The sequence below is a fragment of the Ischnura elegans genome, chromosome 4 (assembly GCF_921293095.1).
Source record: "Ischnura elegans chromosome 4, ioIscEleg1.1, whole genome shotgun sequence".
In the NCBI taxonomy this organism is placed as follows: domain Eukaryota; kingdom Metazoa; phylum Arthropoda; class Insecta; order Odonata; family Coenagrionidae; genus Ischnura; species Ischnura elegans.
This window is the reverse complement of record NC_060249.1, coordinates 18,969,336-19,041,424: the sequence shown is the minus strand read 5'-3', so window position 1 is coordinate 19,041,424 and position 72,089 is coordinate 18,969,336.

The following is a 72,089-nucleotide window of genomic DNA, read 5'->3' as shown; positions in this document are numbered from 1 at the left end:
CCTAAAATACTTGTCAAGCTTTTATTTATGTTTCTTTGCGAAAACATCTCTAAACAGAAATAACAACCGTTGAACTTAAGAAAAAAAATATTCGTTTCAACTTTCCCCACGGCCTTGAAAAAAAATGAAAAATAATAGCGCTTCAATGGTTAGCCATTTCCTTAAATCATTGATGTATAACAATATTATGTATTAAATTTTCGACAGTAAAACAACAAACCCCATCAAAATCCCACATTTTTTTCCCACCAACTTCGTCTATAAAGCTAAGTCACAAGAGAGATTGTAAAATTGACAATTTCACCAATAAATTATAATGCAACAACTGCCAGGATTGAAAATATACTGACGGAAAAGATTTTTTAAATATGCTTGAAGGATTTAATGCCATATTTTCAAAGTCAAACTACCTTAGCAACGAGGCTAATATTTTACACTAATATCTTATTGATATTAGTAATCATAATTCCATAACATCGAGTAAACTCTGAGACATCTTTTAGTCTAATTAGCTGCTGGAACCTGTCAAGGAAAGACAGGAACCAATAGGCAATAAAGCAGAGAAAATTATTATAATAACTGGGTAATTAAAGTAAATTAATTAACCGATTAATAATAATAATAATTTACCATACAAAGAACCATCAACGCAAAAGACCTTGGAGATTTATTCATTAAAAACCTTGCCAATTTTCTTTCCACAAATTGGCTTTTATTGTGCTCCAATTATATCTTTGATGTTAAAACTGCGTCATGAAAGTGGTTTTAAAACAAAAGGAAGCAAAGGTAGAATGCAAATTAACTTTAATTAACGGTAGGTAATGAATCAATACATTTATGACGTGCCGTTATGCTCAAATATTACTCTTACGACATTTTTTGTCTATTTCCGATAAATCTATTTTATTGGAAATGATTTCACTAATCAACCTAAATCCTAGCCTCTATATCCATATGCCCATTATCTATGAAGATGCTAAAATCGAAATATTACTTTCGTTACGATGTATTATTTAAATTTGATATTCGGTTAATGCCATTAGAGGATGTCAATATTGCCCACATTTTCCCGCACATGGAGATGTTTCCAAAACATGCTCCCAAGTGCTTCCAAGGTGAACAAAGCTCTGAGCAGAAACAGCAGATGCTACAGGAGGAAATTCCAATTTTTACCCTGGATTCCCTTCTTTGGAAGGCCTGTTTTAAGGTTTCTCCCTCCACGGCTTCCTACGACACCATGATCTTAACTTATCTTCAATATACAGGGAGCTTGTTACTGGATGTTCATAGAAAGGCCAGAAACATTGCTAGGCAGGCTGGTGTGCCTCATGGCCGGGAGTGGAGGTTACATCCGCTCGGCCGTAAAACAAGGCGCGGCCAGACCCTCATTTGTCCTCCATGCGAGGCAACCAGCCATGGTCCTTTCCCTTCTGGCATCGTCTTTGCTGCTCCCATATATACATGTACCGTCTCTGCTGGAACAAATGCGAATCGTCTTTAGGTTCCTCTCACTCCATGTGTTTCCGTCTTCTCCGGAACCCAACGCATACCGCCCAGATTTTTCCGCCATTCACATGGTATTCCCTCCGTCTTAAATCACCAGTCTTTTTTTCTCATTAACCCAATATTCCTCAGTGTGAGTTGAATGCAACATTACCGTCTAAATAATTGCCTTTAATCATACCCATCTTTCGGCGACTCTTTTTGCGCTCCGCAATAGAGCTCTGGACATTATCTCAATTTAGATAGTGAAATATCCCTTAGTTTACTCTTTTTAACCTTATTCAACGGCTGGGTAACATTATACATCAATTTTACTTCTGACTTCAATATTGATGAAAAGGTTTAGGTCAGAATAGTTGACATTTTACCATTAGAGCAGTACGTTAATTACCCTAAAGAGTAATTCACAGAATAGCTTGCAGTCAAGAAGGTAAAGTCCAAGAATAAAACGATAAAATTAAATACGCTCAATTCAACAGTGACATCTCCTTGAAGAACGTAACTTAATTGGATAAAATGTAATGATAATTGTTAAGTAGAAGTTAATCCATTATCAGTTGATGCTGAATAGTTAAAAAATGCGGTGCTAACGTGCAAGTGTCAGCAAAATAGATCTAACCTGTGATAGGATCACGGTCAGGAAAAGACGTGAAAAACGAATTAGGGCGCACCATTCCACTTTATCTATAGTATTTCATGACGTACCTATCACTTGCGCAAAACTTGATCTATCATTTTCAAATTTTTAGGGTCCAAAGGTTATACTCTTGTTAACAATAATTCAGATATTTGTAAATGACTTACTTTGCATGTAACTCAAAAGTTTTTCAGAACCCATATAGGTTCCTACTCTTATAAATCTAGCGTCTAAAGACGCTAAATAAACGGGAGAAGAGCATTACAATTTTTTGTTACATAAATCAGATAATAAAATGACCTTATCAATATAAACTTTCAGATATTATGCTTAGCATATGCTTAGCATACAAAATGGATTTTTTTCTAGATATTCAAATAAAGCGAGGAGAATTTAGGCAACTGGTCTTTACCAAATCATAATGATTAATGTTTCTTAAAGATATTTCATTGATAAATATCTTGATGTTACTGAAGTCAAGGGCTGATAATTTACACATGTTTACTTAATTTTAAAAACAAAAAAGCAAATAAAGTGGGACTGACGCGTTCTCTAAATCACAATAGGGAGTATGTGGTAGCGGGAACACTGACGGCATGAATAATTTCAAGAAACACTTGCCGACCACAAGGAGGAGGCCCCAGTCTGTCTCGAGGATCTGTTGCTACTCAACGCGTCTTATAATCGTTCTTCAAAAACGTCTTATGTGTCCGCCCTTCACCAGATTCTCCGATTGGTGGAGAAAATTAGCCTCGTATTTTATCGCCATCACTCCACTGACGCGGGGTTTCAAGACGTAGTGCGTGCTTTTGACCGCGTTTGGCACAAGGGGTAAATCTACAAGCTTTACCTTGTGAATACATTGGCTGCAGAGTAATCCATACATAAAGCCGCCGACAGGAGTGTGTTATTTGTGGAGGAAACGTTAGCATCCGAGCCTATAGAAAAGTGCAAAACTGCCAAGAACAGAGAAGACCGGCTGCGACTTAAGTGCGTTTACGCCTTAACAGCGGCATTCTCCGTCGTGTCTGCCAACTTGGCGCGTACCACATGCTTTGTGTCGCGATGGATCTGATGCCTCCGCCAATATGAGACGCGCCTTCACTCCGTCGTCAACCCCATGGAATCTTTAGCAGTCCAGTGCGTGCGCAAGGGTGACTCACGGGGGGGGGGGGAAGCAGGGGAGCCTTGTAAATGGCATTCATGGGGGGACGCGAAGGGGCGGGGAAGCGGGGCGAAAGGGCAATTGAACACGCGCGGACGCCTCTAGCCTTTAAGTGGGAGGCGGCGGCGGCGTGGGGTTGATGTGGAACTGCTACACTCTCGCTCTCTCGGCCCAAGAAGAGAAGGGGATGAATTAGTATGCAGTGGTCCTTCAGGAGAAAGTAGATTGCCGCCATGGCGATTGTAAGCAAGTGAGTAAGTCGTCTAAAGGCGCTAAATAAACGGGAGAAGGCCATCACAATATTTTTGTATTTAAATCAGGGAATAACAAGGCCTTATCACTATAGACTTTCAGATATCAGCTGCTTAACATGCAAAATGATTTTTTTCTATCTATTCAAATAATGCAAAGAGAATTTAGACAACTGGTCTTCACCAACTCATAACGGTGAATGTTTCTTGAACATTTTTAATTGATAAATATCTTGATATTACTGAGGACAGGGCATTAAATGTAATAACCTATCTCAAAAGTTATAATTATTAATTATTTATTAATTACAACGCAATAATCTTAGCGGTATTTTATCACATACAAGGATAGATAAGCTATCTGTCAGGAATTTTTTAATATAATTTGCAATTTTTTAAGGATTAATAAGTAAAGTTGTACCTATATCATATGCGTCATAAATCTTTGAATTACAAAAATATACCAAGAAGTTGAGCCGGTACACGTAGCATCACTTTTGTTCTAATAATTTCATGCATCATACTAAGTACAGGCTGTAAAGAGGTCATTGTGTATGAAATTATTTTCAGGTGGATATGTAACATATATGATCTGGATTTCAGCCCAAGAGGCGCTATTAACTTTGTGGAGGTCCTTCAGATAGTAAGGGACATTGCGAGGCGCGAGTAAAAGGCAGTCTCCAGGCAAACGACGCGGTGCCTCAGGGCAAGCCATATTCAGGAGCGGTTATCAAAATCATCTGACAAAAAAATCCTAGAGTGAAAATACCTTGATACAATAAAATGCATATGAACGGCGAGCAAAGGAAATTATATTTATTATTTATTATGCTACTTCAATTCTTATGGAGGAATTGAGGTAATTCGCAATTTTATAATATATTTATTCGCGGTGGCGGATCCATGGTAGGGACAAGGGATGGGACTGATAATACTATTCTATCTAGTGTAAATTGGGTGCCCTTTTTAGCCCCTCTCTGGAACAACCACTGGTTTTTACCATACCAAAAGCGAGTAAAACTGGCCCTAAGCGTAGAGTTAATTTGTATTTCAATTCGTTCAAGTAGGTAAATATATCGGAAAATATAACTTAATAATTTTGTACAATGGTAGCCGCCAAAAATTTCGATTTAATCCAGTTTGTGTTTCGACCCAATGGGGGGAGTATGGCCCCCATACCTCCCCCTCGTAGATCCGCCACCGTTTATTTGTATACCTTGGACAGGTTTCAACGGTATGGCGTCATTTTAAACAGTAGACACTAACTCCCTTGAATATCAATTAGTAAGTTGCATAATTTATGGTGGGATTGAGCTATTAAGAAAACTTCAGAGCAAATTTTTCTTTTCCGCTGGAATAACAACAGTATAGGACAAAGTTGAGCCTGCACGAGCTGAGGTGATATTCTGAATATATTTAAATGTGGCATGTTATTAAGTGTTGTATGTTTTGCCAACGTGTACAATATTACAGCTAATTATTTTCCGGGTTATTATGGAACCACTAGATTCTTGCTCTCAACACGAGAGGGGGGCCAATGTTCATACCATACTAAGGGAAATGAGGCACTTGGTGACTTTTGAATTGCTTTAGTTGATCGATCAGTTTCATTGCCATAGTGTATCTTATAAGGGCATGAACAACCTTTTCAAAAATATTATACCCATATGCGAATTTTTATGGAATTAGTAAAGGTAGCGGAAAATTTCAAAGCAAGCTATTTCAGAATGACGACAATACTCCACGAAGTTGAACCTAAAAAAAGCTGAAACAAAGTAATCATATATTTAATGTGTAGCATGAATGGTTATTCGTCGCATACAGACCATTTCCCATGAAAAGTTATTTTTCCGGGCTGTTATGGAGCCGCTATACTCTCGATCTCAGCCAAGGAAGGAAAGTGAATGAATTAGCATTCAGTGGTTTTTCGGAAGGGAACAAGAGAGAGGGTTAGTACCAGGCGTGGCAGTAAGCAAGCAAGTATAAGGCAGTTGACCATGATAACGTAATGCAACAAGGGTACACTAAAATATCGGTGCAACCGATATACTGAGTGTCTTACGGCTCCCCTCAGAGAATACACGGAAGACATTTATTATTTTATGGGAGCGGTCATAAAGATACGGATCTTTTCCTGGGATATAGAACACGGCGAGTGGGGAGAATTGTAAGATCATCCAATGTTCCGTGTCGCGGTGGACCTCCAAAAGCAATTCAGGAGGATGCGCAAATATTACTATTTTCAGAGTAAAGCGCTATTTTTGGCTCGAATGTTTTAGTGGTATGGCATGGTATTTTCAGGAGGCGACCGACAGCTGAGGTCATTTGCGCCATGAGGGAAGGGTGTGGAAGGAAGGGTGGAGAGAAACCCGTCGTCGGCATTAGCCTACTCTTAACGAAAGGCGCCAAGGGGACCACGGCTTAACGTCCCATCCGACGGACGGAGTGTTGCACTTGAAATGTCCTCCACATAGGATTGAAGGAGGGATCGGGCAGTGTATGAAAATTCTCTGCCACCGCCAGGATTTGAACCCGAGCCCACGGGGTGGGAAGCCAACACTTAAGCCATCACTCCAATCCGATCCCCTAATGTTTTAGTACGCTAATATTTCTCTAATTATAAAAGTCTTTAGTGGAGGTAGCTATGTATTCACGTAAATTTCATAACACCATATAAAAGTATACTACCCCTGATGAAATCCATTTTCCAGTTCGTTTCTGCATGCAATGAACTTTATGTTGAATGTGTTTCGTCCCTCATTATGTGCCTCACCTGAAGAAGGGACGCGACGTTCCTAGCAGAACCCCTGATGATGATGAATAAGTCATCGCATCGAATTCAAGGATGGAGATGGAGGATCTTACCCGGTTGCTAACCCAAGAGCACTTTACGTCAGCCATATCCCGGGAGAAAGTTAAATTTTTGATAGATAAGATTTTTCGGGTTAATGTCGCGTTGGCTCATTTTAATGGACGACAGTTTCGAGCGCATTCCAGCTCCAATCTTCGAGTGGGCCCGAAGACGGGAGCTGGAATGGACGCGAAGTATTTAATCACCGCAGAAGCGTCCGTACCAATTTAATCTCAGATAGTTTACGCTAATAGATTATTATTCAATTGAAAAAAAATTATTTGCATGTACGGCCCCGCTGATTCTGATATATTTTATATAAAATATAATTATCTATTTTATTTTCCCGAAACGATTTAGCAGAGAAATGCAACACAATCATTGTAGCGTAAATGAAAAGTTAGGGGATGAGTTCAAAGTACTGCGAGTGATATTCGCAGACCCCAGGAAAATTCATCGCATTCTCAAGCACTAGCCCACTGGGAGAGAGGATATATTCTTTCGCAAAGCAGTGAGCAGGGATTCACCATGAGAGAGGGGTCCCGGCCACTTATCAGGGTGAGTTCTTGGGGACGAAGGTTGCGTGGAATACATTTGGGGGATTGAGTGCGCATCATGTGGAAGACCGACCGAAGCGGTTTCGGGAGAGAGACGTTTGATGATGGGATGGAGTTGCATTGGATGGCCGGAAGAAGGGAAACTCTCAAAATGTAGATTATGACCGAGCCCGGAGACCACCTCACGGATATCAAAGAAGGGACCTGCACGGAATAGAAAGTGATTTTGCGACGCACTTAAAAATTGCTTCGTTTACACGGATCCGAAATCGCTAATCAATTGAAGTAGTGGAAGGATAGGATACAATAACGAAAAGAATAATCTTTTTCCCATACAGCCATTCTCCCGAGGGTTTAAAATAAGAAAACGAGAAAGATAACTCCCACTTCTCAAGATTTAGCTACGTGAATATAGTTTTTGTCCATATAATCGGTTATGAAGATCCTTTCGTTTTGAGGTAGAATCGCATACAAGTCTGCATATCACAATGAACCCACGAAGGCCCAGGCACAAGGCAAAGGTGTAGAGGAGAAGAGGCAACCTGCACGGTATGGTTTCTTGACGTCAATTTATCTGAGGAAGGGTTAAGCACATCGATATTTACAAGTAAATGTATAGCTCGAAAAGTAGGCATTGGAATAATATGGGTCTCAGTAATTTTCAAAATCTATTATAATCAAAAATAAAATTGGTGAACGATTCCATGATGATAATACGCCATTCTTGAAAACTAGCCTACATTACCGTTTTATAAAATAACCGCGTAGGTGAATTTAAAATATTTGATAACTGTATAGAATGAAAATAAGATGAGTATACCAATGTTTTCTTTTCGCATTGATTTCCTCATTTTTTCCATTCTTTTCCTACCCATATTTTCGTCTTCTGGATTTTTCACTTCATTACCACATTTTACATGTCTGAGCGCTATGAGACGAGGCATATTATTTAAACATATGCTATTCCATTTCTGAGCCTAATATGTTTGTTAATTTGGCGCATTTTACAATCCTTCAAGAGAATACTACAAAATCTTCACCACAAAATGATTTCATTGTTAAATAATATAATGTGAAAAATATTATTATTTCATTAACTTAAAGTTTTATTTTAAAACTCAGTGAAATTTTCAAATCCAAGAATGCCAATATTTATTAAACCACTAACTTATCGAAATATAACCACCCTATAGCTCCATTCCATTCCATCGTGTAATCAAAGTAGACATTAATTTCTTTCATGTGGTTTTTTGATACGATTATCCATACCAAATCGCATTTTCGACATAATAATGAAAGAGGAAAGCAAATTTTGATTTTCCAGTGCCCACAAAGTCCATTGATTTATGGGTAAATACAATTTAATACCACTGCCGCCCTAGTCTTACCACGACTGCCCGGTGATTGCATTGCCCATCCTCACTTCTCTCTCATTTCCCTAACTTCTGGCGATGACTCTTCCATAGAATTTACAACCCGCCCATATTCATCAGCCGCTTCCCACTTTTGCTCAAGCATAATGACAGGAAGAGACCGCGTCTTTCTGTGGTCACCCGCTTAGCACGCAAAGCTCTCCTCGCATTTATAACCCCCGTTTCCTCCCTTCTCCCCGTGTCCACCCCCCTGCGACCCCTGTGTCCTCCCCCGCATTATCTGCGACATCCACTCCTTCAATTATAACTCCGCGAAAGTAATAAGCTACGAACAGAACGAACGAAAGGAATTTACTAATGGCCGCTGTTAACGAAGTCACGACTATGCTGGCGAATCATTTCGTATAATTTAATTATGGAGAGCGATTTTCCACCATCACAAGAGCGCAAGTTTGTTCGCCACTCACATTTGCATGTTGATTTTTCTTTAAAATTACAGTCCGAAATGCATTGATAAAGTTACGATTCCTCGGCTTTTAGCAATTTGGTAAAAAATAATTTAGACAAAATTGCTATCTCATATCCAAAATAATATTTTCGTTTAAACAAATAACGGAATAAAGGTAGAAATTTTCCAATAGGGTAGTTTACTTCATCAAAGAAAACGAAAGGCATTGATTGCGATTCGTTACCCAACATTAGTGTGTTCATAATACACAAATTATTTGGTTTTTGAAATACCGGTTTAGACGAATGGTAAGGGTGAATTTTATCCTCATTTGAAAAAGGCCAGATTGGCGCCCATGCGATTCCACTCCACGTGACGTCACAGGGACCTAGTTTCTACACGAAAGGATAGGAGTTATACATCGTCTGAGGTTACCAATGCATGCATGAGGCACAGAGCTCAGGGAAACATGTCTTAATAATCACCTATTAAAACTGGCTAAGGTCGGAAAGTTTTCTTCGTTTGATAAGGTATTAATAAACATTTTTTAAGCCAAGCGCTACCAGCCAGCAAGGTACTCAGCTACCCGCTAGCATCCTGCGTCCTATAAGCGCTCAGAGCCTCGATCAAGGTCACCTCACAAGGCGGGAGGGGGAACCAGAAATGCGTCGCACGGACTTCTTCCCATCATGCGTCTTCATCCCAACATCATCCCTACTTATGCGTCGCGTTTTCGCGCGCTTGAAATTTTTCACTTTTCATTTAATCGCGAAAAATAGGTATCGTCATTTAAAAATCTAAAAGCGTGAAATACGTACTCCAGGAGTAATAATCTTTCGATTTAGGCAATAAAAAAATAGTAGGAAACCACCCCATTATGACCTTAGATTATCTTTTGGCAGAATTATTTACCCCAATGGCGTTAACATAGTTAGAACAAGTTGCAGTATGCATTCATGCCATGTAAACACAATCATCAATGTTTTGCCAAAGTGAGGGAATGCACCACTTTTCCTGTTGTGACGTTTATTTATACGTGCACTAAAGTGCGGCAGATTAAGCCCTTGCTTACCCTCCTCATATTATATTCCCACAATATTCTATAGGTACATACCATAGTAACGCAGTATAGGATAGTGAACAAGTAAAACTTGGTTTTATGAGCTTTCGGCATCCAAAAAGAAACTTCTAGTGAGTTTTCACAATATAATGCAATACGAGCTTTTAAAAACAAATTTCTTGCTCAAAATCAACTATAAAATACATTGACTTGCTTATTCATTCGATACGGCCCCAATTTAATCATCATAGGTGATGCTTCTCATACCATTTACTAACCAGCCAAAATTTTAGTATTCAAGCGATTTCTAAAAAAAATCTCGACTAATAGTTATAAAAGCCGCTGCAAGAAGCAACTAAACGTTTACGTTATTTATGTCAGAATTTTTTATGGCATCTCGGCTTCAAATATTGTATTTTACATGGGAAAACTTCGAGGAAATTCTTAAGAGTAGCCTATTTCGCAGCCTTGAAAAGAAAGGTTGGTGGCTATTTCATCACAGTGCATTGAAAATTGAAAAAATCCTAGGGAATCTTACCCTCAACGAAAAAAATTTCAAAATGTAGTAAGTAATGTAAAAGAAAGCTATATCTTATTTCGATTCAACTCAGATAAGTAAACCTCGCAGAATCGAAAAGGACGATTAACTGTAGAGTCTGTCTTTCTGCTTGTGGTTATGTAAACAACATTGGATAGAGTAGTTTAGTTTATATAGTGAAAAAATCTGCTCGTGGTTATGTAAACACATACGCAAGTGTAGTTATTTTATATCGTGAGTAAAAAGGAGTTTTTACGTCTGTACGTAGCTTTGGCCCACAGAGTTGGAGCCAAGGTGAGGTTTCTATTTTGCGGAAATTAAACTGCGATATATAAGAACGAGGCGGACGTGATCAATGATTCCATTAATCCCCGCCACCTGTAGTCCTCGCTTATGACTATTACCACCCCTACTATGGTTAGTCTTGCAGTCTGGTATGCACTTGCTGCAGGCAACACAATCAGTATATAAGTTCTCCTTTCCGGCCTTTTTTCCGCGTAAGATATGTATCTTGACGAGAAAGTAGGTGGAAGACTTCGCAAGCAGCCTTTTTGATATCTTCCAAAGTCAGCAGTTGCACACGTCGAGCATAATTAGATAAATATAATGCAATGTACAATAGAATTCGCATTTATTTCCCTTTATTAACATGAAATATTTAATAATTTAGTAATTAGTTGAAGACTGATATTGTTTTAGTAATAATTAATAGTTCTTCGTTAAAACTTTCGCGTTTCGAGTACTCGTCATGTTATATAAAAACTTTATTTAATATGAAAAATCTTTATTTAAAACGACGAATACCGGCGGCAATAAAATAAGTACTTAGCAACCCGTAATTCGGGAAAACTATCAACAACTACTCCTCCAGCCTTACGCTCCCTTTTCTACACCCCCTTACACGGATACCTATACATATGGTATTTTGAGGGCTTTTAAATTTTTTTTGTATTTAGTATTTTGTTTTGTATTTTGGTTTATGCATATTTTTGTGTGTGATGTAACCTATCAACCAAGATGGTACTTTGCATTTTATATTTTTGTCTTAATGTACTTCCTGACTTTATGTTACCACCCGACTTCATGGTCGACTTTTAACAATTTATGTAATAATAATATGAATTTAAATTCCCACTTCACCATATTACCTAGAGAAAGCGGCCAGCATCGGTCGGGAAACGTTGGGGCCACCCAAGAATTGACGCGGCGACATAACTTAAATGTTTTTATTTGAAATAATTAATTGATCAACGGAGCACGAAAATTATGCCTCGGAAGATGGTAACCATGATCGTAATAACGTCCATCTCGAAACAAAAAATTCCATGTTATTCTTTACTTGTGCCGTTTGGACTTTTGCAATGGCATTCGTAAATCATAAAATGAAAAAGACAATTACGAGCGAAAATCGAGAGACCCAAAGCTGGGATCTTTAGCGGTATTTGGGTAGCAGATGGAAGCGACGAGAATAAAAATAAAATTGCGGAATTTTTCAACGAAAGCGTTATTTTTTCAGGGAGAGAGAACCGAAAAATACGTGCAGAAACCCAGTTTTGGGAAGTGGAAAAGCCAGGAGCGAAAGGCCCAATCGGTGCGCAGGATTTCACGTTTCGACCAAAGCCTTGAGTGGCACGTTCATCCGCAGACTCCTATTGAAATAAACTTCATTCGCCGTTTCCGAATATAAAGGTTTGAGAGAAATGTACGCAGTCCAATAATAAAAGAAATCGCCGAAAGCACCTCAAACAATACCAAATTGCGAAAAATACGTATAATCGAATACGTCAAAGCAATGGACAATGGTTCTTTATGGAAGGCTTTTGAACTTCGAGGAATAAAAATATAAATTGCCAGAGGCGCTAAATAAAAGGTAAATAAAAAAAATAAATCAAATAAATTGGCGTTCGGATCGGGGAGTGAGTGCAATTTATACATGATCTCCGTTTTAGGGCGGAGAATCAGTTTGCGGGCCACCATAATCCCACTGACCGTGGTCCTCACCCGCTTACCTTCCCACCACATTTTAAATTTACCGCATACGGTGCTTATGCAACGAGAAGCCATATCGCGTAAACAAAAGGAGGTCAAACGCGTAAATTATTGTGTCCCATTATAAATTTATCAAAGGTGGCTATCGAAAAATTCATTTTTATAATTTCTGATTGTCACCCACTCCATTATTCGCTTACCTTATCTGAATAATTTTACAAGTATCAATTAATATTTACTCGAGTTACAAACCCTTTGAATACTCTCAAAAAGTGAGTTAAAATGAAGACATATTGGAAGTTAGTCCAAATTAGCATTATTAGATAAAAATTTTTGAATTCATCCAAAAATCCATAAATGATAAAATTTAAATAAATACAATTTGAACAAAAATGCCATTTGTTACGTCCCGCACTCATTTCCTTGAATGGATGAAATATGACCAAAAAGTGTGCGTTTTGAATTCACAAAGAAAATATTCCAGTTATGAAATTTAGAGAATGTATGAATTTCCTTCGTGGTGCTATCATGACATTCTGTAATGCATGAATTCTAATGGATTCCTCTGACATTTCCCGGGTGAGAGTTTATTGCTTTAAGGAAAATTGAAAGCATATGACGCGATCATAAATTCCTCAATTTCGTCTTTAAAGGGCACATTAGCGTGCACTTATGCAATTGTTGACACCATCATAGATAGATCATACTACTATCATCTCTCCACTACTCTCTGCTATCAGCTAAACTTTACATGTTTACGTATTTCCTCTATTTAAAATACTTAATTACCTATTCTACATAACTAATTTTGGGCATTCTCTTGCACTTTTTCCCGTCCACTTTCCCTTCCACGTTTGCCATCATCAGGCCATTATGCTTAATAATATGGCCGATTAAGCACTCCCATATTCTTATTAGGGTTTTTGGAAGACACCCCTCCAATACAAATCTGCTTAGACTAACTAATTATTTTCTCGGTCGATCGATTTTATCACTATCATTCTTCTATATCACGATAATCGTGTGATTCCGGTATTGACTTGTCTCCTGCCGTCAGCATCAAAGTCTCGCTCTTATGTAGAAACATGTTCCATTTATTATATATTTCATATTCCATTGTGGTCCATACATTGTATATAAACACGTTCCATGAATTATTTTCTTACTTCGATACTTATATGGAATCCTCTAATTTCCTTGTGCTGTTCTATTGACTATTTATTTCTTGCATCCTCCACCGCTGATTGCAGCCCATTCTAGTTAGCTTAACTATTTCACCTCTTCCACCTTTTATTTCCATAGTTAATTCTTGGTATTTATCCCCGTTACGGAGTATAAAGGTATCAAAAAATATTCGTAAGGGAGAAATAAAATAAATCGCCAAAATCACGTCAAAACCGAATTGTGAAAAATATATTCTAGAACTTCAAAGCGTTGGACCATGGTTCTTTATTGTAAACTCATATGCGCTACGTGACATAAAAATATAAAATCCCGGAGGCGCCAAATCAATCAAAGGCAAATAAAAAATGAAATCGTAGGTATGTATTGGCGTTCGGATTGGCGAGTGCAATTTATTCATGATGTTCCCTTTTTGGCCGGAGAACCAGTTTGCGGGCCACCGAAATCCCGTTCAACCTCATCCTCACCCGATGATGTAATCCCTCCCTATATATTTTAAAGGCAATGCACCGGGTGCATAGGCAACGAGGTGCCGTATCACACTCTGGAAAGAGGTATGACTCGTGCATATAACTCTTTCAAATCATCATCAATTATGATGCCCACAATTCATGATTGCCAAAGCATTAATGGCAAGCAAAGCCAATATACAATGAGTATGCTGCTTCCAATGACTTACTAATTATGCTGCTATTTATTCATTAACTACATTTGTTAACAGCGCGAATTAAGGACTAATTTCTCTTTTTTTAACATACATCTAATTATTTGTTTATAATTATGTAAATAATGGGAATACCTTTACGTACATAAGTTCAAATAAACTTTGTAGTCGTTAAAATACTTACGCCATTGAGATTTATAGCTTTGAGGTTTCAAATTCATGAACGATGATAAAACCATTATTCCTTATAAAATCATTAATTTCTGAGATAACAAGGAAGCATTGCCATAACATTATGGATGATGAGGAAAGAAGTGCAACAAAAAAAATCGAATATAGTTTTATGAAATATCATTATTACAGATAACAATTCCGTCATGTCACAAATGGTGGATTTGAATGCTAATTTCCATAAAAATTGATGTCGAATTACAAGAGAATAAGATCAATAGCTGAAAAGATAAATTTAACGTTATTAGTTCGAATAATGAAAATGTGAGGTAAAAATTCTAATAGATGATACGTTCCGATTTGCGAGATAATAACTCGCGAAATATTGATTTGTAATGAAACGTTAGAGCGAATGTATTTCCTCCGTGAAAAAAGAGAGGAAAACTGAGGCACCCTAGTAATCACCTCAACATATGTGCAGGAATCACGTAACGCGGATGGTGTGACCGTTTCAGTGGTTTGGAAATGGCATCAAAATGCACACTTTGATTTTGCAGCAGGACGTTCATCACATCTGAGATATCGGTAGCTGAAGCTCACCACGGCGAATATATGGGATAGTATATTTACTAATGTGGCGCATGATAGCCGAACAGGAAATGATGCAGGAAGTCATTTTCACGTCGAGCGACTACGAAATTGCAACGGGATACAGTATGTAGGTGGTAATTCAAAACAAGGAAAATAAAAACCTTCACAGATCTCCGTCACATTCACATATGCGCAATGAAGCAGGAAATTTGTCGCACGGCATTGGCAAATATGAATCCTAAACGGCTCATTTGCGAGTTGTCGACTCTGGAATGCGACGAAACGAGATTCGAAACGGCTTGCGTCCACTAGAGGCAGTAAAATCTCATGACTCATATTGAACCCATAGCTTCACACGATGATATTTCACGGACGTTTTCAAATAAAGAACTTATGAAATATTTTTAATATAAGTGGAATCATCTGCCCATAAATAGGACTTTAATCCACTAAGCTGATTCCTTCGAAGAAAATGTTACTAAAAACCTATAAAATAATGAACGGAATGTAAGCATGGGCAGTCAACAAATGATAGGCCATTGGTTACTGAAGGGAACTAATCAACCAACAAACCAATTAGACTAGTTTACAAATTTAATAATTTATCTGCAAGAAATAAGTCTATTTTATAGTCTGAGGGATATTCCTTATACGCGGTCACCCCAGATTTCAACCCAGGCACACCATACCAGATGTTCCAAGTTACTATTAGCTTAATGTTATCCATTATAAAATAATGATTATATTCCCTGTAAAAATTTTTCTTTCATTCGCTATGAAATATTTTATGTATTAAAAGTGATAGCTTTGAATAAAGATAAATATGTAAAACTTCTGGAAAAAGAATGGAGTCCTCATGAACTCTAATATCACACGATAAGCAATTCATTCCATTGCTAATATAATGCACCAGTAAAAAAAATATCATCACAGTAAAATTGACGAACAACGAAATGAGTGAAAAATAGTTATAAAAGTGATAAATTAGGAAAAAAAGTTTAATATTAATTAAAAATTTTCAAGGTATTTCCCGTTCAATAGTATCGAATAAGCATCAGATTCTGATGTGTGTTTAAAATACATGACACCTATATATAAATTCTGAGAGATACATTTTGTATACATTCTTTACCTGCCTGCTCGTGATTTCAAACATTGAAAAAGTAGTAAAATGAATGAAAAGTATAATACGAGGCTAAGCAATTACTCATCGAACTCTAATAAATTTATTTTGATAGTAAAATTTATTTCTGTAATTATTCATTGATAATAATAATTGCTTTAATATTATAGCTATTTGAAAAACCGCTATCCAATAGCCTTTCGCGCTTGTATAATTAGAATACTTTTAAACATGAGATAGTTGTACATAAAAGATAACTTATACTGGATATATTATTTGAATGCAACCGTAATTAATTTATTCAAGTTAGTAACTAACGTAACAACAGGAAAAAACTAAAAATGTTACTCTCTATTGCATGTAACTTATGTTCATTGAAAATTTGACCAATTGTTGAAAATAATTTAAAATATAAAATAATAGTAAACGTTATTCACAAGTTACTAAAGTTAATTCTCCGTAAAGGGTATTGGACTTTGTAAAAGAGGAGATGAGAATTGAAGGGATACAGGTGATATGTTTTCTAAACAGTGCAGTTTTTCTAAAGTGCAGACATTGACAGAAATGCACAAAAAATTGGTTGCCAAGGGAAACGAGTGAGTCTCTGTTCTGCGCTGACATCGAGTAAAATAATTATTTGATGTCGCTTGTTTTCGTTACCCAATTCCTGTACTTAACTCTGTTAAACTGTTGACAGTCCAATGTTTCTTTTTGGGAACAGATTTATAAATATTCATGAAATTTATATTTTGCATTTGTGATTACCTTTATAGCTTTTGTTACGCAAATAAAGTATGGATATATTTTTTAAAGCGAATCGCATGACTCGTGTATACATTGGTCGTTAATTATACCTTTTCAAATTTGGTTATTTTCATCACCTCTGTAGTGAGTATGCGGTTTATTCGATGTATTTCTCTACACTCACTCTCCACTAACAAATCCTCATTTATCCAAAATATATAACATTGTTAAACTTAGTTTTTTGGTCAAGTGTATTTATAATTCTCAAAAAATGGCAAAATTTTGAGGCTTGTTCCAATTTGGGATAATGATTGAAAATACATTTTAAAATTTTTTTTCGGGTTTTCATTCATAATATCTATTAATTAGTTGAAATAAAAATAGGATATGCAAAAAAGAGTTCAAATCAGTTGGTAAGTTTGTTTCAGCCTTTAAAGTGCTAAAAAAATAGATTGTACATATTGCCTTCTAACCCCATAAAATTTTTAAATTCTAAAAAGGATTACCACCACCGAGCTCACACGAATACTCTGCCCATCTCTATAAGGGCACATGCACAAATGAGGCTCATATTTATTAGCTCCATCCATCACTATCCGCCAATGAGGTCCATATCCATCTATCACAATCACATTACGGCTACGGGGGACGCATCGACTCCATCCCTCAGCCCCGGTCACATCTGACCGCCCATTACACACCCTGCGCCCGCGTCGATATTGCCTCACTCTAATTGGCCATATAGGCACATCCTTATGCTGCGGTGATACAAATGATTGATCGGTTGTCAACGAGGAGCTTATCAGGACGGGAGTGGGTGGCGTTTGCGAGAAGGCAAGAATGGTATCAAGTCTACCCTCCACCTTGCAAATCCTTCCCATCACCAAGAGACAACAAAGCACTGCTAAACCTTGCACCCAAACCTTCCACTACAAACTCCCATGAATCCCTATTTATAAATTTAAGTTGAGTCGATTGCATCGATTCTCGGGCAAGAAGTTAGAATTGAGAACCGATCGCCTAATGTCAATTCCGATTCCAGAAAGATGAATATTTTGAAAATAGACTATAAACTTGGGGCAAAAAGGCCGCCTGAGCCTTGTGTACAGTAAACTATAAGTTAACAATTATATCAGAAAAATTTGAAGTTTTATCATTGTATTAAAGCTGAGGATATAGTACTACAATACTAATTCGCTATTTCTCGTAAGTGTAGTCTTTAGGCCACTCAATTGATGATATTATTTTATTCCATTCAATTCTTAAATTTTTATTGACAGCAATGCTACTGCGAAATCACACCTTTTCTTGAACAAGAATCAATAGAATCGGAATTGGAATCAAAATAGAAAAAAGGTGGCATCGATTTTAATTCGTAATTTAAACAAAGGATTCTCTGGAGTTAAACACCAGATGTGCTTCCAGGAAGCCTTTAAATAGATTCACTGAAGTCCCCACAAGTGTCGCTATTGTCAAAACGGTCCGAATTTCCCGGGGAAATGAGCAGTGGTTGTGGATTTTATGCGAAAACGATATTCCTCATTATCTAAAGACCTTTCTATTACTAATTCTTGGAAGAAACTGTCCCCTATCGAAGAGAAAGTGGGTGCAAAAAGAAGGGAATACACCTCCGTTATTAACATCACTTTGAACAAAACCATCCTCAATGCTATCTTTTCCTTTACGTATATAAGAAACCTAGCAATGAGGACTTAAGTACCTACTCTAGTCGGCTACCAGAGGTGTTGTCACCCACCGTGCATCTAAATGAGTTTATTAAAGTGTTGCTGTACGTGGTGATCCTAATTTCACTCGGAAATAAGAAAATCGAAATTTATGAGAGTAATGATGTGGTTTATCGAATTCTTAACATTCTAATGTTATTTCTCGCGAATGCAAATACACTATAGCAATTATGGTGAGTAAGTGGATCTTCGCTCTGTGGTATTTTTGAAAGCCGATCAAATTAAGTGTCTACACGAAAGAGAATTTCTACGGGACTGACTGGGGCCTCTTCTCCTCTCCATGCTCGGGTGCTTTGCATCTCACCGCTTCATTGCATGTGACCACGTCATTTCCTCAAGAACGATACGACTTTGATGAATCTATGGCTGTCATTGTCCCTCATGGATGAGAAGTCAAGACTTGCGTTTTGTTATACTCATCTGCTTTCTGATTATCGCACGCGCTACTCCATTACGTCAGCGCAGGTTAGCAGATAGCCTCGCTCAGTTGAAAAAATAATGATTACACACAGCTAAAATATCGGCAACAATGAGGTACTGATATCACCAATCGATAAGGGTACACACCGACATTTGATAACTCACTTACAACGTAATTTTTCAGGGAAGATAAATTAATAATTTTTGGCCTTATAAAACTTTTGTTAAAGTTATATCATTCTGGTTGTAAGTTAACTTTCTAAGACATTTTTACCTGCCCCGTGACTAAAGATATATTGATTTAACATAAAGGTTTTTAGGAATACTTAAAATGTATGACACATTCTCTTCATGAGTGAAAAGACGGTTTATTGCTGAAAAAGGCACAATTCTTTTCACAGAGAGGCTAGTTAACATCGATACTTACCCTAGAAGCTAATTTCTTATCTGAATCCAAACAATTTATCAACAACAAGTCATAAATTAAATACTCGAAAAATTTTCTGACGCAGAGAGCATGCATTGCGTGAAAGGTACCATCTAGGACGTTTCCCTTAAATATATCCAGAAAAGATGAACCAAAAGCTATGTCAAAGTATCATATGATGTCACACTGCTTAGATCAAATGGGTTAATAAAAATACACCAAGATATATTACTTGATTTGTAAACAGCAACAATAACTATATACAGAAAAAGTCTAAGGTTATTTATTTTAACAATTGGGAACTTTCATGGATCGCCGAGATTCGGAGTGTCTTTGACTGAAATGACTTGTATTAAATTGCTTGAAATACTTTTGAGGGCTTTAACTACATTTTAAAATATTAATGTGCAATGTGCCTTAACGTTCTACGAGATAAACCTAAATAAATAGTGAGAAACTTCGTTTTCCCGTAGAATATTTCTCACCAAAATTCAATTTCTCTTTTTATGAAAAAAATCACCTATTTCACTCCCACCAAACCCTCGAATGAACACAGCGCTCCCACTTTCGTCTATCACTGAAAATACATAAATAAACAATATATACTTTGCTCGTCTTTGAAATTGCGGCTCTCAATAAATACATTGAGATAAATTAAATGGTGCTGATATATGTTCACGCAAGAACTCACGTTTGCAAACGAACATCAACTCAAATGGGTGACTAAATCAAATAGCGCTTCTCAATCTCGGGTCTAATTTAATTTACATTTAAAATAAACAAATACCGGTGGTAAAGCAACATGCTCCGGATTGGAATGAATTGAGTTGCAATTTCACAAGTGAATTTATCCGGGGTAGTCGATCGTTAAAAGGATGACCAAAATAAACCTATCTATTGAGTAGAAAAAAAAACTATCTGCAAGTTAAACATGTATAGTCACAGTCACTCCCAAATGATATGAACTATCATATTGTATGTATATCGTGATGTAATTTACTAGACGTTACGTGAGCTAAAAAATAACATTGATAGATCCCATTATCCCTCTTTCGTTTCAAACTTTTTACTTCAATGAGAGAACTCAACACTTTCTATCCATTGTACGTATTTGTGCCTTGTTTTGGGATGAAATACTCGTTGATAAAAACCAATTTCCTCACGGACTTAGAAGGATAAATAGAAAAGACATATTTTAATATTTGCCTGCTCCAAAGAAAGTTACACATGACAAAATGCTGACATTAAGCTTTCAAAAATGAAATAAAGGCAAATGTTGACAAATGGTTAACTCGATATACCCTGTATATATTAAGATGATTGATAAATTTATTTAATATTAATAAGACCGCTTGAGTGAATGTGATGTGTGCGTATGAGCATCTAGTAAGAAAACATTAATGGCTACTAATTGTAAGTCTCGTAGGAAAATAAAGCAATTAATTCCAGGATAAATGATAATGAATGACCTATATTGGTTATCCTTCTCTAAAGAAAACATTTCTAGCTGAAGAGAGCATCGTTAAAATGGATTATTGCCGCTAACATTGACGAGACGCTCGGAGGCAATGTGTAGGGAGCAGGCACGCGCAGAAAGGTAAATTCACCGAAAGATTCACCCCGATACAGCGAGCTTGATATCGCGGAAGCGCACGGTATGGAATATCCTATCATCCCTGAGGTCTCTTTCCATTCCAGCGATTCGGCGGATTTCGGTCCGTTGACTCACTTCTGCTTTCAGGTCCACAGCCGTTAAACCCTTTTTTCACCTCACAGTCCCACTCCGTTAGAACGTCCAAATGCCACACCGTTAGTCGCCTCAATAGAAGTGTGGCGGAGGATGCTGGGACACCATCCGTTTACGAAAAAGAAAAGATAGAAGGTGTCCGTTAAAGTGATGTATTTACTGAGCCGCACCTACTACCTAAAATTATAAATCACTAGAATTCATCATATAAGAAACCCCTCGCAAAAAACAGTAATTTATGTATTAACTACCGAATTACATTTCGTTATCTTCGTAACATCCGAAACATTGGAGAATAAGTTATATGTTTTAATGATGTAACATAACGCTGGCCTCGCCATTTTCTTTTACCACCTCATAGTTTATAATAACAATAAGGGATCCACCATATTGGGAATTTTGATAATGAACAATAGACCTAAGGAGTGCAAGCCGAGCGCGAGGGGCATTGTGGGTCAAACCGTCTGAGTGTACGGGCGTGCAAAGAGAGAGCACGCAAGTTTAGGTGGAGGAAAGTTCTAGAGTGTGGCATCGTGCGAGACATAGCCCACGTAGAAAAGGAGAATTGACAAAGGAGCTGGGATTAAGGAGAGGAACGGGAGGTTTTACAACAGGACGAGAACCCAAAAAGCTGAGAGGGCCCGCCAAGGACGAACACCACGCAGGCTGAGAGAATTTTCCAGACCACAGAGGGACGAACCAACCTGTGTTGTCGAATGATTGGATTGTAACTATAACCTTTTATTTTCATATAAGATACAAGAAGCCATATGGCAAGAGGTTTTAATTGGCCAAGAATTAACTCTGTGACTGGTATCCCTTTGCATCAAGTAATTGGATTTTGTGAAAAGTTTAAGTGATGGAGTGTGGCAAATAATTAGACAATATACTTTAAATAAGAAATAATTATGCATATACCAAATATGTGTCTAAATTAGAATAAACAGTTGGTCATGACCTATGGGGATAAGAAATTATTTTGATTACTTAAATTCTCTATAAATTTATTATTTCATTTTGTCAAGTGAATTGCAAATGTATCTCTAAACCTGAAATGTTTCATGTATTTTCTTTTCCGCAAGCATAGGCAAAGGAATTAAAATATAAGGTAAGAGAAGATATCGAAATCGTGATTTCTTTCCAGGTAAAAGAATAAATAGATTTTCATGTTACATCTTTATCCAGGACGTGGGACACAATAATACGAAGTGGAATAACAACTAAATTTCTTGTTACAATGAAGAAGTAATACACCCCCTGTACATCCCCCGAAACCCAGAAAATATTTGTCAGGAGAGTTTTCAATATTACCTGAATAATTTTTAATAACTTTTGCGGGAAAAAAACGCCAAGGATTTAATAACCATCTACATAATTCCCCGAAAGCCGCGTTGGAGATATTTGACTGATTAGTCACACCTAGCACTTATTATAGTCCTTCATTGTTCGTGGGGAAATTCCTACACCTATCCTTTCGGCAAAGTATTCCTTTAACTTTATCGTTTCTGTCGAATGAGATTAAAGGACTTTTTCTCAGAGCCGCTCATAATGATATCCGAACCACATTGCTCCAGCAACCTAAGATAAACACGTAGCCTTCGAGACACTGGTCGCTCCAAGTCATATCTTAGTAAAAGCTGTAAAATGCTCTATGTTCTTTCGTAGCAGTTTTTGAGGATTACCGCAAATATATTTAGTATCTTACTTATAATTTCCCATTTAACACATTAAAAATACACTTGTTAATGACACTTGGTGTCATCCATATCGTTTCCCAATCCATCGAATTCATATTCTTGGTGTAGTAATGACCGAACTAGTCAGTAAGTTATAAGGAAAAATGTGGAATTCCTCAAAGAAGTATTATACGGTACTATTATATCACTAAATATTCTGCCGATAACTGTAACTAATCATAAAATGAGGGGTTACTTTAGTTCAGATTGTCGTACTTTTCTCCCACGTAACGCCTTAGTTTTGATAACATTATTATATGCATACCTTCCGTTGCATCAATGAAGTGAGATAATATGATCATATAAAAATTGTAGCATGTAACTCACGCACGCAGTCATACGCACACCCAGGGTGTCTTGAGTAACTTTTTTGTTTACACATACGCTTGTACTTTGCCTTGAAAAAAACCACTTTGCATTGCTGGTATTCGAATCCAGACATTCCGATTGCCGGTCAGGAAAGCTACCAGTTATACTATCAAGCCATCTTCTTCCAAGGCGAATTTCAGAAGCATTCAGGAGACTCGGGTTCTAGTTCCGGCTAAGCAAAATGGTGTTGTCATGGCGAATTTCACGCTAGGTGTAAACCAAATTTTAGATAATCTCATGATTGGAAGCACCGAATTTTTGCGTGAAGACAAATCTCTAAGTTCAGCTGGACGTTTTTTTAAGCATGATTACGGTATACATGGAAATGTTAAACACACAATATAGGCATATTTCTTGCGTTTTATTCCAACCATAGATGAGAATCTTGTTAAAATATACTGCACTTATAATTCCTATTTGCGCAAATTGGGTGCCTGTGCTTATGATCCATATATTTTCCCGCCATAGCTGCCGTACAAATTTACTAAGCCATGCGAATTCCGTAAAAAATCTAAAACTAGATTACTTTTCGCCGCAGTCTGGCCCAGCCCGCCCCACACTGTCCCGCGCTTCGTCCAACCAAAATCGTGCCGACCCATGTATCACAGAGATATAGGCGGGTAGACTGCTCTTTGTTTGAACAAGCCTTAAAGCTATTAGCGCTCAGTTGCCACTCGCAAAGTGGGCCAAGTTAGCTCTCCACTAGGTCGGTCAATGTAAGCACGAACGAGGATGACCCCTAATGACAGGACAACCCATAACGAATGACGTCAACCCCATTCCCTTCCTCGATGCACGGTCCTGTGCATTGACGTTGCATTAAACTTAAATTTATGCTAATTTATCCAAGCTTAAGGCATCGATTACACAGGTCTGCGACATAAAAATTGTTTCAAATTTAATAAGTGATTTTTATAGTGTTTTCAACGCTGAATTCGGGAAAAATAATGAAAAAGCTCCATCACGCACAGTTATTTCACAAATTGCTGATCTAGTTTTAGCTTTTTTCGATACTTTTATACATATATCAGCACTCCAGTGAGTTTGAATTTCGGTTTTTAGGATCTCCATAAACTGTTATTTAGCCGTTTTTATATTATATGTGCGTAAAAAAACATTAATTAGGAGAAAACAGCAGTATTTTCATGTCAGCAATGGCCCTTGCCATCCCCCCTCCCCCTTCCACATGCCGACTCACGGCGCCTCACACAATGGCTACCAGAGGATGTATAAACTCGTCAGATGGCTTCTGCTACTTTTGTGGTAACGATACTGTTAAAATGCAGCCAAGAAATGTTTCCGATTTTGTTGAAAAAGTATATTTCGTCTACTTTGGTATAAAGTTATGTGATTAAGATAAGTCTTGGGCCACACACAAAGTTTGTTCAGCGTGTGTTGAAGAACTGAGGCAAAAGTTTCGAGGTAAAAAGTAGTCCTTACGTTTTGGAATACCAATAGTTTGGAGGGAGCTCAAAAATCATAGTGATGACTGCTGTTTTTGTTCTTGCGACGTGCGAAGTTTCAATTTTAGAAACAAAAAGTATATTTCTTACCCTAACATTCAATTAGCCATTCGCCCTGTTCCTCGTGGACCTGAAGTACCTATACCCTCGCCTCTAGATTCTTTGGATGATATACATGATGATCACGAGTCATACGCTCAGCAACGATATAGTGAAGAAGAAAATGATTGCTGTGATCCTGGCACAACCGATCCCATTCCATTCTCACAATCTAAACTGAACGATTTAGTTAGAGACGTAGGCCTTTCTAAAGAATCAGCAGAGATTTTAAGATCTAGATTGAAAGATAAACATATTTTAACTTCGGGCACATCCTTTTCTTGGTATTGATTTTGGGAAAAAGAGTTTGTATCTTCCTTCTCTCTAAAAGATGATCTTGTATTTTGCAATGATGTTCCTGGACTTATGACACGTTTCAAAATAGAATATGCTCCTGATGAGTAGATACTTTTTATTGATTCTTCAAAAAGAAGCTTTAAAGCAATACTTCTACTCAATGGTAATAGGTATGCTTCTATACCAGTTGGACACTCGGTTCACTTAAAAGAATGTTACGAAAACTTTGAAGTGGTTTACACAAACTCTGCTATTCAGACCACAAATGGGCACTGTGGTGATTTAAAAGTGATTTCAATGCTGCTTGGTCAACAAAGTGGCTATACAAAGTTCCCTTGCTTTCTCTGTGAATGGGAGACTTTCTCGATGAATGACAGTAGAGACAGAAAGCAACAATACATAAAAAAAGCTTAGCCCTGGAGAAAAAGGTTACAGGTAGGGGTTAAAAGCCTTGAGGATCCCAAAAAGGTGTTACATACTTCCACCACTTCACATTAAGTTGGGGCTGATGAAACAATTTGCTAAGGCAATGCCAAAAGAAGGGAAGTGCTTCAGATATCTTTGTGGACAGTTTCTTGGTTTATCCGAGTTAAGGGTAAAGGAAGGCATCTTTGTCGTACCAGACATTAGAATACTAATGACAGATCCCAACTTTGTGGCCAAAATGGAAAAAAAGGAAAGGCAGCATCAAAATCTTTTAAATTAGTTGTTACTGGTTTCCTGGGAAACAAAACAGATCCAAACTACAAAACAATCGTTGCAGACATGCTCGACAGCTTTAAGAAGCTTGGCTGTAACATGAGCATTAAAGTTCGTTTTCTCAACTCACATCTTGACTACTTCCCTGCAAACCTTGGTGATGTAAGTGAAGAGCAGGGTGAAAGATTCCATCAAGACATCAAAGAAATGGAAAGAAGATATCAAGGAAGATTGAACGTCAACATGACAGCGAACTACAGCTGGATGATAAAAAGAGATGATCCTCAACGAGTCCACAGCCGGACAAGCAGTAGGAGAAGCTTCGACAGAAAGCGAAAGCGTTATTATATGGTCTTATGAGCTTTAAGAGAAATAGAAGTGTACTGGAAATGCAGTTTATAACATGATATATAAATAAACTGAAATTTTATAGCGTTGGAAAAAGTGTGAAAAATTGCTTATATTTTGTTACTACACGCAAACATACTCCGTACTTTGTGAGAAAACCTGACGTGATAGGGAAAAATGGATTGCATTTTTGAAATCAGCGCTGGAAAGTACATAAAAATCAGTTATCAAATTTCAAACAATTTTCAAAAAATATTTTTTTGCAGGCCTGTGTTATCAATTAGAATTAAGAAATTGAAAACTATGCCTGTTGGTGTTGAAAATTTACTCGCATTAATACGATAATTGTTTATGTAAACAATTGAAATTTTAGTTTTTGATGACCGCATTTTTCTCATTCAATTACCATTTTAAACAACGTAATTTTTTAGGCCTATTTATGAAGGGAATGAGTGAATATTCATGCTGACAATAAGTAACATGGGCTTAAATAATCGATACAACCCATAATATAGATTATTAAACTAATATTTTTCTAATTGCTACAGAAGAATGATGAAAATCAAATGGATCGACCGAGTTAGTAACGAGGAAGTCCTAAGAAGGGTAGGAGAGAAGAGAAGCCTCATGAAAACCTTAATAAGAAGACGGAACAACCTTATAGGCCACATCTTGAGACATGATGGCCTGATGAAGACAATCGTCGAAGGACAGGTGGAAGGCAAGAATGGAAAAGGAAGACCTCGAACAAAATATATGGAACAAGTAAAGAGAGATGTGAAAGAGAAGAAATACGTAGGAGTGAAAAGATTAGCTGATAGGAGAACTGAGTGGAGAGCTGCGTCAAACCAATCCTAGGATTGTTGACCAGTGATGATGATGATTTTTCTAATATCAATTTGGGTCTCGTATAATGTTTAGACCAAATTTTAGACGCTTGCTGATCTCTCCCCCCTAAGTTGTGAATAATCCAAAAATAATGCCAGCAAAATTTTCTCATAAACTTGCGTGTAAACTTTGATGCAATTGGCCCAATTTATAGAACATTCAAAACCCCTTTGTCTTTGAAAAAACTGCACGTTGATTCAGATGCCCGCGGAATGGCATCAACAAAATGCCCTTCTTTGATTTAAGGAAAAACGACTGAATTTGTCAATCAAATAATTTCCGCAACCACCAATTCCTGATTTCCGAGTCATCAATTTCCCATGGCGACGGATTCGGCGTGATATTTCACGCGCTCGGGAGTGGCACCGTGGACGCGTATTAATTGCGGCACGCGTGCGTTTGCTTGCGGAGGACACAACGGCAGTGGACGGAGATAGCCGTGATGAAAAATTTGCACAGAGAGAGAGAGAGAGGGATAAATGAGAAGCAGAGATACTGCACAGCCAATTCGCCATTTGACATGGATAATGAGCAGGGGCAGAAACACACTACGCAGGTTGAAGGAGTAAATTTAAGTTCCAATCAGGGATGGCAATCGAAACTAAACGAAAGTAAAAACCAGTAAATTTTCAAAATTTTCCTTATCGGGAGCGAAATGTAGAAATGAAACAAAAAGAATAAAGCCCGGGGAGCTAAACTCAGGGTCGAAATGATAACGAAGTCAAAACTGCTTTGGGTCGAAACTTAACTCGAGTGTTTCATTCCCCAGTTAACTAAACTTCTGGGACGATACGAAACACAGATATTGTTTCGCATCGGAGGGATCACGTGCTTCACCTTCGAACCGTTTAGTTTCGACCCACAAATCGAGTGCGAAGTATAGTTGAATGGAGTAAAGGTTCGCCCTACCGCCTGTAGATGCATGGGGCACTTACCCATTCATAGCGCGTAACTCAGAATTCAGTCGCAATATGACGAAGCTAAATGCTTTAACCTCTCAAGTTTCTATCATTAAATGGGTCGAAACTATTCCCTCTTTTCCGACTCCACTCAACTTCTGGGATCGAAACTTAACTGTGAGCAGCGGAGTTTCTATTAGTTTAGTTTCGTTCCCAGGAGTAAAGTTTCGTCCGGGGTTGAAACTAAACTCCTTGGTGATTTTTATTTCGTACGGGAACGAAAGTAAACCTAGGCCTCGTATTTTAGTTTCCTTCTTTATCGAAACGAAACGCTTGCCATCCCTGGTTCGAACACAGATTTGAAGGCTCATTCACTTAAGCATAATCCATTTTCGGAAAAAATCATCGCCATTACGGTAAGTTCTCCAATCAATTCGTTTTCCAAAATCTTCTGAGATCACTAAAAATCTCAATAAAAATTAATGCAAGTAAAAATATTTTTAAATAAATGAAGCCCGTCAAAAATTTCACTTATCATTAACTATTTCTAAAAATGTTTTTAGCGTTGCTAGACATTAATACACAAATCTGTATTGGCATTTTAAACTATACGATCAGGTAAGGTGCACCTAAAAATTCATTTTTCAATAAATTTTATGAGAAATAAATTTTTTTGTCAAATTTATTTAATCGATTGAATATAATATCATAATTTTCCGTCATTTTTTGTTTATTAAAGAATTTTAATGCCCCATAGCCCTCTACAAGCATAAAAAGGCTACATAAATATGAGGTCATAGTTTTCCAAAAGGTATGAATTTGACACAATCTTAAATAGCAAAATAATTCATAATTAAGTTACTTATTCCCCAGAAATGAACTACAGGGTATATTCGATCTGATACTCGAAAATCATCTCCCAAAACATATAATCGCAACTAATAATTAAAATGTATACAATTTTCACACACACAAATTGCTGATTAATAACTATTTAAATTTACTCCACTGAATCGAATAATCAGGGCATATTCGATAAAGCTTTTGCTAAGCAAGGTCCTACAGAAAAGCGCTCATAAAAATTTTCCCAAATTTCAAACGCTTCTAACCGGGTAGTATTATATGAAGGTCCACCATTAGCCATACTGTATAGTAGTCAAAAATGAATAATTATAAACCAATGAGGGTTTTCTTTGACTTAAAATGTCTCTCTATCTGCCAATCGACCAAGGGGACTAACTGCAATTCTGAAATTGACCTTCACATCCTCTTACGTCACAGACTTAGGCAAACATGGGAATGGTTTGGAACTTCAATTAGAGACCGCAAATAGTGGCTCATTTCGACGGGAACGGTTCATCTCCATCGTGTCATCTTTGTAACGTCGAGCAATTGATGACTCATTGAACGATTCATTTGAAGATTCATCAGTTCATCAATGTGGTTATTTTCATTCGGGAACACAGAATAACCACTAGTACAGAGTTCTACAGCTTTCGACCTACGGATAGGGTTCACTGGGAGGAGCACATCTGTACTCAGTTGGACTCCATTCTCAACTCGATCGACTCACAATAGCACTCGATTGGATAAATCTCTCCGCTCGGGGTAGCAACAGAAACAAGTGTTTTGGTTCAATAGATCCATCTCGCGTGCGTGGGTCTCTTTTGAGCCAATGATAACTCGGCATCCCGAGAGGATATACACTCCCAAGTGCCCCATGGACTCCCTCACGTGGGTGAAAAAGAGAATTTTTGGGTGTGGAGGAGAGAGGACGTTTTGACGCAAATGTGTTCCCTCAAATATCGTCATCCAAAGTAAACCTTCTGCCACCAATCCCATCGTACGTTCACCTCTTGCTCCAAAGCATACTGACTGCCAAAGGAGGCCATTTTGCCACTTATCACGATGCAGAGTCCAACGATAATTTCATTTTTCAATACATTCTATTATTACCATAATCGCTACAGGTTAAAATCCTAAAATTTCTTTGCCGCAGTCCTCTCCTCTGTTCTCTTATCATCTAACCTTTCCACACCTACGCATTTCTTCTCTTTCACATCCCTTTTCCAAACGTTTTATTCGAGGTATTCCTTTTCCATTCCTGCCATCTACTCTTCCCTCAGTGATTGACTTCATCCATCCATCCGGCCATCATGGATCAAGATATGTCCGATATTCCGTAGAGAAGATAAACGCATTTCTGATAAACGGTATCCTAAATTGCATGATTAACGTCCATTTATGCTTGTAGACTGCAATATTCTATTGATTTGATCAAGTGCGGCTATGCTGGCGTTAAACATTTTTAATGCCTGTTATTTTTCTGCTTAAACACTTAACCCCCTCAAACATGCAAATATATTCATCATCCGTTAGGCAATGGATATTCCCTGGAAGAAATTTCCAGCCTGAGCTCAAATTATTGATTTAATTTTATTCCTTAAAAATTCAATTTCTCCAGTCACAATAATTGCACAGACATTTGAATGTCTCCACAAAAAGATGTTTCACGTTCTTATTCTGTCATAGGTAGAGTACGTTTTGGGGTGGTGTCTATAAAATAATGATAAATGCTGAGATTAAATAAACCTCAAACCATTTATATACAGTATCATTAGCAATGAAAGAGCATCTCCTACTTTCTCTCTTAAGTCACTATAAGGCGTATGAAAAGTCACACAAAATAGATTATTGGCTTATCTGTAAAATATAAATATTTCTGTATCAAGTGGCTCATTTACAGGATTCTTTCCATTTTATATCATATCAAGCGTTTCACCATAAGTAACATGATTCCGTAACAGCTGATCCTGGAAATTAAAATATTGAATAGAATCGGTGAAAATGCATGCGGACGGGATAACCAAGGAAATTCCCCATCAAACACTCATTCATCCGCTATTTCTGAAATAAATTCGGAGAAGTCAACTTGCAGTGAAACGTGACCTCAGAGAACTGAGGAAAAAAATCGCGACGACCACAATCTACCTCCCTGAATGTTCACAATTACTCAAGTACACAATACAAATTGAATGACACGGATAGCTTGTAAATCGTCGGTTGCTTGCGACGTCGTCCAAACTCATTAATTCCTAATTGAGGCAATCTAAACAGAGAGATGGATGGAGAGCCTCCCTCGACCGCGACGCCCACGCTGCAGCAGCATACAGGACTCATTAGTGTTTTGAGATCCGCCTGAGGGGGTCGCTGACCACACAGCTCAATCTAATTCAACCATTTGAGGCGCGGTGCGGAGAAAATTTGCGCCGAAAGACCTGTAACCTTTGACCTTCGGAATCACGGAGCGCAGTGGGATACGTCAATCCACCGCGCAGGTCGGATTTTTTCTCATCCAGGGTTTAATTACCAGTTAACGAATGAAGCATGGATTTGAAAATGCCGTGATTCCCCTCGAACGCACCTCAGCAGACCACATCTCCGACCAATCAACTCCCATTGATACGATGGCTATCTACTCTCCGGCCTTACAAAGCCACAAAGCCAACGGATCCGCTGCAAAGCGTAAGCCATCTGAGCCACTACAACGATGCAAGAGGGAATCTCTGCAAATGACCCTGCTGTCGACGCACCCCTAAAAAACGCAGAGGGAATCTCTGATGGAATCACCAATAACGGACACTCACTCCTTCATTTTCCAAATATAAGAGCGAATATGCGTAGCTATTAGTGATTTATCATTTAGAACTCTGTCACAGCCACCAACGCTGGAGATTCAATTATCATTTCTACAGATTAATTGGCGCGAATATTTATTTCGTCTACTAGTCATCCCACACTAATGCCCTTTGCATACATTTTAAAAAAAATCATAACCAGTACATTAATTATTTACATATAAGGAAATTTATTGAGGGGTGAACATTCACTAAGCTTTCAAAATGAAAAAAATATGGGAGTGAAATTGAAGAATAATTTCATGAACAACTTGGCAAAGGTCCGTTGAAAGTTAAAAATGGGAAGTAATGGATTATGTTGACAAATAACGGCTCTACTAAGCTAAAACTACCAAAGCACATGGATTAGAATAAACCATGTTGAAACTAATAGAGTACCTCCTCTATTTTGCGGTGTCTTGAGGTCAGATGTGAGAAAAAAGATTCCATAAATTGCAATTTAAAATGCAAGGGTAGAGTGCATTCCGGAATTCTATATATAAGCCTTTTTCTATCATAAACCAACTGAAAAATATAAGTCATTCATTGTTTAAAATAAATACAATACGTTTTAAGCTTCCCCATAGTAAATTCAGCAAATGACAGGTAAAGTTTTGAACAAAATATTCATCTAAGACGCGAATTAGACTTGGCTATGTGATTCCACCCTTGAATTACAGACCTCTGTTTCAATATGTTTCGATATTCATCGTGTGGTCATATCTGCGCTGTCTCCATGGAAACACACATCTTCCAATTATTTTGATAACGGGCTGGAATATTCTTTACTAGCATTTTCATCTGCTGCTTTTTTCCCCAATCCTCTCCCTTACTATAATGCGCAAGCAAAACATTCCCAACCAATTGCAAAATATGAATCTCCCAGCTACATTAAGACATCGAACTAAACTGGTGGAAGAACGGGATAATAAATGAAATCGAAACTAGCCAGAGTTCATTTTTAAATATCCTATATATGTATTACTATAGCCTAAACCCTGGCTTTACTCTGTAGTCCTTCCTCGTATGTAATGACAAAGAAATCGAGAGATCAGTTTGGAGGGTTAGCAAGGGAGTAGGCCTCCACCATGAGGTTCTAGGTTCAAATCCCGATCGTAGCAGAGAACTTTCATGAACTTCCAAATCCCAGGTTAAGTGCTTTTTGGAAGGCATTTGAAGTACACAACACCGACCGTCAGATGATGCGTCAAGACTTCGACAATTGATACTTTTCGTTAAAGTATGGCTGACGCCGAGTTTCTCTCTTCTCTCCGCTATCCTTTGGCATGGCGCAAATGGCCTAAGCTGTCGGTCGCCTCCTCCAAATACCCACTCACCGAAATCGATGGTATGGTCAAAGGATGGATAGTACGAACACATATCGGCAGAGTGACTTATCCATACATAGTAACGGTAAATCATCAAACCCGGGGGGGGAACGGGTTGGTTTGGTGGCTAGAGTGTTGGCTTCCCACCCGGCGGGCCCGGGTTCAAATCCCGGCAGTGGCAGAGAATTTTCAGAGACTGCCCGATCCCCGCTTGAATGTTGTATGGAGGACACTTCAAGCGCAACACTCCGTCCGTCGGATGAGACGTTAAGCCGTGGTCCCCTTGGCGCCTTTTGTTAAGAGCAGGCTAACGCCGACGCCGGGTTTCTCTCCATCCTTCCTTCCATACCTTTCCCTCTTGGTGCAAATAACCTCAGCTGTCGGTCGCCTCCTCCAAATACCATACCATCAAACCCTGGATATAAATGGTGAAATATGTACGTGCAAATTAAAGTTTTTAGCTGAGCTGAGAGCATCAATAGAAAGTGCAAACTTCGGTGCTTTATGAGATGGATGCATGACGTGCTCTTGGCGTTCCGACATCAATGGACGAGCCATTTGGCCTCTCAATATATTTTCCATGAGATACGCTACTCGCCATGGACCTTTCCATAAGCCCCGTGACCTATCTATGGCTTCCTATTGTCCCTCCCACCTTATCTACTTGGGAAAATATTCCAGGAAGGACAGAACTCGGGTGGCAGCGGGTGAAATACAGTTCCGTGGACAACGGGTTGAATTTTGATAGCGTAGATGGCTGGAGCCTCTTTTATGAACGAAGTAAAAGTTTTCGCTAGAAAAACTGTCAGAGTCACTTCCCTATTTCATAGGATAAAAATTGAGAGGGAAGTGGTGCATGGATCAGATTTGAAAAATTAATTAAGATAAGTAAATATATATATATAAGGATATTAATTTTCTTCTCCTGATAATGTCTTTGCGCTGCTAAATGCATCATGAAAATGAAACATCAACTATTCATCGATAATTTGTTAGCGAATCAAAGTTATTTCGTTATTGATGAAGAAAGGAGACAGTTAAGATTGGCTGATAATTTCTGGCTTTACATTGTGAAACCTCTCCATGTTGTAAATAAAGAAATAAACTTCACTATTATTTAATTATGGGCACGACCCGGGTTTCGTGACTTGGTTACATCGTCAGGTGACTCCTGACGATGTAACCAAGTGACGAAACCCGGGTCGTGCCCATAATTAAATAATAGTGAACCTTGCAAAGTTTTATTTCTTTATTTCCAATTGAAGATTAGAAAGAAATAGTTTCGCAAAATCGATATAATACGTGCTATGAGAACTATACATTGACAAAAACCTCGTTTAATGACATCACTCAAAAAAATTGCGAGCAGTTGGTAAATAATTGCGCAGAAATACAAACAAATTGACTGATTTTTTTGTGGGAAAAAATGAAACTAATGGAACAAAAATGGTGGTATTGGGATAATTCAATACAATTGACGGTATTAGGCTATTGACGAGAAAGGTTGAGGAGAAAATAATATTATATATTGTTCATAGCATAAAAGATACGATAAAATGCTGAATGAAAGGGTAACTATCCTTGGCACTCGTTCTACAACATCAATTTTTTTTGTAACCTCTACATTTGGTAGTAATTCAATCCTAATGAAAGTTTGTCTTTAAGATAATAAAATTTATAAAGAGTAATTTTGAGATTCTATGAAAGTCCTGCAGTAAACAGGTTACTTGATACGCAGTTACGCGCGCGGGTTTTTTTTGCGGTGAACCCAGTTGGAGATTTTCCTTGAGGGAAGATGGCGTGGTTTAACTTGTATCATAACTACCAGCAATCTGGATACATATTTGTACCCCGGTACAACAAAATGATATTTTCATGGCAAATGTTATTCTGAATGTATAATTTCATGAGTGATAGGCTGGTTAAAATAGTAATTTAAATCTCGTAAAGTGCACCATGGTGGCATATTGACGAGGCAAGAAAACCCGGGCCTCAACACTTATGGAGAGGAAAATATAGGAGGGCTTCCTTAACTTTTTCTTTCTCTTCTCGAAGTTAAAGTATCGGACATGAAGGGGGAGGAATTGAATTGATGTGGAGGCGGCAAATCTTGTTGGTGTTTTTATTGCCCCGAGCGAGCGATGGAGGTGACCGTAGAATGAATTTGGAAGGGACCGGGATATTTTTTCTCGGGAGAAAAACCTCTCTCCGTCCATCTTTCCCTCTTGCAAATCCTAAAATATTTTTCTTACACCCACAGAGGCGGATAGAATTGATCGGTGACGATGAAAGCGTGGAGTAGAGCTGAAAAAAATGGAATTTTGTACATGAAACGAGAATAAAAATTACAATATGGCATTATATTGCCTAAAATTCAGTAACTCTTGATTTACTTTGTGGTATTCCATTATAAGTTTTCCTGGATATCACACAATTACTTATACCACTTATTTTTAACAGAGTGCGACCCGGGTTTCAATGAATTATCATCATCTTCAGGCGCAAATTATGATTTGTTTATCTTACTATTGTTACCTAGTTACTTGATGAATTTTAAAACGGACGCCAGAATAGGGGAAAAGGATGGGTAGAGATATCCATTTACAAGAGTACTGTCCTGACTTTCAATGGTTTTTTAAATTTCTAACTACTCCATCGAGTCCAATTCACGGCGGTCATTGCAATTTTTTAAACTAATTTGTACTTAAAGACCTTATCAAAGCAATAGCTAGGATAGGTCCGCGTAGATAATATCTAATTAGGAAAGAGGCAAAATTAGATACGCAAAAAATTGAAGTTTTCTGGCATATGGAAAAATGCAACATCGATCTCCGGTCAATGTCGGACATGTGCACCTTTTTATTCGTTATGTCTCTTGTCACTATGGTGAATAATAAAAATAATATTTCTCAAGCTTCCTCAACTAAAATATTCAAGAGACTGCGTATAATTGACAATAAGTGGAAGGCTGAAGTCAACAAAAAGATGAGTACCTTTGGGAGTAATCTAATAATTAACTTCGTGGAAGAATAGTAATAAAATTCTCATAAATAAGCTCATAAAATTTTCGCTTCTTTCTAATTTTGCTTCCATGAGGAGTGGATTATAAATTTTGGGGGGTGAATACATGAAAATTTGGTGAAATAACTCCAGGTATAACATGAAAAACGTGAATAATGGTGAACGCACCCGGAGGCAATGTAGTGTAACCTTTTATCCACAATGGGAAAAATTATATCTTGATAATCACAATAAACCCTTTCTTCTAATAAACAAAGTTAGACGTGCAAATTTGGTATGTCAAGCACTATCATGCATTTAACTCGGTTGGATCTCCACAAAAAATTAAGCCCTTATTGGTGGATAGGGCATCCGGTAGGGGTTTAAACCAGCGACCTCAAGATTAGCATGCGAGAGCTTTATCCCATCGAGGTCGGCAAACGGCGGCAGAAGTGGGGGTGGGGAGGGCACAGAAAGGGTGATATCCCGCTCGAGGTAAGTATGGGTTATTCGCTGGGAGCAGTGGAAGGGGGAGGGTGGGAATAAAATGTGGTCCAGTGTTTATTTTGTGAGTTCTGTTGACGCAGAGGATTGCCTCACGACCCGGAGGCGCGGGTGGCCGTGTCCGGCTCTCCAGCCTAAGCCCCCCTCACCTACCCTCACTCCAACAATCCCAAACCCTGCACTTCAAATCCTTCCCTCTTTCTTTTCCTCTTCTCTGTCTTCCTTTTTATCTACCCCTATGTCCACCCTTCACCGCTACCCACAGAATTTATTTAAAATTTATTTTCCGAAAAATCACAATTTTTATTCCCCAAAATGACTGCGTATACTACTTAATTTGTTCAAAAGAAGGAGTAGGTGCTTTACAGTTGTTTCTATCCCTGAAAATTCACTGTTATTGTAGCCGTAAAATATATTACGATCCTGACCTTTGACGAATTAACCGATTTTTTTTAACATCGTTGGTACAATATGTTATAAATCCTTAGAAGGGAAATTTATTTCTCATTTTCATGCAAGGTTCATAGACCCGCTTTTTGGGGTCGCAGAACTGTCTCTCAAATGTAAATATTTTGAATCTAAGAAATAGGTTGATGTTGAAAAATTCTTCGATGCATACACGATTGTCGTAAGAGAATAGTGCAGGTTTGAACACGTTTTTAAGTTAAAACAGAATTACTTGGAGTTGATGGTTTTCATTTTTCGAATTTGTCATCGAAAACATTTTTTTACATAATTAATAAATTCCAATATTTGCGTCCTTAAGTAGTCGACAAGAAAGAAATCCGGGGTTTACATTAGTGGCGTTAACATCCTAACGAAAGGCGCCATGGGGACCACGGCTAAGCGAATGATACGACGCGACGGAGGGAGTGCTACACTTAATATACCCTCCTCAAGGCACACAGGCACCGGGAAGCCTCTGAAAAATCTCTGCCTCCCTATCCCTAATACCTTCCTATGAGTTATTGAAACTGCACCATTTTATGATAAACACGTGTTTTTTTTATTTCTAAGAGATGGAATTAGCTTCAAAGAAATCGTTCGCAGAAAAGGGAAAGTACGACCGGCTGAGACGGAGGGAGTCACCCCCTTCAGCCCCTGCTCCTAGGCATGCCCAGTTTCACCCTTTTTCCTACTCAGCGATGAAACGCAAACACATTGTCTGTCTACCACGGCAACGTCTCCAGACAGCGAGGCCGGAGGCTAGTATAATTAACGCAGATACCATCAATCAAATCTTCCCCATCACACTACCTTATCAAAAGAAACAATCCCACTTTAGACAATACCACAAACACTCGTCCGTGGACAACCTTACCCTATCACCTGCTCGGAATCTTCAGCATCTACACTAGTAAACACCCCTTCACCCCCTTATAGCCATCGCTTTTACTCCTTTTTCTCCGCGCCAAGCTTACTTGTTGTTATGGAGACAGCTAAGAATAATTAATTTTAGATTTTATTCATCGCAGTATTATAAGACACTCTGATACATGGGTATCCGAGCGAACGAAAGAGGGAGGATTTAGTCAGTAAAATGGCCCGAGCAAAGGAATCTCAATCTCAAAAAGAGCAATCTCCTAGTAACTGGGAATATAAAACTTGATGTATCGCAGAAATTCATCAGGATCTGTATCGTGAGCAAGCTTTTCTATTGTACTGTGCAAGGACAATGACAATGGCAAAAGTGGAAAAAGCAAGAATAAAAGCTTTTGAAAATAAATAATAAAAATAATGAAAATAAAAAAAATGATGCCGATAAAGAGTATATATAATGATGTAATGTGCAAGGAAAAGCATACCAATAGGAAAGCTTGAAGGTGTGAGAGTTTTGCTAGCAAGGATGCCGAGTAACCAGCGATGGGCGAGGCAAGAAATAAATTCTCAATAGAATAGCTCGAGCAAAGAAGGCAGTCCACATAAACAAGAATTTTACTACTACCCAAAATAGGAGCACTGTAGTAAGGAAACAGTTCATCAGATACTGCTAATAGTACGTTTTTTTTTAAGGAAGCAAGGCATAGATTTTGAGAACAGCAGATAATTACAAGATAAAGCATACGAAAAGTGTTTCTACCGAAAACTAATGAAAAACACATGGATCGACCGAGTAAGAAATAATAAGTGCATGTTTTTCTAAAGCCTGCAGCTGGTTTTCTGACCTTAGGCTAGACGGAAGAGTTAAGTATCAGAGGAGAGCCCTTCAGGATTTTCTGAAGGAACTAGGGAAAAGAATAGTAGTTAAGGGAGCTCGCTAGTTAAGGTGCTTGAATCGGGGACGATGCTTGTTCTTCTGCTCGAAGTAATAATCGAGCATTCCTCCCCAAAGACCAAAGAAGTTCCATTCTCGAAGCGAACTCGCCTGGAAGACCGTATGGCAAGGGAGCGCGAGGGTGATTGAGGAAGTTGTAAGTGAACAAAATAGTCAGCCGGAAACGCGTCACGTTGGGCTTCTAGTTTTGATAATACAAAGGCAGCAGCAATAGAGTTTTCCTTGTGAATGACCGATTATTATGTGATTATGCGACAATTAATTAACGATTTGCGACAGATACATTCACAATGAAATAAGTACTAATGAATAATTTAATTTCATCCCACATATTGCATTTATAGTCAGAAATATTTAAGTATACAAGTTTTTATGTAGAAGCAGTGTTCATTGAGTACCTCTTTTGCATAAAAAACCCAGCTTTGGAGAATTAAGATAACATTCATTAATTAAATATCTTCTAGATACACGAAACTACGGAAATTTTATCCATAGCGAGGGTCTTATCGCAAAAATGTGCTTTTGAAAAAATTCTCATGCAAAAATACCGCAATGATATCCTCACCACCTTCGTAAGATTAACTTAAGGCCGGATGGCGATACTTTGTGGAACTTGGTGACAGGAAACATAATAAAATATACACTGTTGTAATTGTTGCTGAACACCTTAGAAACTGACATAGTGTAATGTCGAAACCGGGGTCGGTTGTTACAACTTCTGTGGAACATACACCAGTTTATCTTTTATTATGTTTCGTAAGATTAGTAAATATGATGATTAGGTGATATAAGATGTGCGGTCTTGGAGGCAAAAAAATTCGCCAATCCTTAGAAACGGGAATTTATGAAAGCATAAAACTAATGTGACGAATTTGAAATTTCCCGGCGCGAACGTAAATCAGTCGAAAAACAATAAATTTAGTCCTGTTTTTCACAAGTTGGATGCTTAAAATTGCTTCGTTTTTAATTGAAATTTGAAAAAAAAACAGTAATTTTACATGATTTTAGCGCCCAACTTAGCACATTTGCGCCATTTTTAAGGTACTAAAGAGTTACTTTCGAGCTCGGGCGTAATTTTAGAGAGTGCATCGAAATGTGAAAAGACAATCGAAAGAAAAGTCAAGTATTAATGGTGGTTAAAATTCGAGATAAAACCTGGGGTGACACCTCCAAAATACAGCTAAAACTTAGAAATATTTTTTTAAACATAAACCATTTGAGGTTTCAGGAAAGGAGATGCCTTTAAATCTAATCAAATTGAGGCATTGAAGTAAAATATAGTTGTGGGTGCCATCAGCAAAGATCAACGGGAATCAATTTAAAGGAGTTTGTAACTAAGATATTTCTTTTGAGTAAACTATAAAATTTTATAAAAGAATCTCAAAGAATGTGAAATCAATACGCAGCAATTGCAGCTATATTAGCTTTTTGGCCTCATTCCCGCATGCATTCAGTTTCGTGGAAATGACCATTTCGTATTTTCTCCGCAAGGCATTCCTACGTGTTTTCTGGGTACCGAGGTAATTAGGGACCCTGAAGTGCGTCACCTGTCTTCCGTGAATCATTGCCGGGCTACTTACGTGACACTTTTCCCTGGAATACCCTTTAATTTACTATTCATGTGGTCTCCATTATTTGCACGCGAACCTCAGGAAGAGAGAGGGAAGTTTAATGGGAGTTTATTTACGGGCGACTAAATTAGCATTAAAACATCATACGTAGGCCAAGTTCCTTATTAACCACGTCACGGTAATTGATGCGGTTGACTTACTGCTTGAGGGAAAGAGTCCATTGTTTGACATGACGAATAAAGCAAGGGAGAGGGAGGAGATAGTGACGTCACAGTAACTTGACAAACACTCACTTCACGCACGTACGCATTGCGTCTTTAAAAAACAATTATTATGCATCAGGTCCCGCTCTTTATGTCTCGTCATACACATGTCAAAGTACCTATTCAATGCGCTAGCGAGCAACTTCGTATCGCTGATGCCTCCTTGTCGGAATAACGTCATTTTAAGGAATAAAAACAGAAATACCACCATTATTTACCTTACAGTATTACAAAAAAAACTGTGTCCTTGGTCATTTTATATCTCCTAAATAAAGTGCAAGATAACGTTGGTAGATATTGTTTTGAACTTAAATGCTGCATTTTCTCTAATATTTTTCAAATTAATATCAGTCGACGCGACGGTTTTGATATCTGGAAATTGTTGTCAATAGTTGAAAATATGATAATGTTAAAACTTTTGCACTGATTACTGAATAATTTAAGGAAAACTAATAAGCAGACATATGTATACAAAATACCATTCATAAAATTTCTGAATAGAAACTTATATGCGGATTATTTCAAACTATACTTATTCCATCGAAACCTTTCCGCGATCCAAGTTCATGGAACTACCCCACGCACCTCCGTTCAGGCGAATGTGTACCCACATTTCCTAGAACATCAGCGGACCTATACCGTCCTCACGACCCAACCTTCTCAGATGCCATATAACGGCTTAAAAACTTTTTTTTTAATGTTTAAAATTTTTAAGAGGAAGCAGATAAGACACTTGTTCCTATGGAGGAATGTTTACACATCATAAATCTTTAAAAATGTTTTCGTTTTATTCCACTGAACTTAGATGCTAAAATTTAGAGGGAAAAACGAATATTTGTATTTAATTGTCCTGCTATGATCACTTATGATTATTGATGTTGGATATTAGCCTGTTAATTGAAAGTAGTGAGGGATTATAAATGATTGATAGGATTATTTTGTGAGATTTGTTTTTACTGGTCTCAACAGACCTGTGTGAGCTGCATTTAATTATTTGTGCATAATCTAATATATATAAAATATAAAATACATATGCAAATAATACTGTTTTTTATCACAAATATTACACAGGCCAGCAAAAAAATTTTGTTTGAAAACTTTTTTTATTTTAATACCTGATCTTTATAGATTTTGATGTGCCGAATCCAAACCTGGCCTTAGTTTCTTTGTATCACCCATAGTTTCCAAGCAATTTGTATTTAATATTGTGTCTAATACCCCTCTACGGTGTACAGGGAAATCAATAAAACACTGTGTTACCGGAAAAAATTGTTTGTAATTACTACAGCGTGATAATACAGGGCTTACTTGTCAACTGGAATTGGTCTACATTTTCTTTCCGTTTTTTCCTTGAAGCTTCTTGTGTAGCTTTTTCTGCGATGAATCGCTTGCTGAACTTCTCGGTGAAGTACCAGCAGTAATCCCTTTTATCTTCGTTCATTAGACCTACTTTTTCAATTTTATTATAACTATAAAAAGCTGTTAAATTCTAAAAATATTGCTTGATTTCATAAATTTAACTGTAAAATGTGAATATGTGGTGATTGATACAACTTCAAAACCATCATATTTGGATTCAGCAACTTTAAAAACATAAGAATAAGGTATTTTCAGCACAAAAAGTTTTTTCATTGTTGGCCTGTGTTATAGATTAAAACCTGAAAAATTTTTAAATATGAGGTACAGGGTAATTTTTCTCAGTGACTACTGAACATAACCAGCAAAGTTTAAGTTGTAGCATAGTTTTTAAGGGAGTTACACGAGAGGAAAAAGACCAGTCTAGCGGGAGGGGTGTGTTCTCCATGACTGACGAGGCAGGCCCGCGGCCTAACATGCAGCGAAAGCATGTGGACGTCGCTGCCTGTGGATTATGGTCAGAGTGAGGGGAAGGAGCAGGTAAATTTGCATCCTCACCCAGCGGAATCTCGGAGGCGGGGTGAGGTGGCAGATTAAGAATGTTTTCTCCACGGAAGTTTCGCTGACGTCCGAAGCGCAGGCAGGTACGGGAGAGGCGAGAGGGGAGTGGAGAATATGGTGGTGGCCCACAAATTAGCCGCTGCAAGAATTCCCCACCGGAACACCCTGATGACAGAGATGAAGCCACCACCGCGTGGGAAAACTTCTGAGGCGGCCGAGCCGTGATGAGCGGAGGTCGGCGTGGGGTTGGATGAACGATGCTCCGCCGCTGGCGGCATGAATCGTGCGGATGAAGGGATGGGGGAGAAGGGATAGCTTTAGGGGATGGCTGAGAAATTTAAAAGACACGCCAGAGATAATAAGTAAAATTTTCAAATTTTACACAGCTATTTGAACGTGTGAGTTACCAAATACAATTTAAATGTACAATAATTAATATTGCCTTGGAGAATAGGTCAGGGAAATGAAATGCAAAAATGTAATAATAAACGTTATGAAAGTTTACAATTAACGTCACGACGATTGAAATTGAGCCGCACGTTGAACTAGTAAGCGGTAAAAAAATTAATTATCAATTAATGCAGTTATAATATCCGAGCTACAGCACTATTATTAAATTTAAGATGTAAGGAACTAGTGTAGGGATAAAAATTCAGAGTAAAATAAAAATGTCGAGAAAAGGCTTAATTAGCTGAATTTATTTCTATTGTAATTGGTTCTCATATGTTTACCTCCTCCTGAGAATCCTTTGGTCACGAACCAATGGCAGCACCCAATTGGCTTCTAATCTCTATCATCTTAGGTAACATTAAAATATTTCATTTCTGTATCAATACTTATATAATAGGATTACAAATCGCAGCAAATAATCCTCTAAAACAAGTTCATCGATTTAATACTATGAAGACTTTGTATGTGGATCATCATTTATGGCAGCAATTTAATTTTTTTTTATATATCATATATATATCTAGCTACATACAACCCTCCAAGTGGCTTCAATGGGCGAATGGCGAGGGATGATTGGAAAACAGTCCTATGAGAAAATCAAAAAGCAACTGAGATGGAGATGTCTGACTACTGAATATGTACCCCACCTATAATCATTTATCAGCGTGCTTTATTGTTCGGGTAATAATTAAATACAAATTTATTTCTGAAAAATATCATTTTTTTATTTTACCATTTCCGTCGGACCTAAAAATATGATGAGATTCCCATTTCCACCCAGAAAACTTTCTGTTTGAAACTGTTAAGATACATAGGTACGTTACTCAATGGTCGTATTTAGTAATCCAGGGTAATATTTTGGTGATTCATGGACTTGTTTCTTCAGAAAGAACCGCAGCCATATACCTACACTTGGTGGTAACTAAGCTAGAATCTAATATTGTTTAATTTCAACGAATGGCCCTGTAAGAAAGTATGAATCTTAACAAAAAGCATGCCTTTGGATAAAGAAAAGTCAAAATAATCTGCGCAATGGCATTTCCAGTTAAATTTTAGAATATTGGCATGTAATTTACAATAGGCGTCCATTTCCGTTTCATTCTCGTCCGATTAAGTAATTGCAAGATTTAATTACATGTTTGTGACAATTCCACAGCAAAGATAAGAGCGGGTTTTCTTCAAGAGCATCGTATGCTCAGAAGTGTAGGATCTAGTCATACGGCTACAGTGCGCGAAAATGGGTTAAGGTGATTATTCTCTTTATCGTTCTGAAAGATATCCGTTCTTAATAGCTCCAAAAACTGAGATATTTGAGTAATGTGGGATGTATGAGGTCCAATGTGAAATTGTCTAGTTTACTGGGCCCAAGTTTACAATGAAAATGGGAGACCTTGTGTCCAATGACGTAGGGACGCATGGCACGGCGGGGGTGTCTTTACTACTTCCTATGACTGTCCCTTATCTTCTGCATTCTCCCCATTTTCCCTTGAACACCCTCCCTTAATAATCACGCGTTGGTCCTGAATGGTCGAGGGGAGTTGAACTTTGATCCTGCATGGGAGACAACTAATGACCGGCCCCCCGAACATATATAAAACGCTTTGCATCTTATCCCAGGCGGCCCAGGAAATTTATTATCTTCCTTGAAATTGCTTCCGACCGAGAAAATTTTTATCCGTTTCAAGCATTCATCCTTTCGTTGAGGGATGGGCAAGGACGCTAATCGTCATGAATTCCTTTAACCCCTTTAAAATTTTAACTTTAAAATTAATGGATGCACGTCGTTTGGTGATAAGAAAAATTACCGTTTTTAGCACAGCAGTACGTTTAAAGTCACAAAAAAGTTAAACATCCCATAAAAAGCAAAATTATGTCTTTTCTACTTTATATAAATTCTTATTCCTGTGCGGCTTTGCCTTATTTATTGCTATAAACCGATAAATCACAATATAGCATGAAAGTTTAAAAGATAACTATATGCAATTTATGGGTACAAAACGTGTTTCCTCATCTAGGTTGTAGAGGCATGCAGTATCAGAGCACAAAAAATTAGGGGAGGTTAAAATAAGTCATGTTCCTAACGCACTATGCGATCTCGTAACGCTTATAATAACCAAGTTCATTTCACCACAAGCACCCATGAATTTTTAAGAAAAAAACCACGGAAATAATTGTCTTCAAGCCCTGGGTGCATACAATTCAGAAAGAATCGGGAATTGTTAACTACTAGACAAATAAAGGAAGAATTAGGAAGAAGCAAAGACTGCAAACACACCTATTATTTGGTTTTATTGTACTGATTGTACAGAAAAAACAGCTGACCTATACGTTGTGATAGAAAATAAAACAAAATATAGGGACAAGTAGATTGAAAAAGGCTCGACCTTTGCCATTTTCTTGTTTCAGTTTTATTTTCCCAGAGTAGAACACGCTTGTGCTTTCCGCTCGTAGCTTAGTGTTCGACCGTGCACGGGTACGCTTTGAGCCAATTTGGCGAAGGCGTCGTCTTGCGATTCAACGCTGTCCTCCGTAAGGGAGCACTGCCCAGGTCACCCTCCCCCCCCCCCCCCCCCCCCCAAACGCCTGTGACCCAATATTTCAGTGCACCCCTTCCATTGCCACTCTTCCTGCTATCACCTCAGCCGCAAGGGTTTTACAACTCAGCAACAAACTCAATCGCTGCTAGGGATTCACGCGAGGCAACGCCTGGAATCCGACGCCGAGGAGTATCCGATTGGCTTGCGAATGACACAAACCGACCAATCAGAGGAGACTTGGCGTCAGGAGTGAACATAATAAATATCGGAAGATCGCACGGACCTCACATCGGCTCTGAAGATGGTAATCGACTCGGTTCCTGATGCGTAGGCAGCCAGCCGATTGCTCGGTGAGAAAAACCAACTAGCCTCCCTAGAATTCCCTGAATTTTGATTGAATTTTTATCTCGTGATCTTAAAAAAGTTTTCCAACCAAAAGTTATCAATAATAGTCTCAATTTAGAGATATATTTCCTAAATTTCGCTTTTAAATAAAATATCCCAAGAGAAAAATAGATTATTTATAAACGGCTTATTAAAACAACTTGTCTGTTTCCACACTATTTTATTTTTACCGACCATGGTTTCGGCAGCTTGTGCCTTGACAATGGCACAAGCTGCCGAAACCATGGTCGGTAAAAATAAAATAGTGTGGAAACAGACAAGTTGTTTTAATAAGGTGAATATCAAAGATTTCCACCGCATCACGCCGGACACTATCTTTTATTATTTATAAAAGCTGAACAATTGAAAGAAACTCAAAATAAAACTTCATGAGAAACTAATTTCCAAACACAGATAATTCATAAACATTTTCCTTTGTTTTACAACACTCAAAGATTACTTTTTCATCCCGATTATTCACACAAAATATCCCTTTATAATTTTTCCACGAATGATTACCCCTGCCCCATTATGAATATTCGCTGATTAGCAAACTGTGAATGCTTGCTGAAACTATGATGCTTAGCTAATATTGGAAAACCATTTTCACCATATTCTATTTAGTGGCTATCGCTCACTTGCAGGGGGTCAAAGTAAAGCAGGCGGTCAACAAGTAAAATATGAGGCCACTGTATGCGAGTCGCCTATACTCGAAACGTGCTGCCAAGTCGCACACATCACATGGACGAATATTTCTTCAAAAAAACTTCTATCTAAACTAAACATCACAGATTGCTACTTTAATAATAGTCGTAGTAACAATGGTAACGACTCCATGAGTGTTTGTTTCCCAAATACGCCTGAAATGAAGAAAAATACGAACTTTTGAGCTCGGGCTGAATTTCAGAATTCTGATTATCAAAAACTTTCGGATCTGAGACCCTTATATGAGTTCATAACTTTGTTTCGCAGGGAAAATCATTCCAAATAAAAGTTAATATTTTGGCCGTTCTGAGCTTAGTAGATATAAGTTAAGAAATAACAATTGACGAATTCAAACGAAGTGTATGATACCTGGCGTCCATCATTCGCAGCTTTGAAAAACTGATCGCGTGAATAAAGCCGATTGAGTGCATGTGATTTTCTTGTCTTTTAGTACATATTACCATTCTCATTGGCAATAATTAATCACTCTCTCTCCTTCTCTATAACAAATACGCTAATAAATTAATTAAGACTGAAATAATTTTTATCGACTCTAAACTGCACTCGGTAGACGTAATTTTGAATACATCTTTTCAAAAAGACTATCACGTAATTTTTAATTAGGCACAGCAACAAAGATGATATCCTTATTTGAAAATATAAGTAGGCTTTCTATGGAATTTTCTTCTCTGGAGCCCACACCCGTCGGCAGATATTCATGCAGATAACCTATCCTTTATTTTATTATATTTTTCTTTATCTACATCTCCCTGAAAGCAACATATTTAAGGTCTTTCCGTTAGAGTAATCAAATAGAAACACCGATGGATTATCACAAACATCCATACCGTGAAGAGGAGAACAATAACACACGAGCTTCGCTTTGGCAGAGAGGACAGAGCCACCTCCGAGGCCGGCAACCCCGAACATTAATTACAAGATCGGAATTGGACGATTTAGTGCCTTCAGTTCAACATGAACGTATTCTAAAAGCTCAAAGACTTCAACTATTGAGGCTATCGGCAAAATTTAATAAATAAAAAGCAGTCGCCAGCACGTAATCCATGTGGCTGATTGGACCCTATCACCAATCCCCTGGCGATGGTGCTGCCGCAATTGGATTTGCGAATAGAAGTGAGTTACGGACGGATCCATAAGAGATCCATAAGTGAAAGCGGGTTTCAAAGGTCGCGAGGACACTTAAAGGTCACCTTAACCAATCGCACTGCATTTCCTCACTCGCAAAGAATCTGCCGCAATGGCAAAGGCTCCATTGCAGCGGATAACTGAATCGTTGGATGGGGTAAATATGCCGAGCTGCACCTGCCTCTAGACATAACCACTCCGATGGTTGGGGCCAACTCTCTTGCGCGCCGAAATTGGATCGCAAGAGATGCACTCTCGCGCATTTCTGGTCGTAAATATTTGAAGACAGTGACCTCTGGGAGTCAGGCATCGGATATTGCTCTCCGCAGTTGGAGTGGAGGGAGATGGCTAAATGATGGCCGGAGATGTGATTGAGAACCCTGTATTCGGTAATTTGGAAAAGAACTCATCTAGGAACTCGTGTACACATATAGTAAATGTATATACTCGTGTATATATTTGTAATTTGTAAAGCTATCCACTATATTTTAATCAATTTTAAATTTGTTTGTGTTCATGCAATTATGAGTGGATGAAAATCGATTATCGTTGTTGGCTTATTCATGAATTTCCGTAATGAATAAATTAGTTTTATCAATGCGTACATGATTACTTTATTTTGTTAAAATTGGTGTTCTTGATAGAAATTAATTTCAATTAGTATTCAAATATTGCTTATTTTCGTAAAAATAGGGCAATAATGTAATAGCAGTCGTAATTAATACATTAACTGACTCCAATTATCAAACCTCCATCACCAATAATATGCGTTAGTATTTAGCACTTATTGTTAGTTACCTACTCGCTAAGCGGGAAATTTCCCGCATTTTTCGAAAATTCGAAATAGCGCGTTCACTGAGTATAGATCACTCGTGGAACACTTTGGTATTCTATTCCTATACCTTTTTATCTCCACCAATAACATTATCGTCTGCAATTCCTTAAGTATTAGAAGTTATCCAAATGCATTAAAATGCACCCTGTATATGTATATTTAATTGCATCACTCTGTCCAAATAAATGCAATTCATGAATGATTTTTACTATAAAAATTGGATTATTGTTAACAATAGGAAAATAACAAGTAAAGAGTGAAATGACCCATACTTCTATATTGAATGAAAACTTAAAAAAAAATGTCAGATAACGAGGACCTATAAATATACATAAGAGACGAAGGAGACAGAAACAGAGAAATAGCGGAAAATGTAGTGAAATCTTCCAGCTGGTGATCGTAGTATTGGAAGGGTTGTAGTAGTAAAGGGACAAGTGGATGGGTATGGCTGGAAATTGGAAACGGAATAGATGAATGAGTGTGTGGTGTGTTTAGCAGGTACGACGACGAAGGAATGGGTAGAGGGTTCCCTTTAAAGAATGGCTATAAACATTTACGCCCAAGAAACAGCGTATTGTTTTAGTGTTTTCTCGTGGCGCCATTCGGAGAGATGTAGTCATAGCTGAGGAAATAATAAAAGAAAAGAAAATAATGGGGTAAGAGAAGAACCCTCTCTAAAGTGTTCCCTATTTTTATTGTTTAAACGGTGCCGCTCGTTTTGGATACAAGTACCGTCGTTAAAGTCACGCCGTGCCTTAAGATATACAAGTATAAAAGACAGCAAGAGAAATACTCAGTATAAAGCTTTGCTGCTGGAACCAAAATCTCAAGGTTATTTGATAGAACATAAGGCATTTCACTGTAACGGAAAATCTAACATGTTAATGACAAAATGGAATTGCTAGAGGTACGGTATGGATGGGAGTTACAAATGAAGACAGGATTGGACTACAAAAACGCATCTTATTTTTAAAAATTTCTGAAACTCACCTCAGTATCTATAAGGAAAATCATGGTTTAGCTGATAAAAATTTACGCTTACTCAGAATCGCTCAACAGGCTTGATGGTTGATGGATGAACAACTTGTTTTATTGTAAAATTGCAGCAATAAATATCTTTGTACGTACTGGCCAAATTTAGACGGTATATACTCAGAGCTATTTAGGTATATACGACCCAGATTCTTCCTCCCAGCTAGCTCTTTTTGTTTTATAAATTGTAGGCACCTAATATTATGTACGAGTTAGGCCGAATCCGCTACCAAATTAGCTAATGCAAATATTTTTACTGATAAATTTATGAAAAAAATTGCTGCTCATACAGGAAGTATATAATGCGATATTTTCACACGATTATACATAATTTTCACTGTTACCTAGAGATTTTATTTTCGCCAGGTAAACGTTTACAGCGCGATTTTTATCCAGTATATAAATCCTTCTTTAATTTCACCTTTAGGATACGACCAATCAAACTTGGTGAAATAACATGCCTGATTTTTCTCAGTGCTGCAGTTTATCCAAAAAGCCAACAGTTCAACATTTATGCAGTGGGAACCCAAAAGATGGTCGACCCTTCCTTCAGGCTCCACTAAAGCCTCCGTTACAACATCTTTCAGCTTAATGCTGGAGAGAGAGGTAGAGAGAGAAAGAGAGGAAGGGAGCAATGCGAATAACCAAAGCTAAGGGGATCGGGCTGGTGTGGCAGTTTGAGTGTTGGCTTCCCACCCCGTGGGCCACTGGTTCAAATCCCGGCGGTGGCAGAGAATTTTTCATAGACTGCCCGATTCCTGCTTGAATTTTGTGTGGAGCTCATTTCAAGCGCAACACTCCGTCCGTCGGATGGGACGTTTAGCCGTGGTCCCCTTGGCGCCTTTTGCTTAGAGCAGGCTAATGCCAACGTCGAGTTTCTCTCCACCCTTCCTTACCTATCCCTTCCCTCATGGCGCAAATGACATCAGCTGTCGGTCGCCTCCTCCAAATACCATACTATACCACAGCTAAGTAAATTTAAAGCTGGCCGTGACAGAGATCAGGAGGGTACGTATAAGAATAAGAGTGCTCCCACGAATTTGAGTGTGTAACATCTCTCTATAGCCATTCACCCATCAATAGTATCCAAGTCTTCGGCACCCAAACCCCACTCATGCCCTCCCATAAATCCTTCCTCCATGTAATGACATCTTCGATTTTAACTACTATATCCACTTACTATCATTTCAATAACATAGAACAAAAAACATACATAAAACCACTCATGTCCCGGACACCCATCAGTGTATCAGAGACAGTAATCAGCGACCGCGTTTGGCAGCTGAGGACATTACCCACGCCGCCACCGAAGCCGGCAAACATTCCGTAACATTCTGAGCACAGTATCAATTCCGGCTGAAACAATAGAACCGACGAATGTTCAATATTTAAAAATGTCAACAGATAGTTTCGCGAACATTTTTAGTTGAATGTGCTGGTGCCGACTGCTTCGTCATTTTCAAACTCTAAGTACCTACACCTAGCGTGTGCACAGGTTTCATCTTGAAAAATGGAAAATCAGGCAAGAACTGTAAATTTTATGACTATTATTAAACTCCCTTTAATCATTTTCTTGACTTAAAACTGCTTTAATGTCCTAATTTAAATAATATTACTTAGCTAAGTAGGCAGACCCAAGCCATTAAAATATTTCCAGGGGGTCGGTTCGATGAGAGGATATATTTCATGGGGCTTCATTAGGAGGGTGTTCACTTAGGACGAAACACGTAAGACCCGATCGAAGTCTGCAGCCCTTTATTCCTCCAGTCTTGCTATAACTATAAACTATAAAGTATCAGGATCCTTGGTACGTAGTAACTTGAGGGATTTCTTACTGGAGTATACGTCTTGGACTAAGCCTTAGAAAAATTTCATCAATTCTACCTTCTCTCGTCCAATGCAATACATTTTACCCACTCCCACGTTCCCTGCCTCTCGTCCTACCTTATTGCCTACATCCCACCCAAGAACGTTTGGCAAATCCCAACATTTTAACAACCCTTTACCCTTGGGATGGATCACTGGAAAATTTACGTCCGAGTCAGTTAATGACTATTTCCCCCCCTACGAAACTCTTGGATGGGAAGACATCCTCCATCGAGCCCATCCAAGGATTTCGCGGATTAACCGAAAATTTAATGGTATAAAAGAAAAGAGGAGGAAAAAGAGAACGCATCCCTCCACTTGACCTGTCTTTTGGTTTTTCCCTCAAAAAACTCATGCAATAATTGTAATTATCATGCTGAGAAAATAGACTGCGGGCTACATTTTTTTCAAATTAGAAATATTTACCTCAATATCTTATCAAATGTCATTCTTTTCAAAATATAAATACAAGGAGATAGGGAGAAAAGGTATCCTCTGCCTAACCTAAAGTTATCAACACGATGTCTCATTACTTAAATGAGTGATACGTCATCAAAAAAGACTAAAATACGGCAGGTTGAGAGGTAGCTATTTACAATGCATCAATAACTAAGTACTGATGAGCGTAACAATATGAAACTTCCTATGAACATTTCAAAAGCTTTTACGTACAGCATTGAGAAATGACATTATTACAACTAAATCCGTTTCGCAGCACAATCCCGTAAATGCGATGCTCCTGTAGAAACAACTAGACACATGCGGTAAAACTCCGATTTTGAGCGCAAAGTGATATGATTATTGAAATTTGGAACATTTTCTTACAGTTAGCAAACGCAGAAATACACAAGCCTTACTTTTATGCACTTAAAAATCAAATGAACTGTTTTTGTGATGCTGAACTTCTTTTCGTGACAAAAGTTTGCAACGGATAGAAGTCGAGTGCTCGCATCGTCATATTGTTTAAATATTGCTTTATTAGTTCTCTTCTCTCTTCAAAAAATACTTAATTCATCCAAATATAAAATTCACCAAAACGATTGAGGCATAAATAAAATCATCTCGGGTTTTAACACTGGATAAGACTGTTGAACGGATACGTTTCGATGAACAGCTCTCTCATTGTCATTTCAGCTGAAACTGATTCTCTCTCTATGTATCAGACTGGATGAAGATAAGAAATTTACTTACCGAACCATAGCTCGGCTTTCAGTAAATGTCTCAACATCAGTAAGACATTTTTACCACGATTTTGGGGAGTTTTATGATTTAAAATTGACTAATACTCAAATTCCCGCAATGACTCAGTTCTAACCAATGTTCCGTTCTGGAATGTTAAGTGAATACTCAGGGGTTAACTAGAATTTTCTGCATTAACCACATTTAAGAGTCTATTTTGATTTAAATTTCTCAAAATTTTCAATGTGCTTTACATTTTGCACCACCTAGTCATATTATCAAAAGAATGCACATAATTATATTCCCACTTAAAACCTCACTAGCAAACAAGAAAATACTAAATAACAATAAATAAATAATGAATGAATATCATAAAATTATTATGAAAATTAATAGACTAATTTATTCTACGATAGTGATAAAATGGAAGTAATAAATTAAACAAGTTATCACTGCCACACGAAAATCATGGTCCTTCATAGGTTTAAATAGAGTATGATATAGTACTTAAAACTCCAAAAAATAGAGTGAAAACACATTTGTTTTATATAGAAATTTTAGGGACTAATCAAATAGTCTTTACTGTTATTTCTGAAAAAAGGGAGCATGCATAAGAAAATTTTATATTTTGCGTTTCCCGAAAAAATAATAAAGGACATATTAAAATATATGGCGTTAAATCAAGGATACATTTTAGCCCTGATACCCACAAATAAAAACGTCGGCATTTCAGAGATTGTATTATACGTACGCATGACAGAAACAAAACAATTTTCGCGATAATAACGTCACTTGGGGTTGACACTTGGCTTTGAGATCAAGGGAAAATAAGCGCGCAGCAACCTGTATTGGAAAAATCCGCCCTCTCATAACGACATTCTGATACCACCTCCGCGTCCTCTTATCTCGTTTCTGCCACCGACGTGATATATGTGGCCTCTAAACATAGGCATTTAAATTTTGCGCTCCGAGATGTAAATCAGATTACCGCTGCGGCAACAGGAAAAGAGCAATTTGAATGCATCCCCTCGTTTCCACCCTCCACGCCCCTTTCTCCCCCACCCCCCCACCCTTAAATTTTCTACTCAACCTCCAGTTTCGTTCGCTCGTTTTCCCTCCCTCATCCCCCTCTATTCTTCATCCAGCCCAACCCTTCCCACCCACACTCTCTCTCTCTCTGTCACGCGTTTTTGAATCACGACCTCCCACCACCTCTGCATAGATCTTCCTCACCCCATCTCCATACCACTGCCCCCTCACCTTCCCATTCTTTTCCACCCCCATCCATTTCTGCCCAACTCCAACGAAGCCTTCCTTTTGCCAACAGATGCTTCACTTCAAAAGTACAATGGGTGAAATTTTTAAGATATTACGCTAAATATTCGAACGAGTTTCGCTTGAAAAATTGGGCTTTCGTGAAAATGTTTCGAAGATAAATATTATTCAGGGGTCAAAAAATGACAATAGGTTCTGGTCAAAACACTATCACGTATTATGAAAATTTTAAATTAAAACTGGAATAAAAGTGCCATATTGAAAAATATCCGATTACGGATAGGTAAAAAAATAAGAATTTGAATAAAAACTAAACTAAGGCAACCCACTTCCATTGGGTGTAGCATATTTTTATATTTCAAAATAGCCAAAATTACCCAAACATCGAGAAGTGAAAATATGCCCTAGGAATAACGAAGGCAATGCCGTCTGCTTAAACGGCTGAAAATGGTGTGATAGGCAAAATGTACTCTCAAATTTGCGATGTCACGCATAATATCCTTCATTTATAATGATGATGGAAGCCACCTGTTAAATCAGTACTGTATGCTAGATAGTATTCATCATAAAGAAACAATTATTATATATAAAGGTAAAAATATTGCTGAAACTCCTCCATATAAAAGTCTTTTTCACTCCTGAGAAATTCGAATTTCCTAAATACCAAGCATAACAATTCTCTCTTTTGAGCTTTTCCTCCTCCCTAACTTATAAATGTCACTCCACTACCCTCTTGTCTCTACCGGGTAAAGAATGGCTAACCGCAAGCAAACCGAATTACGCTCATAAATATCCGAAACAAACTCTATCTGGCCATTTCTACCTTCCCTCTACTCTGAACTCCCTCGCCTCTCTCGTTAACCATACTTCTCTTCTTCCCATCCCTATTTTGTGTTAACTCTTGTTTCACCTACAAGGTTCATCTCCTTCCACAAGGCAAAAAAGGATAAAAATCAAGCGCATCAAGGTGAAAATTAGGTGTGATTTTATCTTTCAAACTACATTTGTAACTGCTAATTTGTACCTACGCATTTAAATGGTATCTTTCTTATGTTTGATTTTAAGATAAAAATAGTTCAAAACATTTAATTCGAATTCGTGGAAATATAAAAGTATATTCAAATAAAATGGAAAGCTATAGATTTTTTCTTCAAGAACTATCGCATACTCATGGGTCACCATAAAAGTTATGATCATATTTAAGTAAAAGTTTTATGACACCATTATGATAGGACAACGATAAAGGGAATACCAGTGTTTTGAAGCTTTTACCTATCGTGTGTAATGACATATGTTGAAACCAACTAGGTCCACTGGGTTACAGCACTCTATACTGCCTTACTGAATGCTTACCATATAAAAACTTGTAGTTTCACAAAAAAATGAAATTATGTATTTAAATATTGGAAAAAGTGCAAGCCGAAACTGTCATTAACTCATCTTTAAGAATGCAAACGGTACAAATGATAAAATAGATTAAATAAAGTCTTCAATTATTAAATCAATTATATTTAATGTCTTTTTAAAAAGGGTTTTTGCTTCTATTTGGCAAAAAATGTTTTTACTACACTTTTTTCACTATTATTTGGAAAATATATGCAAAACTTTCACAAAACAATCAAATTAAATGATTTAAAATATTCTTTCCTGTCTAAAATACAGTACAAGGGTAAAGAAAGATATAGAAGTGATCAACCCTTACAGGGAACCAGAACAGCAAGGAAAATGAAAATTTGTCGCAGTTGGTTTCCATGCTTTCTCTCCTATTTCACTGCTAATTCCTTACGCCTTCAGTCACCTCGTAACACGATAAGACCTTCCATCACCTGGATCATCGCGATGGTGAAAACCTACGACGGTACAAGGGGTGTCAGAGAATGGTAAATGCGACGGCAATATTCGATTGAGAGTCGTTAATCTTCCCTCAGTTCTCCAATGCTTCATCATTTCCACCCCTTTCCTCCTCTTCTGACCAAACTCCAACCCTTTTCCCCTCCACTAATGGCGAGGAAATTCTCCCGTTCCTTCCCCCAGCCACCATACCAGACTCTTCTACGCTCAGGAAAAAACTTCTCTTCCCCTCCGTCATTTTTCCTCAACTGCAAACTGCCATCTCATATCTTCGCCCTCAATCAATCCGAATCCTTCCCAATCTCCATATCGCATTAATTCTTTAACTCACTTACATCATCCGACTTCGCAGCACAAACAAAATTACAAACTCCGAGACTCCAGCCTTCTTCGCTTTATTGCATCAGAACTCTCGGATACTCTTCACATTCTTACTCCCTCGGGCCCAATCCCCCGACCCCTTATTTCTCACCCCACACCCAAAAAACAATCCTCTGCCTAGGGTTCGCAAATCTTAATTCTAAACTATTTTGAGCTCAAGTTCAGCCAACAAAAAACTTTTTACACTTCAACAAGCCATTTCACCGCCTTGCTAACGTTGATTAAATAATCCTGGCGATGTTTGTGTAACTTTTTTCTTTAAACGCGTCAAAGGAAAGTAGTCCCAAGAAATATAAATACCACAATCGATTTCAACAAGAATGCGTCTCTTTTTCAAGGAAGAAGTCAACTCAAGCCAAGTTGTGTAACTTTATATGCTGATAATGAAAATGCTTTTTTTTTCAAAAATTTCATTCAACATGTTGACATACGGAAATTCCAAAAAATAGCTTTTATCCATTAATTTTAAGTTTTTCTTGTTGATTTAACATGGAAGTCCCATACAATTACGCCAGACATAATTTGATACCTGAAGAATGCCAGTACAGAATCTAAGGCAAAACATTGCTGAAATGCCTTCATAGCGCATGAAACAGCTGGTAGGCAAAGTAAACAGCCCCTAGGCAAAGTACACAGCATAGTTCAGTTAATTAAGGAAATTAAAGAGTTGCTTCCGGCGCGGCGTAATATGACGGAATTCAACCGTATCGGTAAATAAAAAGTTACTGGCAGCTTTCCATAAATGCTTTGATTAATGTAGTTTTATTACCTTCTGATGCTACAATGTCCTAGGTATTGATTTCATCCAAATAAAGATATTTTGTATTATCTATTCCTGAAATTAAAGAGCTTGATCACTTCCGAACGTGATTGATTTCTTAGTAGACTGTATGATAATTATGTACGATGAATTTACTATCACAATAAAATTTCCTTTAGCAACGATACAGGTCGACCGGCACATGCCACTCACCTAGACTGCACAAACCACACATTCATTCCCGTTCGCGGAGTAAAAAAAAAATCGAAAACCCAAAGTTCCGTGGAATCGCCAATAGGTGGCATGGCTCGACTTGGTGTACAAAATACATAACCGAGCAGAACTTCTGAAAATTTGGCAGCAACATTTAATTTACTTTTTAGCTTATGAACGTTGAACGGCCGTGCACTAGTTTAGTGAAGTGCAGGTTTCAGGGCGACTATCGTTGGTAAGCAAGTATTGTGATTGGTTGGATGCAATAGAATAAAAAAGAAAAGCCTTGTTTAATTATCAGCATTTTATTGGAGAGATTGTGATAACGGGAAAACTCTGCAAACCTAAGTGCGTATGGATATTTGGTTGGTGTGGTGGCTAGGATATCAGCTCACATCTCGCGGTGCCTGGGTTCTAACCCAGTGGTGAAAGAGATTTTACAGAGACTACCTGAACCCTGTTTTAGCACTTTGTGGAGAACATTACAAGCATAGCACTTCTTCCATCTAACGGAATGTAAATTCGTGGTACCTATCGATAAGACCAGGCTAATACCGACGCCGCGGCCGGGTTTTCCCCTTTCCAAGTCATCCTACATTGGGAAAATCTCATTACTGTTGATAATCTCCTCGAAATGCCATGTCATTCTTGGGTGCGTGCGTTTGTAAGACCTATACGCGAAAATCATTTCCTTGGAGAAAATCTGCGAGATTTGTGAGTGAGCGTGAATTTTTTTTGCCTAATTCTACTTTTTTGTTTTTACCCTCTGTGTTACTTCTTGGCCTTCCTTCCAGCCAATCGGTTCTATACACATTCCTTTAACTTCTCCAATTACGTGTGCGGCCTCATGGAATTTGGTTCCTTTCAACAAAGTTAATAATTTGAAATATTGGATTAAATGGAGCTTAAACTGGAGCGTACCCGAAAAACTCTTATCACCGTTATCCAACAGGAGAGACATGAGCCACTTAACCATCATTCATTGTTAGTTTAAAATGTTCTTCCAGACGTAATTAAATTATAATTAACGTTTATAATAGGATTCTGTCTCCTCCTAACTCCATTAATACGACGTTCTCGACTCATCTCAAAAGGCTTATGTTAGCCAAACAGAAAATATACCAAAATCGAAAGATTTCCTCCACTCATTAAAATCTTGGAGTGCGGGGATGAGAATATACATTTTGCAACACTAAATTAAAGACACTAATTACAAGACATAAATTTACGCAGGAATTTTTGGATGGAAAATTAATTAATTTATCTCTATTAGAATGTCTTAAATAACATACTAAATCTCTATTTACGCAAAATCAAGACAGCTTGCAGAATTAACCTAACAAACGTTACATCGGTAGCAATATTTATCCGTTTTAGTTACTTATGGTGTAATTTTTCTGTACGGGTTTTGACATGAAAGTTTAAATGACATCAACCAGACATGCTCCTCCCTTTAAAATGTTCTACCTTGTATTAGTGTGTGTTCTTCTAGAATAATGCTATTTTACTGAGACTAACTTTCATCAAATTTAGTGTTCAAAATGCATGAATCTCAGACTTTTTTAACAGAACGTTACCACATCTAATCTTATTGAATAACTTTACTTTTATGAGAGCAAACAACGTGCAATTAGCTGTAATCGAGTAACATAGTAAGAAAAATGCTACTTGTTCCGCAGTGAGAGATTGAAAAAGTAATTATTTGCGATTAAATGAATTCGACAATTCGAATTAAATGAGTTTGACAACGTTTCTCATCCATTAAAATAACAATCAATAATAAGTTCCACTATTCAGTTTCATCTCTTCAAAAATAATAAATTTTTGCGGCATAAATTATACGCCGATGGTCAAGAAATGTAATCAATACTTTCCCACCAATTTTCATGGGAAAATCTTAAATATCTGTAGCCTAGGAATAACTTCATCCAAAACTTTTACGACTGAGTAATTTCTGCCGACTAATTTAGGAAGCGCTCAGCCGGTTGGTATGTATTCGAGAATAAAAGATTAAAATCAAAAGTGTTTAACTGCTTCATTACACCGCAAACCACAGTTCTACTGGCACCAAAGACACTGTTAATCACCTGATCCTTCCTGAAACTACATTTCTTGTGGTCTCCGCCCATTCCGGTCCAATTTGCATCGACTGCTTCGCATAACACGCATACCCGTCCCCATAGCTTCACGTTACGTTTTCTTCCAATTTTTTTTTCTTTCCGACACACGAATATTACATGCAACAGAGGATTTTTCAGCCATAAACTGGATCATCCATTAACCCCTGCGCATTACAATAGGTTTAAAAACGCGGATGTAAGCCATAAATTATGCAAAAGAGGGTTATAAAATCGGCTTAAATAATTGTTGTCACCCACCGCGCATGATGTTAGGTCTACAAATTTAAATTGCTGACGAGTTGAGCCATCGAAAGTTTTTGGTGTTATAAGCTAAAATTAGGACTTTTAACCGAAAGTGTTACTCCTACAATACAAGTATGGCAAAATTTTCTGAGAAAACGGCGTGTCACCGTATTCTTGGAAAAAGTATTATATGGAGTACTTGCTGATGCTATCGGAATATTTCTTTGAGAAAATTGTATTATCTATCAACATGATACATTTCATTTATTTTTAAATACGTTTAGATCAGGAGATTTTGAACTGCGTTTGGGTAACCTTATTCCTCTTATAACCCTGGGAAATTGTGACTTTAATTTGTGAAGCAACATTTTTTTGAAAAACCGATTTTCTTTTAGAGTACTTGCACTAGACAAGTGTGTTTGTAAAGTGTGTTCATTTGATGTGATGAATTGGAAGTGAACGCAATAAACTTCTTTTTGAGGATTTATTTTAGGGAAGCCAGAATTCTTCACACGGGAAGTGCACCCTTAAACCTCCGATCGGAAACCAAGCGCAGAGGCTCCATTACCAAAAGCACTATCGCTCATAGATATGATTTACTGGCTGGACTAAAATAAGACGCATCTTGGGTTTTTTTACTTCCATTTACATTGACGGTTCAAATTTCAACGCTATTTATTCAGCTATAGCCATGGAATATTCTTTCTAATGAATCACATATCAAAACTGATAATGGCATCGAAACATGCCTGTTATTTGAATACCTACTGATAATGGCATAGATTCACAATAATTATGAGAATCAGTACCAATATTTTTATGCTTCGTGATAACGGAATTTCGAATTTATAGAAGCTAGCATTATTTTGCCAACGTTTTTCATGTTTCTTCAAGCGATGTAATACCCTGGATGCAAAGAGAGCAATATGGTCTCAAACAACTTTTGTAACAGGAAACGTTTTATCATTAATCTGGTCTAGGTTGAAGTTAACTCATGCATCTGTACTTGCATTATTACGATAACTTAGAAAAACTAATATCCTTTTACGATTGTTTTATCCAAGTACGATTTTATGCCCACTATTTATATGTCAGACAGTCAAGCTGTCCTCGATAAATCTTGCCTTAAGTAGTTATTCTTATTTCTTTCCCTACGTTCCAGGCCCTATTACTCTGTTTGACATATTTATGTAACGAGAGTGACACGATCAACGTGGGGTAGTCCGAATAAAAGGAGAAAAGAGATTAATCTTCTTCCACTGAATTCCAACCCTGCTATGATATTAGCTTACCCATCACTTTCGAATAATAAAAAGACTCGGGATAGAAAATCTGCGGAAACCCATATTTACATACTGCGATGTCGGGCTATCTCTTTTCTTATCCACTGACATCGCCTTTCTCCTGAATCTCAAGGCCAACCCATCCATCTCCCCTATCTTCCCTTTAACTCATACTGCCGTCAGTCTTTGAAATTACAGGGAAAAAAACTCCAGAGTGATTTTTCCGCGAATAGCTTACGTATTCTTATGCCCATATTTACGATTGAATAGTAACTGTTTGCAATTCTATCATTCATTTCGGTTATAATATTCAGTACTCCCTTGTAAGACACCAAAAATACCGATATGTACAAAGAGGTAACCATACACAACTAGCGTGAATCTTCAGAGACTTTGCAAACATAAAACAAGTGATAGAAATTAATGTAGAGTGTCATTGGTAAAATAATATTCCAAATACAGTATACATGGAATGCATAAATCGACAAATAAACATGCAGGATCTAATTGGACTTAAAAAGATAGAATTTTTCCTTCTTTCTCTCTCCGTTAGTTTTAATCAACTTCCGAAACTCAATGGAATTAACATTCTTCGATATTCAAATATACTTAAACTATTAAAACCCAACATAACTAGTGAAAATTAATGCAATAGCTGGAATAATGTTGTTCTAACTTTCTGCCGTCTCAGAAAGAAAATATACATTTACATCTACATAATACCCTGCGAGCGACCTCTATGGTGTTTGGCAAGGGGGTGATCAATCACCAGCATGCAGCATGCAATTGGAAAATTGCAATTATGTTGACAAAGAAGTATCATTTAGTTTTTCTCATCATAATTATAAGAATGAGAAACAACAAACAGAAAAAATTCAAACTTCACTTTGGAGCCAATCACGAAACGCAAGAGCCATAGTGAAAGTGAAAAGAGAGCTTTAGTGTATTCAATCGAATTTTCCTTGTTATTCTTTTCTAATTTTAGATGGAAATTTATCTTTAAATTTAAGAAGAAGGTCCATGATGCAAGGGCAGAAGGCCAGATTAATTTGTAAATGCTCCATGCATAACAATCTTAACCGGTAATAAACTTAAATTATAATGATAATGCACAGATATACAGTAAAAACTCTCCTCAATTTTTATAGCCGCGTAAAATGAAAACAAAACGCAAAATCAAACTTACACATGGATTTACATACTTCATTAACCTAGCAGTGTTTATGAAAACTACCATCGATATGAGGAATACTAAATGGGGTAGGAAGGGACTACATGATGATTTCCAGGTTGATTTTCAGATTAATCTACAAATAAAATATGTTCAGAATAACTAAACACTGATAAAAAAAACATATCAATCGGATATAACCCAGTTAATATTCTATACATAAATTCTAAACTTTACACCAAGCCTTATTGTATTACACGAATATACTTGGCAATTTGCGGCATCTCTGCAGTGATTTCTGGAAACGTGCAAGTTTGATATAATGAAAATTAAATATTTTTAACAAATGGAAACCGATAGAGGCTAAATTTTTGGTCTTCACAAATTAAAATTTATGCCCGGATAATTTTTTATTTAAAGAAGAAATTCAGATTGAAACTTACGGTAAGACAGCTAAATACAATTTTAGAGATTAAATGCGAGAAAGGACCAGTCTCCTTAGACTTATGTCCAAATCATCAAAACTGCAGAGTCTCTCCGATGGCATGACGCACGCTAGGAGAGGAACTGTCATTTAAGACGGAGGAAAAAAAAGAAAAGATCTTTGGCGTCAGCGAAGGAAAATATGGCATGATTATCAGCTGACATAGTTGAAATAAAATTGAAATAAAATTTTACCGCGGGAAATATTGGCATTGATGGATTAAGATCCTCATTGTCTTAATAGCACTCACAAATGATCTATGTTGCGTCGCGTCGTAGAAAACGGGTAGGCCTGGACTAAAAATCCTTGTTTCTTTCCACCCTGGTGTCCTTAACGCAAACGAATACGTAGTTCACAGAAAAAGAACCGCTACTCTGATGGGAGAGCATGAGAATAGACAAATTAAACATTATTCACGAGAATATCTTTGTTTGAGCAGGGACACTATACAATAAGTTGGTTCGTAAAATGTGTTTTTCGGAGTCACATTTTCCCAAAAAGAAACAAATTTCGAGTTCAGGTAACCAGCAAACCACCCTAAATTTGTCGCTGCGTATGCCATCAATTCATATTTAATTTTTTGAAAGCCTGATGCGCGGTGAATTAACTACTTCTTCAAATATTTTCCCTTTATAAATTCTAAATTATACCTACACCATAAAATTCAGAAATACACAACGTCTCTAGCATGCCCGTCGATCGCGTCCCTTGTTACTTCTGAGCGCGCAGAAAGCACTCAAACACACCCACAACAGCAGTGTCTCCCGTCAAGTTCGGAATGCTTGCCGTAATTAGATATCTCCATGCTTAGGATTGCAAAGCTGCCGAGAATCAATAACTCATGAGAAACGTTTAGGATGACACCATCGTGAGTGACCAAAAATTGCGGAAATGGTGCAGAAATTTTGAAGCAAGACGTACAGACGTTCGCGATTCAAGTGGTCAAGGGAGGAAGTTAAAGTTTTCTCACCTGACACTCTCATGTGAGCTAAATATGATGCTAGGCACAACAACAAACTGCAGACTAGCGTATAGGATTGGCTAAGAGCACAATCGGGTACCTTTTAAAGAAGGGGGTACTGGAAAATTATTGCCTCACAGCCGCAAGCAGTCTCAGCCGGAGCGGCAACAACGTGTAGATGCATCTAGAGGGTGTATCAAAATGTTGCAAACAAAGCATTTTCAATTTTTACTATGGTTTTAATTTGTGATCGATCGTATCCGGAACATAATAGTTTTTCTCGTAATTGCGCATATATTCTACGTAATGAATGCAATGGGTGACTTTGTACGCAGTCACGCGCATGGGTGCGAATTAAGTTCGTGATGCGAATTTACCTGCACCACTGTTCATATTCGTCATGATTCTGGATAAGGTAAATGTTTTTGATGGTGATTTCAGCCCTTAGTGCAAATAAATTTGCACCCATGCGCGTTTATGCGTACTTTTTTATTGCAGTATATTGGAAAAGACAGTCACTGAATAGCGTCAAAATAGGGATTTCTTTGGGACGGCCTCTGTGTGCTCTGCGATAATGAGGACTGCAGGCGTCAACACCTAGTTCATTAAACCCAGTCTGAAATTTTCTTTGGAAGAAAATGGCTTGATGGTGTAACTAGTCGCACCACTGACCAGCAATCGGTAAATCCGGGATCGCACCCCGGCTAGGAAAAATGATTTTTCATGGCAAACTCCACCTTTGGTGTAAATATCATGAACACCCTTGAGTTCCAAACCACTCCACCCCATGCAATCTAATGAGGAATACAGCTATAGCTTGCGACTTGCCCTTCAAGTTTCAACCTATTTCCTCCTTCCCACATATGGTTACAATCAATAAAACAGAGTGCTGGAGTGAGACACACGGAACAGCTCGATAGGTAACCTGGCTACACGTGTCGTTTCCTGTTTTTTTTTTTCAAGTGACCTTATCCCATGCATCAAGAGCGTCACTGCTATACTAATAATCGTACATAACGCTTTTGATAGCAAAGCTATCATCAAAATTTAATATGCTAGGCCTTAATTCCAAGAAACAGTATGTATCTATGGATACAGAAGTTACTATCATCATTTCATCTCCACGAACACTCATTCATATGGTCTCCGCGTCTTGGTGTTGGAAAAGCCAGTGCTAGCAAAAATATAAGTAAAAGTATCTTCCCTCGTTCTTTCATACTTATCCAGGATTTTCACCGAATTAAGCAGGCTGAGAACAATATCTACCAGGCAATATTTCCAGTCCCCTTTACCAATTTTCACCTACGTATAAACTTTACCGAATTTTATTTGCCCTAAAATTTCGAACATGCACATTTAGATCGAGAGAAAAAGCTAGGCATTTTTTTTTCTCAACTACGGTGGAGATGATTGAAATAAATATATCTTTAACTTTTTGCACGACGGTTCCATTTCAAGCTAAAACGAGAAAATAATATTCAAGAAAAATTACATATTGCTTGATAGGTAGTTCTGGTGAAGTTACTAACTTTCTAAGTAAGTGCTAAATGTGGCAATAAATACACACTCTAGCAAACAATGAGTACTTTTAGATGCGGATTAAAATTTTGGAACAATGAAGGGTTTTTTGAAAGCAACATAGATGAACGGCAGCAAGACTGAATGAAAGGTTCATTTATCTGTGCTTTAAGAAGCCAAAAATACCTGAACTATCGCTTGTTTTTTTCCTTTTTTATTTATTATTTTTACAGGATTTACGTTTTCTTCAATTCATTAAAATTAAATGAAAAATTAGTTAATGAAAGAAAAATAAATAATTAGTCACAGAATTGGAAATTAAAATTGCCTTGACATGACTTCATGCGCTTTACTTATGTGTTACGAGGTTAAATTATAAAATATTAAACAGCTTTGCTATCAACAATTTAAAAAGAATAAACGTGTACTTAATACTGTTTTCCATTCGTGTGAAAACACAGGGTTATCAAAATAGTGATTAGCAACTGATACGTAAAAGAATATACAATCACACTTTACAGAATTGGCGATGCATTTAAGACGTAATTCTACATTACAATTAATAATAATGTCATTGTAATTATTTGCTGAATAATGAGAAAAATAGAACGTATTAAATATTATAAGCTATATGAAAAAATTTTCACCACCCCAGTATCAATTGTTACACTCAAAAATACAGACCACAGAAGTATTATTCGAGAATGGAATACCTTCCTATATACTAAAATGAATTTATACAGCAAATAATGTTACTATAATTCAAAGTATCATGATGAATGTATTAAAAATAGTTTTTTAATAATTTTCTACCTTCCTTTTAGTGTAAGATTTTGTATTTAAATCAATATCTGTCATCCAAAGCATATCATAATAAACACCGCCAGATTCCTATTCCGCTATCATGGAACAAAAATTATCGAATCTTATGTCGACATTATAATTAACCATAGTTAATCACTATAGAAGTCCTTCAAATCTTATGGGAGAAAAAAATCTATTAAATTAGAAAATACGTAAAATAAGACAGTCCTTTTGTGTCATATACATTATTCATTTCACCATTTTATATTTTCCGATAAAAATGATAATGCTGTAGGAGAGAATATTACACTAGTAAAAACGCTTGTATGTGCCCTCTGCATATTATGAAGCTCTGATCCATCCAAAAATTGAATGTCATCAAACAAAACCAAACAATATTTTAAGCATTTTTCGGCGATGCAACGGTAGCTACTGAACAAGGCTTCAATACCTATCTCATAGAACACAAACGTCAAAAAAATCTCTCTAACACCCTAAGTAACAAAATTTAATGCCGAGATAAACATGAAAAAGCATATTGATGAAAGTTCCCCTAAAACCCCGAAAGTAGGAAGTGCAGGGTCGCATATCGATAAATTCGATCTCTCGAAACCACTCAGGCGGCAAGAATACTAAAAAAAATAAACAGGAATCCAACCCAAACGCACGAGTAAAGACCGCGACGAAACGTGAAAGCCTTTTTCGCCGAAGAGTTTGAATTTCCTCACGCACGCAGAGCGAGCGAACAGCCACGCACATTCAAACTCATTTTTTTTTATTCTCGGCGACTATTTTTTTCGTGCTTTTAGCCGACGGAGTGTACGGGCGGACGTCAACGGAACACAAGCTCACAGATGCATTCGCGAGTCCTCGCAAAGGTACCCACTGGAATTGGGTTGTTCCATTCTCCCAAAAAAAAAGGGTCCCATTTGCAAAAATAAAATACATTTTGACGCTCTCACATCGGAAAATACTCGAGAGCCGTATCTTCATCTCGTCATATACATGAGTACTATGTTAAAGGTTCCCCTAGAGCGCCACTAACGCTCTTTGACGAAATATTACTTTCTCCATTGATGTGTGTCATTCCAAGGTCACACATGCGAAGCGGAAAACATGCGAACCAGTGCATTTTGTTCACTCTTCAATCAGGACACTCACAATACCTTTTTCGTAGCCTCCGCGACGCACAGGCCGGAACATTCGAGTTTCGAATGCCATCTGCATGAAATGAGCAGCTCCGTAATTGTGAAGGATCTTATAGGGATACTATTGAAGTTTGTCAGGTCAAGCTATATGGGCTCGTAAAATTTGATTAAAACCGTAAAAGTCTATAAAATAATAATAAAAGTTAACAAGTCATTGCTACTGATGGGTCATGATGCGTTATATATGATTTATCGTATATCAGCACGTCATTCTAAGACACACTTCGATCGGAATTATTTTTAACTGCCATTTGTTCTTTTATCTTTTCCTCTAGAATACAATATTGCATTATTGTTTTCAATGAAAGAGAAATGGCCCTTAAATTAACCTGGGCGAAAAAATATATATTTCTTAGGTTTCACGATCTTTGCAAATAATATTACGTACTATAGGAAGAAATGAAACTAATTATTGTTTTTGGAAATAATTGTCTAACATTCCGACTAAACTAATACTAATTCCTTTCCTAGTTCATCTCATTGTTCATTTTTATTATGAAATTGAATTGGTGCATAAAATGAGGCCTATGATACGATGTAAAAGTTAAAATTTGTTATACACTTCCGTAAATGTACCATGTATTCAGGTCTGTAGATACAAGAGGCTTCGCTTTTTCATTTACCCGATTTTTTGCCTCGCGCTGAAGGAATAAAACTATAGATAAGGATATCTAATTGTTCGGCCTGCTTCTCTTACCTTCTGAAAAAATAATTACATCAGTATAATAAGATGCAACAAAGTAGCATATGCTCCATTAAAGTGTGCGGCACTAAATAGCATACAGCAAAAGAGGGGGAGAGAGTTCTCTTCTGCGCTTCCATACTTCCATATTACTCACACGATCAAACCTTTTAATTATCATTCTTCAACAAGACTAACATTTTAGCGTGGCAGAGGACTTTTTTATATCAGTTTCATTTTTTTACCCGACTTCAAGGTCACTTGAATCCATAAATTCTCCTAGCACCTTTTCCCAAAAATTTTCGTCGCTCCAACACTCCCACGCTACAGACAAACCCCACATATAACCGGTCCATCAAAAGAACCCATTCTCAAACAAACACATTTGCACTAAAACCACATGCAAACCCACACGACGAGGGACGTATTTCTCGAGGGCCCACAAGCATTTAGAACACGACACGTATCCCTCAAACTTCATCCGCAAAACTAACTGAACCATCCCATACAAGTGATGCTGATCCACAAAGCTCCGCTCCTTGACAGTAAAATTTATATCATGTTCCCATTAAATTAAACAATGGTGGGAAGGCCCCTAATAGTACCACCAAAAAGATCCGACAGTAATTATTGGATTTTTTTAGTCAGCTACAGAAGCCATAAATCTCAAATACTTTACAAAGAGCTGTCACTTTCAGAGACAAGCTATAAACGCTGAAATGTGCTTGCATGCATGATTCTTCCCTGAATAATTACTCGAATATTTATTAAACAGAACTAGCATGTTGACACATATAAACTTTCTAATGATAATATGCAACAATGTCAACATGAATAAGTAATATCAATTAGTATGGATAACAACTAACAGTACACTAAAAATAATAAAATCTCTTCAGTGCTTGTTATTTCCAACAATATAAAGGACGCTTTTTCTTAATGTATAACTACAGTTTATTGTTAATTTGTAACTACAGTTATAAATTAATAATTAGTAAATGCCATGCATGAAAACGACAAAAAATCGTAGATTATTATTATTTTGATTTTTATTATCATACCAATATTTCTTTTATGGGTTAATTCCGCACATTTTTACCGCTATAGATAATGTTTTCTATTTCGTGCTGGAAGCTTCTTGAGATTACAGATGCACACTTCACCCTCTGAAGAAGCCGCCAGCACGAGAGGGGACACGTTAGATAAAGTGATACATATACGCGGAATTGGCCCAAATAAGAAGTTTATTTGTAATCAACAGTCCATGAAAGGTACTATTAGTTACTAATTTTTATTTTACCTTAAAACCTTTACTGTAATTACTTTCAATGCGGGTGTAACCCACCACAAGTTAATTTAAGCTAAAGTTTGAACTATTCCATGTCAATTCCTCTTCGATCTCAGCAGTGAATATTTGTTTCGGCTTTTCCTCGGCTTCCTCTGTTACCCTCGTCTACTTATTATGCTGTAGTCATTTCACTATGACACGGTACCTTATCTGCCACCACAAATTTTGCATTTCTGACATTTCTGTATATTTTTATTCCCTGCAAAGCATCTCGTTTCCGATGCTAACCATCGGTAATTTTATATTCATTCTTATTTTCAGCATATTTTTTTCCTCCTTATTATAGATGATACTTCAATATTTTACAGCAATCGAAGGGGTAAACTACTTTATACTTATCAATTCAGAATTCGAATCTCTCAGTTGATTTACCTCGAGAGACCTATCTGTTTTAAAATGCGCACATGCGCCATTCTGCAGTTTCATTGATCTTATACAATATTGTTCTTGAAAAGACAATGAGGAAAGTTGATGTCTAGCCACAAAAATGTTGGTTTTTCAGCGTATGGATATTATGTTCACATTTGGTATTATATGTATTTGGAGAAGGCGACAGACAGCGGAGATCATTTGCGAAATTGTTGAAGGGCGTGGAAGGAAGAATGGAGAGAAACCCGGCGCACCGAGTTTCTCTCAATCCCCCCCTCCATGCGGTAGCGTTGGAATTAGCCTACTCTTAACGAAAGGCGCCTAGTGGGCCACGCCTTAACGTCCCATCCAGCGGAAGGAGTATTGAGCTTGATTTGTCCTCCACACAACATTTAAGCAGTGATCAGATAGTCTCAGAAAATTCTTCACTTCCGCCGGATATGAACCCGAGTTCACAGGGTGGAAAGCCAACACTCGAGCCACCGCACCAACTCGATCCCTGTATTACTCATTTGCTTACGCTGATGATATCACACAAATGACAAAAACTCAGGATAAATTTAGTGTAATGCGTCCACTACAAGAACCGGCTGGTAAAATTGGCCTGAACATAAGTTCATCAAAAAATTGATTTATGAATACAGGAAGACACCGCCAATTAGAAGCCATATACACAATAAATAAACGAAAAAAATATAATTCATAGAGGAAAAAAATATAAGCTAAAAACGTATTCTATGCTCTTAACATCATCTACTATGGAAATTAGTAAAGGTATAAGGCACGACGTGTTTCCCGTTCCTCTGTTTGACCGAGACTACGTTAGTTCATCAAAAAATGGCTTCATAATGATCCTTGTTGCTCACGGTAAATTTTTAAGTATTGTTTTGAAAAAATACGTCAATTTTATGAGCATGGACTAGCCTGCCTATAATAATAAAACAAATTTTAAGGTTATGTGCAACAGTTACTTTTCGCCAGCCAGCTCATTTCCAATATAATACTTGAGTTTTAGAAGACACTTTACACTAATATTTTAACGACAGCAACGAGCAATAGCAAGATAACGCATTTGACAATCATTTCATTTTCCCTAACGTAAGCTTCCATTAATGTTTAGATGGAGTTAAGTTTCACCTTGCTGATCAAGTCCGTCACCAATCAGCGTCTATTCCGAACCAGTGGTTTTATTTCAACAAACGTACGTTTTCCATTTAAAGCTCTTCCCACAAGCTCACCGAAAAAGCAACATCCATTTCATTAATCAAAGGGACTACGTAGAGGCGGTCACATCCCATCTATGCTGCGACTTTGAACGTTTTTGATCGTTTTACAGAAAAGTCCGCTTCGATGAATTCATAGGGATCCATTCAATCTCATAATTTTCAACGGAGGCACTTTCACTCGGAAGGAATAAACAATGAAAAGTTATTAATTTGATTAAGTTACATCATAACCAATAAAACTTTTCCTAAGAGGCGTATTAATAGTTTATTTTCCGTGAAATTCGAATAAAAAGTGGCTACATAGAAGAGAAGAAGCCATTATATCCAGTAGAAGCTTGTAACGTTTTATTATTATTCCACTTCTCTTTAATGTGTCACAATATTGTTATTACACTGTATAACACGTTTTATAATTTGAAACTCGGGAGCAAAAACACATCCGCACGCCGTGACAATTACAATCCCACTCTCCCTTACACTCCATCCCGAGCCGTACACAACAATCTCCGTCCACCATCACTTGCCTCGTTGTTCCTCTCCCACCAATTGTCACATCAACATTTTCCGACTCAACACAAATAAAACTCGAAATTAATTGTTACAAGCTTTATTTTTGTTGCTATTTTTGGCGCATTTACATCAGTTTTCAGAAAAATCCGCTGCGCAACGATAAGCGTATAATAATCCCTTTATTCTCCGTATTTGCCATGGAATGGTTACAAATTTTGAAGAGTAGCATCCAAAAGTTATGAGTATGGCTGGTCACATCGACACTCATTGAAGTTTCGGTTAACAACCATAATTGGATCCTATTACGATCCAATATTTCTTTAAATAATATTTTTCAGTACAGTATTTGCAATTACGAAGCATCCATTCCAAAGTTGATAGATCACGCCAATGAATATTGGTTCACACCCTTAAGTATAGCTAATTTCTGCATGAACTATGGGTCGCCCTTCCAGTCAGCGACGCCTGTGGCGACTTTAGTAAACTCATATAAATGCGCGGTGGGTAACAACACATCTCTGAAGGATCCTTCATTGGAATATTTGGCGAGTCGAGCTTTATTTTGCTGACGTATAGCGTCTGCCAATCATAGCCTGTTCCGAACCAACAGCCTTCTTTCGAAGATCGTAGGTGGCCCTTATCAAGAACAGCCACGCCCACAAGATCCGCACATTCTATTCCTGCATACATATGAGGGGAGAGAATGCTTCTGGTACAAACTGCCAAACAACAAACGAGACTTGACGCCCGCATTCCCACTTACGCCTACTCCGCTTACCACCCATCCACTTATAGTGTGTGCCTTGTTGACAACATATAGAATTCCGTGCAGTAGCTGTAAGCACTAAAGAATTTTTTACTATCACAAATATTGGAACATGAAAAGAAAAAAGATAAAAATTTGGAAGTGTTTATTGGAAAATAGTCGAGAAACACAGCATCACCATAGTCGGTAGCTGTCAAATTGTATTAATTACATCTTAATTACGAAAAAAACTGTTTCCAAAGCAATACCATGGATTTTAATGA